General features: G+C 31.8%; 3 protein-coding genes, 1 non-coding gene and 1 pseudogene across 7 annotated transcripts; 4 read left to right on the forward strand and 1 right to left on the reverse strand.

Moving 5' to 3' along the window:
* The first annotated feature begins 281 nt into the window (after positions 1 to 281).
* On the forward strand, positions 282 to 353 carry TRNAK-UUU (transfer RNA lysine (anticodon UUU)). Its single transcript has one exon. It is a non-coding gene; the product is annotated as a tRNA-Lys (tRNA).
* A 5,539-nt stretch (positions 354 to 5,892) lies between these two features.
* Positions 5,893 to 9,193, forward strand: LOC118030373 (probable LRR receptor-like serine/threonine-protein kinase At1g07650). Of its 3 annotated transcripts, none has more exons than XM_073408584.1 (7): positions 5,893 to 6,229; positions 7,244 to 7,477; positions 7,599 to 7,717; positions 7,833 to 8,043; positions 8,119 to 8,356; positions 8,459 to 8,609; positions 8,711 to 9,193. In XM_073408584.1, the coding sequence occupies exons 1-7, from the start codon at positions 6,046 to 6,048 to the stop codon at positions 9,080 to 9,082; spliced, it is 1,509 nt and encodes a 502-aa protein (XP_073264685.1). In that variant the 5' UTR covers positions 5,893 to 6,045; the 3' UTR covers positions 9,083 to 9,193. The 3 variants fall into 3 exon arrangements, with proteins under 3 accessions (XP_073264685.1, XP_034890345.1, XP_073264686.1); XM_035034454.2 differs by having other exon boundaries at positions 5,895 to 6,160; XM_073408585.1 differs by having other exon boundaries at positions 5,896 to 6,233.
* Positions 9,194 to 14,568: 5,375 nt separating this feature from the next.
* Positions 14,569 to 21,139, forward strand: LOC118030376 (MACPF domain-containing protein CAD1). 2 transcript variants are annotated; one of them, XM_035034456.2, is made up of 6 exons: positions 14,569 to 15,073; positions 16,675 to 16,913; positions 17,142 to 17,337; positions 17,548 to 17,731; positions 18,338 to 18,492; positions 20,407 to 21,139. In XM_035034456.2, the coding sequence occupies exons 1-6, from the start codon at positions 14,813 to 14,815 to the stop codon at positions 21,043 to 21,045; spliced, it is 1,674 nt and encodes a 557-aa protein (XP_034890347.1). In that variant the 5' UTR covers positions 14,569 to 14,812; the 3' UTR covers positions 21,046 to 21,139. The 2 variants fall into 2 exon arrangements, with proteins under 2 accessions (XP_034890347.1, XP_073264965.1); XM_073408864.1 differs by having other exon boundaries at positions 14,934 to 15,073; positions 16,655 to 16,913.
* A 303-nt stretch (positions 21,140 to 21,442) lies between these two features.
* LOC118030377 (protein NRT1/ PTR FAMILY 4.5-like) lies at positions 21,443 to 25,074 on the forward strand (annotated as a pseudogene).
* Positions 25,075 to 29,274: 4,200 nt separating this feature from the next.
* LOC118030378 (floral homeotic protein AGAMOUS) lies at positions 29,275 to 39,136 on the reverse strand. Its single transcript, XM_035034458.2, has 9 exons — positions 38,972 to 39,136; positions 38,260 to 38,499; positions 33,449 to 33,530; positions 32,738 to 32,799; positions 32,552 to 32,651; positions 32,361 to 32,402; positions 32,116 to 32,157; positions 31,806 to 31,972; positions 29,275 to 29,509 (listed from the first exon to the last, which is right to left on the reverse strand). The coding sequence occupies exons 2-9, from the start codon at positions 38,484 to 38,486 to the stop codon at positions 29,506 to 29,508; spliced, it is 726 nt and encodes a 241-aa protein (XP_034890349.1). The 5' UTR covers positions 38,487 to 38,499; positions 38,972 to 39,136; the 3' UTR covers positions 29,275 to 29,505.
* Positions 39,137 to 52,702: the final 13,566 nt, after the last annotated feature.

The following is a 52,702-nucleotide window of genomic DNA, read 5'->3' on the forward strand; positions in this document are numbered from 1 at the left end:
TTGTTTCTAACAATCTAAAATTGAAGGTACATTAACACAATTTAATGGGAAAACTTTGTAAAGATCATGTTTTGTTCCATTTTAAAAAGATTTTAATGTGGGAAACTGCTTGGCGTCTGCTTGTGATCAATTAGCAGGGGCAAAAAAATGATGGGACTTTAAAAATAAAACAGAAAGAATCAATATACCAGGCGAATTTGTTCACTGAAGTGCAGGGCCTTCCATTGAATTGGCGTTTGTATATATTAATTAAATACAATTTTGGCCGACCCTAGTAGTAAGCCTCTGTAGCACAGTGGTAGTGCATTTGCCTTTTAAGCAAGAAGTCGTGAGTTCGAACCTCGCCAGGGGCATTTCTGTTTTTTTAATTTATTTTTAATTTTTTTTACCGACCCCTGAATTCTTCTTCATGTAAATTAAACACTGTACTTAGTCAAAACCAAGTAAGTAAATTTAGTAGTTTCATCCTTTTGTCTGAGCCTAATTAATTAATTAATTAGATTTAAAGTATGTAGCTGCTGGGCTGTATACAAAGAGAGAGAAAGCATTATTTTATTAAAAAATAATGGATGGATGACATTTCAACCTACTCCTGAATATCCATCCATCCAGTTAAACGATAGTGAAGTGGGGGAAGAAAAAATGGAGTCATATCTCGTCTGTCAACTTCTAACAGAATGGTCGCCAAACTGGCTATTTTGGGCTATTAGTATACGAGGTATAATAATTTTGAGAATTAACACTTCCTCATAAGGTTTTCTTGAAGTATAGCACAGTTTTGGAATCTTGCAGTTAACAAACGTAATATTTAATTGATATTATGATTATAAAACGTGATATCTATTAAATATTATGGTTTAGAATTGTAATAAATATTAAAAAACAATCTTTAAATATTTTGAGGATTAAAGTAAAAAAAATCCTTGGCATTTCATTCTTCATTGCTTTAGTGAAATGCCAAGACCTTTTAATATATACTAACTATTTAACCGATGGCGAGTCTAAGTTTCACATTTTTTTCTTTCTTAAAAAAAACATATATGTAGATTTTTACAACATGTTTTTGTATATAAAATAAATTCCAAGCATAGAATTCAAAAAATTCATACATATCTATTTCAAATAAATCAGAACTATTTATGCAATAAAAAAATTTATCAAGTCTGATCCCTACCTAGCCATAGTCAATCAATAAAACCCGTGACTCAGATTATGGAATTTAATTGGGTTCAACAATGTTTTTTTTTATATTTTTTTAATCTTAAAATAGTCACCTATAAAATTAAAAACTAACAAAATATCAAAGTGATTGAAAAAAAAATCAAACTGAAACAAATTATGTTGCTTAATTAATAATCAACCAAATATTAAATGATGAAATAAAAATGCAATTATAATGAATAAAAATAAAATAATAAAATAAAAAAAACCCACAGTTCATGGACGTTTAGAAAAAGACTTAAGTACACAAGCCTGGAGTAGCCCCTATGCTCGAGCCTTTTTTTTTTTTTTTCTTAAGGGGCGGAATAATAGGGTGGATGACCTATCATCTGTACTATAATGCTTTGAAAAAAGAAACAGTAGGCAACATGTTGTTTGCATTGCCTAGATTCTAAAGATCTCTGATTGCTGTAAAATCAGGCTGGTTTATTTCAGACAAAAAAAACCCATTTTCAACCATATTTTTTCATGTGAAAAAAAAAAACATTTTTCACACCTTATAAAACATATACATAGCCTCTAGTAGCCTAGAAATTAGCTTCAAAACTCACAATCAACCTGAAAAAAAATCTTTTTGGATTCTGAATCTAACATTTTAAGCAAGTTTAAGGGGAAAAGCACAATGTATAAACTTTCTCCATAAAAAAAGAACTCATTGACATCAAAACCACCCATTTTCGTGACCAAAATTGGTCTCAATCAAGATTTTCTCTCTCTTACCACTGAAATCTGGCCGCTTTCTTTTTTCTCTTTTAAACCAAGAACTTAAAAATATAAAAAATAAATTTTGAAACCAAAATTAAATTTCTTAATTTGTTAGGAACTGAAATTTTATAATGTGAAAACTTGGAGGACCAAAGTGTACACTTAACCCTATTTAGAAAAACCATCTTTTTGCCATGGTGTTGGGGCTGGCTTGCCCTTGTCCTGGGCGTGAGCCAACCCAAGCCCCCACATGGGGACACCCGTCTCTAAAGGTGTTTATGGTCCGGTTCGGTCTGGTTTTAACCTAAAAATTCAACCAAAATAGAAAATAATATTCCTTGTTAATATAACATAGACCAAACCGAGAACCGATTTTGTTCGGTTTGGGTCGATTTTTTAGCATTAAAAACCAATCAAAACTGAAATTAGAAGATTTGGGAGGCCTTCGTGAGTGCTGGAATGAGATTCCTTGATTATAGAAATAATGAAGTCAGATGTGGGCAAGAGATATATTTGGCCGTTAAAGAGAATTATTCCTTCTTTGAATAGTTATGGACCTAAAGCTTCTCTCTCGATTTTCTTCATAAAGTCTTGCAAGCATGGGGTAGCCAAGATGTGGTGTCAAAGACTTAAAACTTAAAAGTAAGATTTAATGTTAACATATGAGAGAAAATGAGAGAGAAGAGCACATAGGAGAGGGAAGGGAAGGGGCGAGGCGACTGGAAAGGGAAGGGGAAGGGGCGGTTAGAAAGGGAAAAGGGGGAAAGGGGTGGCTGGAAAGTGGGGAAGGGAAAAAATGATTTAGGGTTAGGGATGTTTTTTTTTTATACCTTTTTCTAAGTTATTTAGATTTAATTAAATCAGTTCAGTTTTGTCTGGTTTAATTGGTTTAAGCTTTTTAAAACCGAAACGATCCAGATTGAATTCTTTTATTTTTTTTATTTTTTAATCAATTTATTCAATTTTTTCTATCAGTTAGGTTTTTACAGTTATTTGTTTTTGTTTTTTTGGTTTAATCAGTTGATCGGTTTTTTTGAACACCCCTACCTGGTGCTGGGGCTGCTTGCCATTGCACCAGGTCAGACCCGAAGCGCTAGGTGGCATTGGGGCTGGCTTCCCTTGCCCTGGGTGGGAGCCAGGCTCATGGCCCCACGCATGATCACCTTGTGCTTGGGCTGCCTGCTCTTTTGTTGGGTTAGACTCGCGCATCATGTGGCGTTGGGGCTAGCTTGCCCTGTTTCCAAGGCTAAATGTCAGACCCAACGTGGTGTTGCGCCATGGCCACAAATAATAATATTTTTTAGTATTAATACTTTCAATGATAATAAAAATAATAATCTTTGTACCCCAAATAATAATATTTTTGATATTAATACTTTGAATTACAATAAAAATAAATATTTTTACTTTCAAGTATAATAAAAATAAAAATATTTTACCGCAAATAATAATATTTTTAATATTAATGCAATAATAATAATAATAATAATAATAATAATAATAATAATAATAATAATTTTATCCTTCAAATCAACTATATTGTTTTTCTTTGGTGGTAATAAGATGTTGGACCTGGACACGTCCAGGCCCAAACCCCATGTTGGGTTGGATACGTCCCCACCCAACACCATGTTGGCTTGATTTTAAATATTAGGAAATTAGCTAAAAAAATCTCATAATTATTTTAAATATTCATTAATTTTAATTGAAAATATTTTTTGCCATGATACACGAATTATGAAAAGCCCTTTCACCTTCCACGATAGGTGAACCATGTTAGGGCATATACATTGATTTTTTTTTCCACAATAATTTATTTGGAGTATACGAGCTCATAATAAACTCAAAATAATAGATTTATTCATGAGCATAAATCTTTATTTTAAGTCATAGATAGACCATCAACTAGAAATCTAGCAATGCATTTGAGCCACATTTAGACAATACAATGTAGCTTACCTTAGGTAAGGTACGCTACGAGTGCTAATATTTTCATTAGATACAATCCATCTTTTATCCTAGAATTTCATATAAAACTTGTCAACTCAAGTCTTCTAATGACCTTGAACTAAACAATTAAATGGTGACTCTCCAATCCACGCAACACGTTCAACGAGCGAACAATATTCACTAACAATTTTTTCATTCTTCATTCTCTTAATCTACCAATAAAAAATATTATGTAAGAATCTTTTCTCTTGTTTTTTACTCTCTGTCTATATTATATTTTTGATAGATATTATGGTTGACTATTTCGTTGTGTTATATATATATATATTGTTATTGTTATGACAGTGAGCGAGGTGTTTGATTTAGTATTTGATGATGATAAAAAGTGTTGGGTTTATGAATTTGTTTTAATTTATTTTATTTTTAATATTATTGTCTTCTTAGTTTGTATTGATAATATAAATTTGTGTAAATAATGTTAATTTTTTTATTTGTTGATTTAAACTTAATTGTAAGAAATAAAAATTCAATTATAACAATATTGAGAAATTAAAAAAACTTAATTTGATTTATTTTTATTTTTTTATTTTTCATTACTTACATAATTTTAATTTTAGTTTTTTTTTTCTAATTTCCTCTAAAATTTAATTTTTAAAAAACAAATTACCAACAAAAAATCTTCATCGAAAAATATCTACCTATACTTAGTTATAGAATAAGCTATTTTAGTAATGAAATATTCTGAACGAGTATACTTTACTACCTGAATCATTTAAAAAATAAGATTATTCTCTACGGATCTGCTACCTGATCGATTGGGATTGACTCATTCATTTAGAAAATGTGGTATAAAAACTATACGTGGAGCAATTAAACATAAAATGGATACCCATCAAAATTTAATAGATTCAACTCCATCATCAACAACTTTTTGATAAAGCTAAGTTGGATTGCCACTCTTTATCTCAAGTTTGGATTGAACTAATATATTGACCGAAATAATTCATAGAAAAAATAATCAAGAGTTATAACAATAATGTTAATTTTTTTATTATAGATTTGTAGTTTATATTGATGATATATATAGATTTGTGTAAATAATGTTAATTTTGTTTGTTTGTTGAAGTAGACTTAATTGTAAGAAATAAAAATTCAATTATAACAATAATGAGAAATTAAAAAAAATTAATTTGATTTATTTTAATTTTTTAATTTTCATCACTTACATAATTTCAATTTTAATTATTTTTTGTTCTAATTTCCTCTAAAATCTGATTTTTTGAAAACAAATTATCAACCAAAGATTATGAATGGGTGCACTTGATTACATGAATCATTTAAAAAATAAACTTATTAATTCTATATCCTACAAGTTCAATTCAGAATGACGATAGTCTATTTAAGAGTGTGGTTGCGGTTGCTTTTCAAAGTGTTTTTTACTCGAAATGCATCAAAATAATATATTTTTTAATTTTTTAAAAATTATTTTTGATTTCAGCACATCAAAATATTTTCAAAGTGCTTTTCATCGGAAATGCATCAAAATAATATATATTTTTTAATTTTTTAAAAATTATTTTTGATTTCAGTATATCAAAATAATTTGAAAACATCAAAAAAAAATTAATTTGAAGTAGATAAAAATAAAAAAATTTAAATTTTATTAAAAACACTTTTAAAATACAAAAACAAACAGACTGTGAAATAATTAGACATGAATTGCCTACGAGTCATAAATTTTTTTCAGAAAACGTGGTTTGAAAAAAACTATACGTGCGAAGCAATTAGACATAATTGATTAGGACCCATCAAAATTTGATAGATCCAACTCCATTATCAACCACTTATAAAACTTAGTTGGATTGGACTCTTTATCTCAAGTTTTGGATTGTTCATGGAAAACAATCAAGAGTTATTTGGACCTCGAGGATTGACAGGGCGAATTTACAAAATATTTTATCAGTAATTTTTTTTTTTTTTTTTAGTTTTTGAGATTTAAAGGAAAATGTATCGAAGCAAGTGGCAGAAGGTCATTTTCACCAATTTAAGAATTTGTTTTTGACAGTTTCCCATGTCCACCTATAAGTCAAGTTCCTCATAAATTAAACCCTTGTTCGAGCTTCTTTCTTTTTGGTTTTTCCCCCTAGTTCTGCTTCCAAGTTCTGCAGGATGCTTGAACCTTGCTGCAGACTTCTCCAGCTTCGCCGAGTCATGGCGGTCACGGTCAGCTTTCTCAGCTCTACAGTTACTTCGCTGGCATCAAATGAGTCACGTCCAGTAGAAGGTAAGAGAAACCTCACCACCACACTACGAGTAAACTTTGTCTTAGCAGTAATGGATGCTGTAAATCTGAGTAAGTACGTCCTTGAAACCAACCACTTTTCTAAGCTTCTATTTGTGTGCTAATTAACTTAGAAATTTGAGCTCATTAATTACTTTTCCGGCTGCAATTCTTCACTTGGTTGCTTTATTGGAAAAAAAAAAAAAACATTAATTTCTTCCCTTTGCACACACAAGAGCTGCTTATTTTTTCACTCCTCGAGAAAAAAAAAAAATAAAATAAAACAGAGTTAAATTTCGTAATTTTACTCTCGACGCACACCCAGCAACTCATGTGAGAGACGTTGAAAGCTGCTTTAGATATTTTACGTGCATGCATCGCACTTTAATTTAGTCAGCAAGTGCGCGCGCCACTGTGTATATGGATTAGAAACCGCTCGATAGTGTTTGATGTTTTTAAAGTATTTTTTTATTAGAAAATATATTAAAATAATATATATATTTTTAAAAATATTTTTTATGTCATTAAATTCAAACAATATAAAAATATTAAAAATTTAATTTTAAGCAATTTGTTTTTCAAAATTTACCCAAACCCGCTTAGAATGCAATGTTAAATGGGGTGTAGTGTTAGGTCGTAAATTTTGATTTTTAAATTTGTTTTATGTTTTTAATTTTTTTTGATGTATTAATAAAAAATAATTTTTTTTAAATAAAAAAAATATCTCAAAATATTTTAAAATAAAAATTATTTTAAAAAGTAATTGGTACTGCATTTTGAAACATTTTTCAAACATATCATTAACAGAGGTGAGGTGAGGAAATTAATCTAATTATCCCGGAATATTCATAAAAAGGGGCATAAAATTTATTGAATTGAACATTTTTCTGAATTTAGTGAATAATTTTCTTTTCGGTTTTGATTTTAAATTTTAGAAGCCGAGAAAATTAATCCAAACTAATCAATTCGACATATTGGGCCCATTCAACAAATCAAAGCTTGTAAAAAAAAAAAAAAAAGCTCATTGATTCAAAAGTTGGCCTGCTAAGCTTTCTAATTTGTGTGTTTGTCTTCAATTAATTTCAGAATCTGGAACGGGAAGCAAGATACCTGTTATGCCCGTAGTTGTCACTTCAGCCATAGTCCTTTTTTTCTTGGTAATGGGTATCATTTGTTGGAAATTCTATTTTCAAGACAAGTACAAGAGAGAACGAGGTACATTGAAATCAACAATTTGGGGTCTGATTCATGGACACCACAACGCCTTGCCGGTGGCGAGTGGAGGAGGAGTGCGCGCTCCAAAACCAGAACTACAAGATGGTAGTAGCAGATTGATAACGAGCACTATGTATTTGACTATTTGTATACATGTATTTTCTAAAACTGATTGTACATGACGAATATCTTACATGGAATTCCCTCAACACTTGTATTTGCGCAGATCTCAAGGGGCTTGATCTGAAAACTGGCTCGTTCACTCTGAGGCAGCTAAGAGCTGCCACAAACAATTTTGATTCTGCAAACAAGATTGGAGAGGGTGGTTTTGGGTCCGTGTACAAGGTTTGTCCTCTGATGGAATCCCTAATGCATTGATTGTCGGACCTTTTCTTTGAAATCACTTATCTGCAGAAGGGAATATATATGAGCATTTTGGATGCATGGTTTTTTTATGCAGGGTGAGTTATCAGACGGGACTGTTATTGCTGTCAAGCAGCTATCTCCTAAATCCAGGCAGGGAAACCGTGAATTTGTGAATGAAATAGGCATGATATCTGGTTTAAAGCATCCCAATCTTGTAAAGCTTTATGGATGCTGCATTGAAGGAGACCAGTTGCTGCTTGTATACGAGTACATGGAAAACAATTCCCTTGCCCGCGCACTGTTTGGTAATATCCTTTAGCTCGTGCACTCTTTGGAAATCGTAGTAGTTTTTGCCATTTCTTACTGGGTTTTAGCAACAGGTGCAGAAACAGGGGCTCTTCTGCTGGATTGGCCAACAAGATTTCAGATATGTGTTGGGATAGCCAGAGGCTTGGCGTTTCTCCATGAAGGATCAGTAATCAGGATTGTTCACCGAGACATCAAAGGTACAAATGTGTTGCTGGACAAGGATCTAAACGCCAAGATATCAGACTTTGGGCTAGCTAAGCTCAGTGAAGCGGAGAACACTCACATAAGCACTCGAGTTGCTGGAACTATGTAAGCACCTTATCGTTAGTTTTCTAATGATTTAGTTGTCGATCGAAAAAGACCATGCACACGCTGAAGTAAGTTTTCACCTGTCATGCCTTTTGATTTCAGAGGATACATGGCTCCAGAGTATGCACTGTGGGGTTATCTAACAGACAAGGCAGATGTTTACAGTTTTGGGGTTGTTGCTTTAGAAATTGTCAGTGGAAGAAGCAATTCAAGCTACAATCCAACAAACGAAAGCGTTTGTCTTCTTGACTGGGTAAGTTACGAGCCTGCTTGTGTTGCTACATTGAATTCATGATGCATTAGGCATTAATAGCTAGCTAGCTCTTACAGTGTAAATGAACTTATCCGTCACAGGCATTTGTATTGCAAAAAAGAGGGAATTTAATGGCGATGGTGGACCCAAAGCTGCGGTCTGAATTCAACAAGGAAGAAGCTGAAAAGATGATCAAGGTGGCTCTCTTATGCGCCAATGCATCTCCATCTCTAAGGCCTACAATGCCAGCAGTGGTGAGTATGCTTGAAGGACAGACCAGCGTCCATGAAGTGATCTCGGATCCTAGCAAAAACGGTGGTGTTTCTCAATTCAATTATGACCACTTTCAACAGGTTGCGGACCAGAGCTGCAGCACCCAAGACTCCCTTTTTTCATCTGATAAAACATGGAATGCATCCACCTCCACGTCTGCCCATGATCTTTACCCACCCAGCTCCGAGTCCATGCATTGAAACATTAGTGAATCTTCTTCATATTGTGCTTAATAAAACCGAGATTTGCTTGTATATTTGGAGCTTCTTTTACATTTATAATATAGAAGAAACACATTTCATTCCCGCTGACCTCACGGTTGAACAGTAGCGGGGCCTATGGGGGCTGAGGGGGCCAGTCAATCGCCCCCCTGCCCCTAGAAAAAAAAACATTATTCTTTCTAGGGTATATATGTTGTAATAATTTGCAACTTCGGTATACAAATTATATATATATATATATATATATATATATATATATATATATATATATTATATATATTTGACAGCAGTTTAAATTGTTAAATGTCACCAATTTCAGAATTATAACCGTAGTGGTGGTGGCGGCGGCAGAAAAAAAATCTGTTCTCATTGTAATTGGAGTGAGCCTCGCAGAGAGGAGGGAGAAAAAAAAGATTTTAAAGATATATTGAAATTATGATGAAAACATTAACAATATTATAATAAAAATTTGTTAAATCAAATCTAATGATATTAAAAAAAATACTAATAATAATTAGAAGAAACTATAAAATTATCTAAAGATGATATATACATGATTCATTTTTCACAATTTATATGATCTATTTTAATTATTATTGATGAATTTTTTAAAATATTATTAAATTTATCTTGTTTATATTTTTTTTACCGATACTAGTAATAATTTATTAAAGTTATTTAGCAATAGCAGAAAGTCGTTAATGACTATTTTCTAAGATTATTTTTTACTTTGCTATTGTAAAACAGTAATACTAAATGTACCTGCTTGTAGCCGCGGGACCAATTAAGAATATATATTTTTCAATCTCTTTTTATGTATTTATAATAGTAAATGTACGTGTTTTTCTTGTGAAAAATAAGATTTTCAATTAACAAATTAATAAAATTCAATTATTTTACTAAGATAACTACTTGATTTGATGAACAATCTTCGAAAATGCCATATGCATCTTCATCTCGACTCACAACACCATAAGAAACAACAATATTTGATGACCTTTCTGTAGAATTGTCGCCAGAATCTTTACTACTTCAGACATAGCTGGCCTCAGAGGAGGGGATGGATCGGTGCATAGCATTGCCAAGTCTAAGATTATCATTTCTTGTTTCACTGACTAATCATATCCCAAGACTGGATCGACTAGCGATATGAACTCTCCTTTCTCTTGCAAAACATAAGCCTGAAATACAACAAATAGAATATGAAGCTTCTTAATCAATGGAGAAATGCCTTCCTTTTGCTCTGTATGTCTATAAACTCTTACCAGATAAATCATCTTAAATATGCTGCAGACAACTAATTGTCAAAAAACTATCTCAACTCAATAGGTTAAGATGTTAGGTAAAGTTCTAGGATATGATTTATATTATTCTCTAACACATCCTCTCAAATGAAAGTTCTTTGTACTTTGAAACTTATACAGATCCATATTATCTTGTGCTTAATTTTTATCAAATAAATGGGGTTGTGAGATTCGAACTCGTGACTACTTGATCATCAAGGCTCTGATATATACCATGTTAAAAAAACATCTCAACCAAATAGCTTAAACTATTAGGTAAGATCCTAGGATATGATTTATAGTATTCTCTAATACTAACTACATAAGCAACCACTTAGCATGATCAACTCCTTTATACAAGATGCCAAGAGATTTTGACAGCACATGGTAAGCGCTAACTTCACTTACCAAATCAAGCAAGCAGGCACTCTCATCATTTGACCTGTCCTTGGTGCCATTTTTACCATTGACAATTTCCAAGGCAACCACCCCAAAGCTGTAAACATCTTCCTTGCTTGTTAAATAACCTCGCATGGCATATTCTGGGGTCATATATCCTCTGCAGAAATACCATAAGTTATGGAGATGTAATTCCTACAATAAAGATTTCAATATGTTTCAGAAAAACAAATCTCCGTAAATTTACTGGGATAATGTTTTTCTTGCAAAATAACAATCTTTAGAGGTATGGAAGGCCTTACATGTTTCCAGCAATTCTAATGATAACAAGTGCATGTTTTGCTTCATAGAGTTTAGCCAGTCCAAAATCTGATATCTTTGCATTGAGATCCTTGTCAGTAGCACATTTGTGGGCTTAATATCTCTATGTACAATCTTCAGTTTGGATTCTTCGTGGAGAAATGCCAGACCTTTAGCTATGCCAAGGCAAATTTTAAACTTGGCTGGCCACTTGAGTCTTAATTTCAGTTCTTCAGGTCCTGCACCTAACCATATACTTGCATTATTTAGGATTGTACTATTATAAAAACAGTATGATGTTTTGATGCTCCATATTCAAAAACTCTCAAGCTCCTTGCTTTGATTTCGAAGACAGTTGTTTGACAGCTATTGTTGCTCCATTTGGAAGAACTCCTTGCAATCACTTCACTTATTAGGTAAACTTGTAGAATCTCGAGGACTTTCTAAGCAAATATGTAGTGGAATAGACCTTAAAAACAGGTCCAAATCCTCCGTCACCAATCTTGTTCGAAGGACTAAAATTTTGAGTGGCAACTTTTACTTCCCGGGAAGTTAAAAGAACCTGCTGGTATGAGTTCGACACAATTTAATTCTGCAACACAACATCAGCCATCAAACACGAACTCACAAGGAAAAAGATCCTGTGAACAGGAGGAGTTACAAACTTTGGCAAGTCTAAAGTCAAAACAGACTCCAAACAATGTACATTCTCACCTTCACTGTGAGATTTTCACCTAGCCAACCTTCAATTTCACAAATACAACCTATATAAATTGGTAAAGATCCTATGAGAAATGACATGAGATACTCCACTATAATTTGAGCTTTTTAATAAAAGTATTAGTGTTCCTCCATATTTATACTTATTAAGTTCTCCATGTCTTCAAAAAGGGTCTCCATGTCTATAATAAAATCTTCATGACAAAATTTCTATTGAATTCTCAATGTCTCTAAATGAATCTCCATAAAACCTTTATTATAAGATCTTTATGTCTAATGAAATCTTTATATCTCTAATAAATCTCCACAATGAGATCTCAAAGTCTAGAAATATCCATGTCTTGAGTAAAATTATCACAACGAGTTCTTTATGACCCCAATAAAAATCTTCATCTCTCTTTGAGAATCTCCACACAATGCTTTGAAATGTTTTCATAACCATTCTCCACTTTCTAAATAATAATGTCCTATACTATAAGAGAAATAAGTCTCTTGCTGACATAATAAAAATTGCGAGAAAGGTAACATGATATGCATATTTTTTATTTCCCTCCTACTTGTGTTAGATAAGTTTTTCAAACATATCTATTTAAAAATATATGGGAGGAATATGTTAGGTTTTCCAAAACTCTTTGACACAGTGAAAGCAATAATTTTAAAATTTTTCAAGAGTCTCGATGATCTTATTAGACAATCTAGGGTTGTTTATGGTTCATACGAAGATTACTTAAAGATCAGATCTTATTTTTAAGGTTTGATTAACTTTTTCAGGACCGAATTATCACAAACCACAAGTGGTTCTAATGGCTGGCCTCTAATAGTATTCCACTCAAATTACTAATAAAAAAATCTCCTTAAAATCTTTTTATAAGAGATGAATTGTTTTGCTTTGAGTTATAACTCTTACATTTTTTATGTTTTCATATGTTTCTTTATCATAGTTCTATAACTTAAGTAATTTTTCTCTACACATAAAATAAAAGGCATATCATTATATTTATATAGGGGAACCATATAACCTTATAAATGGTAAAATATCAATTTATTCTTGGAATAATATCACATATATCATTGAGGATAATTTTTAGAAATTTATTCAATCACTTGATTTTTCTAGATCTATAATTGTAATCCCCTATATTAATTACATTGTCCTTAACTTCTAAAACTTATTCACAATCAAGTCATACTTGATTAGTTATACTAGTTTATCTTTTTACCAATAGTTCTTAATATATATGACCCATTAGGTTGATAATAAGTTGGTCCAAATATAAATTATAATCCTAAATAAACTAGGATTAAATAAATTAAACAATTTAATTAATTATCAATTAAATAATTCATTGCTTTATATTTGAAGATCAAATATGTCGTTTAACAACGTGTCATGATCCCTTAAATATTAGAAAAGTCATAAGTAATTTGACTTAACTTTTTAGTGAGTAGTTTTTCAGAGTAATTATTATCTTTTCATAAAAAAAATGTTTCGAATAGACATTATATCATGGAGTTGTGTTTGATATGTCAAATAATGTTTGTTTTCAATACCATTCATTGATCATTTGAATAAAATTTAAAACTCTTTTCAAATCTCATTCAACCTCATGCAACGATTTCACAATCAATATTATTTAAGAATATGTGAAATATTTTTTCAAATTCATCTAGGGTGATGAATCCTCTCTTGATTGTTCAAGTATCTTCATATAGTTCATGTTATATCCAATATCTTCCTGTTTGTTGCTTTTGATTAAGAGAACATGTAGTTAAGACTCAAGTATAACATTCTTTATATAATATAACTTAATGATATCAATTTTAAGGATTACTTATACAACTGTCACGTGAGCTTTAATAGATTATTAACCATTAATATTTATGAAGAATGCTTTGATGTAATATAATTTTATAATTATAACAACTTTATAATTTTATTTTCAAAATATTTTTGTTTTAATGACTTTATCTTTACTCTAAATTCATTAATTAAACATAGATGAATATTAAAGATAAAAAAATATTTATTAATAATAAATATGCTCTTACATGAACATAGTGATTGCACATATAACCAATTAATTGACTATAAAGTATAAACATCGAAAAAAAAAGGTGCAAATAAATTAAAAAAAATACCCAGCCATTTGCTAGCCCTAAGTTGTAGTGATTTTTCATCCTAGTTGTTTAGGCTAGGTCTAAGCAGCAAGGGGATTTTCCTCCAAATTGCTTGGGTTAGATAGGGTTTTTTAATCTTAGCTACTTGGGCCAAACACAAGAAATAAAGAGGTTTTTCCCAATCGTTTGGGCTAGGCCAAAATAAAATGGAATTGCTCCTACCAGCCACCTAGAAGAAGCCCAAACAGCTAGCTTCCTTTTGTGAATCCCAAAACTATATACTTTTTTATGCTAGTGCACAATACTAAATTATATTATGATATGCAATAAGTGGCGCCCTACACTACCATTAGCACACAATATTATTTAATAAAAATGAATGAATTAATATTATTATTATTAATATCGAAAATGAATTATATAAAATATACAATGTATAAATTTTTAAAGATAGTCTAAACTTCTATTGATTTAAAAAAATTGATATAGCAAGTTAGGGAGTAAAAAAACAAGAGTACCTGGGAGTACCTTTACAAAGAAAAAGAAAAAGAAAAAGAAACTGCACCCAAGTCAAAAGAAGATAGGTAGCTGTCCAAAAGAGAATTTTGAAGAGATAAGCGCAAAGGGAGACGAGAAGAGGATCTAATACTAAAGGGGGACGAGACGAGGATCTAAAACTAAAGGGAGACCGGTCAACTCAAAACATCCTCTCTTGCCCGAACACAAACACCCACAAACGCAACGCGTTTTTAGCCCATTATTACAGTCAAACAACAAAAACAAATCAAAATTCAAGAAATGCAAATCTAATCCATAAATAAATACTAATCCAACAACTACAAAGATTTCTCATTTATGCCAAAAAAATAATTTTTGTTAGTTGATAAAGATGAGCTTGAGTTCTGATGCTTTGACGACTACTCTCTGCAACTCCATTCAAGCTTTGGGTCGTGGTTTTGATGTTACATCTGATATAAGGCTTTTGTATTGCAAAGGAGCTACTGGGTCTAGGTTGGTTCATATTGATGATGAACATACAAGAGATCTTGATATCTCTCACGGGGTTGTGCTGCCTAATGTTTCTTTTGATATTGATTGCTCTAAAGAGAAAAGAAGCATTGAGAGAATTCCTGTTTGCTCCTTTCATGAGGTGATTTCCCCCCCTCTTCTTTCAATCATTATCTGGTCATTTTTTCTTATGTTAGGCTGAGCTTTTTGTGATTTGGTTAGTCCTAAAATTTATGTTAATCGCATGCCACCTTGTTCTTGTTGGGATTTTCATGGCTGAGTTATTTGATTCTATGCTTTGTTGCTCTTGAAGTCCAATGTTGAAAGATTATAGCTTTTCTTGTGTTAAATGTTCTTGAACTCAGAGATATGTTGTTCTAATTTTGTTGGCAGGCGCAATTCATATATGCCTAGCTAATCTGGAAAAGTGAGTTAGATGATTTAATTTCGGACGAGGTTACCGAAAATGGAAATTTAGGAAGTCAGTTTGAGAAAAGTTTTCATTTTTTAGTTTTGTCATAGCAGGCTTGATGAATTAAATTAGTGTGATGCCTAAAGAATAACATAATTTGTTTCATCTTCGGGAGCCAATCAACTTGAGGTTTTAGATCATTTCTCCGTAATACTTATTTTTTCAACTTCTGGTTGTGTGCATGCAGCGAATTTATCTGGCTAATAATAAAATACATTCACATTGCTGTGATGTGAAACCAAAAATAAGGATTATTGATGTAACTGTGAAATTCTTGGAGATTGTGGCGTAACTTTTATGCCCAGTATCTTGGCCACCTTTTAACCATGGGGCATTTACGTTTTTTCTTAGTTTATGGAGACCTTTTCATTTTTATATTTCTGTAATTTCTGCGATGTTGTGATTTCAAGAAGAAATTCTATCATGTTCATGAAAAGTCCCAAGTCATGTATGAATGTTCTGTTGCAACTGTTTTGATTTATGAAGGTGGTTGTATTCATGGATTTTGATAAACACTTTGTGTTCAAAGCTTGGGCTCAACACAAGGCATTCTCTGCATACATTTCTTTCCTGGTGAAGTGGCCAAATGACCCAAGAACTAAACAACTAAGCTATACTTTACGAGCACAAAGATGATGAACTCTTTGATTTGGAATATTGATGGTAGATAAATGCATATGAATAAATTGGTGAAGAAGAATAGATTGAAATGCTAATATTTTTTCCAATGTGTTGAAGGTGCTTAAATTCTCTCTATCATTACCATTACCATTACTGATTTCCTGTCTGGATCCAGATTTTATCTTGTTTTTTCAAGCTTTCTGGTCTTTACTCATCTTTGGTGTTCATGGCGAATCATTTCTGCAGAAATTTATATTTATTGATCAGTGGTTGGCAGATTCTTTACTCTATATTTATTTATTCCATTGATGGACCTTAATGATTTCACTCTTAAGCTGACTATAAATAAAACGTCATAATTTATGGACTGGATCAAATAGCATGTCTTTTTTTTTTTTGTATAGTTTTGTTGTTAGACTCTCGTATTTGTTTTCATCAATGTTAGGGCTTTATTTGCTGTTTGTGTTCATGGTGAATCATTTCTGCAGAAATGTATATTTATTGATCAGTATGTCCTTTTTTTATAGGGTTTTATTTTTTTGTTGTTGTTGTCATCATCATTATTATTGCAGTGAAGTTTCTATTTATAGTTGAATTACTAATGTAGTGAGATGTGATGTTCAAAATAAGCTTATTGCTAGAATTTTCAGATGGCAGGACAATTCAATGAAAAATCAGGTATATCAGGACGAATTCCTCTCGGAAGCTTTAATGGCATGTTCAATTTCACTGGCTCTTGGCAAGTTGATGCAGCTGGAACAAAATCTCTTGCAATGGTTGGGCATTTCATTCCCTTATATAAAGTTCAGATAGCCAAAGTTAACTTAGTTTTGCTTGAGGAAGTCAAGCGTGCTGTTCCTTCCTCCTGGGATCCTGCATCCTTGGCAAGGTATTTTGTTGTGGCTCTCATTGCTTGTAGAAAAGAACTTAACAAAAATTTATAATGTAATACATGAGTTTGCTGTTGTTGAAACCTGTCATACTTTACTCACCTATAATGCTATTAAAGAGCATTATAACTACAAGAAATTCATCTGTTAGAATCCCTTGATCATATCAAATAGTTTGGAAGCATCAGCTTTTTGATTGGTATCTGTGGTTTTATCTACTTTTCCAGCTTCATTGAAAGCTATGGTACCCATATAGTCACATCTGCAACAATTGGTGGACGGGATGTTGTTTATATCAGGCAGCACCAAGCTTCTCCTTTGTCAGTATCCGATATTGAGAACTATGTGAAAGACATTGCAGATCAAAGGTTTCAAGACTCAACAAGTACATCAATTGCTGCCCCCTTGAAATATAAGGACAAGGTTAGTGTTATGGAATTGCTCCCTTACTTGTTTAACTAAACCATGCCATCAATTGATGGCTTTCATCGGTTCACCCAGTCTTTTCTTGACACAGCCTCTAATCTTATTACATGGCACATTCTTGTCTCCTACACTTGCTGTTTCTTTTCCTAAATTACTTTTCTACTCTGAAGTTACTCAAATATTTACAAGTTAAATTCCTTGCTGTAGGATGTAACAGTGATTTTCAGAAGGAGAGGAGGTGATGATCTTGAACAAAGTCATGCCAAATGGGCAGAGACTGTGGAATTGGCACCAGATGTGATTAACATGACATTTACACCTATCGTGTCTCTCCTTGAAAGAGTGCCTGGAATAAAGCATTTGGCCCGGGCAGTTGACTTGTATTTGGAGTGTAAGTTCTAATCCCATACCCGTGTTCTCTTTTGTGGTTTGAAATTCAAATTCGATTTTAATTTATAATATATTTCATTTGGTCAAGGATTTTTAAACAAAACCTTTGTTGTGATGATTAATTATTATTTTTTTCTTTTCTAAAGCATCATGCAAATCTTGAGCAAGAAGTTTTTCAATAGCCTGTATGATAAGGTGTTTATTTTGTTGCACTTGCAACAAGGGTGAAAAATTAATGTAGTAAAGGGTTATTATTTCTTAAAGCTCAATCTTCTGACCAACAAAGTCTTAGAAATGATTTGGGTATGATCTAAGTGAAAATCGGGTTGTTGAATTTTGCATATTCCTTGCGAAGATAATCTGAACTATTATCTAACATAAAAGTTACTGATTTGAATAATTTAAAATTTTAGACATTCGTAGTTGTGATCACACCAGCAGTAATGCAATGGATCCCATGATAGCTTTGAAGTGTATAAATGTGCTTAGGTGAGTGTAGAACTAGGATGAGTAATCTTCTAGGAAGTACTTGTGTTGCACACGAACTTGTAAAAAGATCTCCACATTTCTAGTGAAATATTTTTTCTTGTGTTTTTCCCTTTATCAGACAAGCCACCTATAGAGGATTTGCAGTATTTCTTGGATTTTCAAATTGCTAAAGGTTGGGCTCCAGAGCAGAATAACCTTCAAAGAAAGGAGCCTGTTTGTCAATCTCTTCAGTTCAGCTTGATGGGTCCCAAGCTGTATATAAGCCCAGATCAGGTATGTTTTCGAAGTGTATCTTCTTCACATGGTAATGGAAATTAATGTTGAATTGATAGCATTTGATATTAAGAAAGTCAAGGATAGTAGCTTCCTAAATTGTTTGTAATATGTTTTCTTTTGTCATTTTTGCATCTCATGCATCCTTCCTTCAAAACTGCAGTTTTAAAATTACTCGAATTCAAATTCTTAATCCTGTGATGACCACTCATATCTTAAAAAAGAAGGAAAAGTTCCAGCAGCAAACTAATTGTGAATTGTCATCCATAATTAGCTGAACTATAAAAATTACAATTTCCCCTAATTTGTTAGTGGTGATGGATGTTGGATTGAGGTTTTGAGAACTTAAGTACAGCTTAAAGAACAATACTTTCATAATAGTAAGCCTTGAATAGAAAGCTTTACCAATAAGAGTGTTACTATTTACACTAGCACCTGACAAGCAAGTGCCACTGGTGAACTTGCGTCTTTCTGAGGTGTATCAAGATGGATAAAATGAAATGAGTGTAAGTTGTAAATACATAGAATTCCATTGTGTTTTCTTCATCCGGCGGAAAATTTCTCTCACTTGATGCAAAATGACTTCTTCAATAAGACCATCAGGATGTAACGCCACCACCTTGTTTAGTTGCGCCATTTTTAAACAAGATCCAACGAAGAAAAAGGAAATTGTACTTAAAACCTCTCTACAAGTACTAATACTAAACTTTAGATTAGGAGGAGACTTGTGAAGGAAAACAACTTAAAAACGAAGGACCTTATATGAGAAATTAGGTAAAAAGAGTTGAAATTATGCAAAACATGAATAGAAAAAACCAATCCCAAAACACTCCTTTTCAATCCCTTTTTTAAATGATTTTGGAACCAAAATTGATCTAGAATTAATTCTGGCAATTATCTAATTAATTTTTTTCTATTATCTGCTTTGATTACTCACCATAAACCAGAATTAAACATGAACTTTTTGGCTTTAAATCATATGTTTTTGAGATGAGAAAAACTGTTCAGGTTTGCAAAAAAACCTTCTAGAAGAAAACTAATCAAATCTTATTCCTAATGAGTTGGACTAGACAAAACAATGAGCTAATAAAAATTAATTCTCTAATGGCCAAAGAATTATAAATCCAAACACAAGTCTAAAATATATTGGCAAAAAATAATCTTTTGTATCCTAAACAATTATTTTAAAATAAACTCATTCCTAGGGCTAAGCGCGAGCTGAGTTATGCATGTGGGTTTAAGCTCAAAATCCACTTTGCTTGTGTCATTTCCTCTCTAAAAGCTTGAGTTGATATTTTGAACTATTTTTAATTCTTCCCAATCCTACTAGGTGTGTGCTTAGTATTGTGGTGCATGATGCTTTTCAAAAATATTTTTCAATTGAAAATACAAAATGATGTTTTTTCAGATTTTTTTTTAATTTTTAACATCAGGACATCATAACCATTCAAAAACACCTAGAAAAGCATCAATTTTTTTTTGTTTTTTTCAAGCAAAAAACAATTTGAAAAACACTTTGAAAAGCAAGTTATAACACAAAAACAAACACTCACTAAATAAACCACTAAGAAAGCTTGTTTCTTTTCTGTATAGGATAAAAGCTTTTAGAAGGTTTTGGATTTCTTCAAAACATGTCGATTAAAAGATTTTTTGAGATCAATTTGTCATTCACCAACAATAATTTAAATCATGTTAATGTTTCATATTAAAGAATTTATGTTGGAAGTTAAATTCAAATTAAGTTTTAACCCAAAAAATAAGTGGAACTCACTTTTAATTGAGCTTCAAATATGTCCATTAACCATTATCTTAAACAAAATTTCAACATGCACTCGTTTTGACAAACCCTGCCAGCACGAGCTTCAAATACAGGTTTTCTTTTCTACAAAAGTCTAAACATTTAAGATGCTGCAGGTAACAGTTGGCCGTAAGCCAGTTACTGGTCTAAGACTTAGCCTAGAGGGCATCAAGCAGAACAGACTTTCCATCCATTTGCAGCATCTTGTATCTCTTCCAAAAGTTCTTCAACCCCATTGGGATGCATATGTGGCCATAGGAGCCCCCAAGTGGCAAGGTCCCGAGGAGCAAGACAGCCGCTGGTTTGAGCCTATCAAGTGGAAGAACTTCTCCCATGTAAGCACTGCACCGATAGAGTTTGCTGACACTTCCATTGGAGACCTCTCTGGTGTTCACATTGTGACCGGGGCTCAGCTTGGTGTTTGGGATTTCGGTGCCAAAAATGTGTTACACCTTAAACTCCTATTTTCAAAAGTTCCAGGTTGTACAATAAGGCGTTCTGTATGGGATCATAGCCCCTCCAACCCTTCTGCGCAGAGAACCAATGGTGCATCCTCATCTGTTCCAAATGAGAAGCCCTCCAACGATAGGAAAGAAGATGGCCATGTTGGCAAATTGGCAAAAATTGTCGACATGAGTGAAATGTCGAAGGGGCCACAAGACCTTCCAGGTCATTGGCTGGTAACAGGAGCTAAGCTTGGGGTGGATAAAGGAAAGATTGTTTTGCGTGTCAAGTACTCATTATTGAATTATTGATTGATTGTTTTATATTTTAGGATTGCCCTTTATCACATGTAAGCATAGTTGAATATTCTTTGCACAGGCATCCCAGTTCATTTGTTCTTCTGTACATTGTGTTCTTTTTTCTTTGTTGTTTTAGCTCCCTTAGTTGATAGTAACCTGATTTAGTGTGAGAGGGGTTCTTTTCTACTAAATCTTGTTCCCATTTTTGTTTGGTAAAACACATGTCTGTTCAGACCTATAATAATAAACTTGTTTTTCCATTTTGAGGTCTTCAATACAGCTTTTGAGTGTTCTTAATTTGCTTTGTTATGTTTTTCGACTGTCGCTTCGTTTTGATAAAGCTCCGTCTTATACCCCTCGCGTAGTCTCAGGTTGCCTTTTCCTTTGTGAGCTTGTTTGAAGAAGCTAAACAGGAAAGATAAATTTGAAAGCAACGGCAAGTTTTATTTTTCGGACGCTACCTGAAAATCCTTCACCGCCAAAACAAGGCCAGGAGACAGAATGAAGCAGCAGCCACGTCAACATCACGAATTCCATATTATTTTCCCCATTTTTTTTTATCAATTCAAGTGAAAGATTAGTTGCCGATTAGTACACTAAAAACATTAACAGTTCTTTGCAAGGAGGCATTTATTTATCTGGAAATTGCAATAGAAAACGTGGCATTCCGGCCTAATGTGAGCTACCAATTGACCTGGTATTGAAAGGAATCGTGAAGAAAAAACAGCTTCAACAGTAGCCAAAATGCTTTAGCCGGCAATGAAAGCAATTGACAACGAGTGGTTTTGCCTTCACACCTTGACTAAATCTATAGTTTAACTGTCAAAATGCAGGATGATAGAATCAAGGTTTTGTTTGAATTCCGTTTCCGTTATTCTAACATTTCTTGTTTCTAGCACAGAGAGTTTCCATCATCGCATGAACTTCTGCCTTGCAGCAATTAAGTATCAAATAAACACTAGCTGCTCAAATTTCGTCACCGACAGGAGACAGACATACATGTGTCCAAAAACTGGAATCTCAAAGAGAATATGAAGTAGTTTATATGCTGGCACCTTTTTGGACGACGCCCGAATTCTATATGCTTGTAATTGTTGTAATTGCTTCTCCTGAATGTCTGGACTCAAAGGAAAAGCTCAAATTATTCTTATTTTATTTGTTCTATATATAAATGTCTCTTGTTTATCACTATATCTTCATTTTTCTTGTGCTGCAGTTTGTAATCGGCAATATTAATTAGAAGAAAAGGCGGCCACAACTAAACAAACAAGAGTGGGGCACTGCAGCCCCAATAAGAAGTGGTCAAAACTACTTATATTATAAGAAGAGGAATTCTAAAGCTTATAGTATATGCATTTATAGCTCTATCGTAGCTTATACCAAGCTGGTCTCTATATTTAGCTACTTGTGTGCACCAGGCAGCAGCAAATCAAACACCCCTGTGAAGCTAGAAAAATATGGTACCTTGTTCTTTGAGTCTTTCTATTCGTGTCATCTCCAGTTCATTTAACAGTCTTAATACTTTACTGCTTACTATTTTTTTGCTCTAATGCAGGAGAAACTTGAGTTTGTTGAAGGAAAGGTGGATTGGAAGGGAAGACAGGCTCTAAAGAATAAACTTGGAGGATTATGGACCTCTTTACTTTTCCTAGCTCAACTCCAAACTTTTCAATTCAACAACTAATGGATGTTTAGATAATAATAAAAATTTATTTTAGAAGATTTTACCTAGCTTCTGGGGGGTAAATTTTTCAACAATGGAAGATGAAACAATACGTACACCAATGAAAAAAATCCTTGATCCCAAACATCACCTAATAAATATAGATGAAAAAACTCGTTAATAATATGATTTAATACTGAAGTCCTCACTTAGGTTGTATTTATGATATGTGTGCTTCTATCGTGATAGTTTTGTTTCACTTGCAGTTATGTTTGCTTTGGAAAGGACATGGCAACTATTTCTCTGGCAGTTTTTGAAGTTCGTGACATACTTCAATGGGGAGTGATGCACTTCCAATATGCAGATGCAGCTAATATGGTAACCAACTACATGGGTGTCAGCTACATCCTCAGTATTGTGGCTGCTGTCCTTGCTGACACACTCTTTGGCAGGCACAGAACTGCTGTGATTCATCAGGATGTCTCGAGTTGATGGTAAACATTTGTAAGCAACCAGTGGATGAAGTTGTTTCTATATAAACATCTGTTTTGACATAACGATATATATTACATTCAGGGAACTGTCACTGCTTGCTTTTCAAGCTCACTTTTGCCAAGTCGAGCAACCACCGTGCAACATCCTAGATCAAACCTGCTCACTGCGAGAAAGTAGGAGGCGCAATGCGTGCTTCTCTTTGTTGCACTATTCAAAGCCACCACCATGCCATCGCATGGTGCTGATCAGTTCGACGAGAAAGACTCGAAAGAGTTGATTCAGATGTCCAGCTACTTCAACTTTGTCTTGCTAGCAGTCTGCCTCGGTGCTGCAGTTAGCTTAACAGTTTTTGTGTGGATACAAGACAAACAAATGATTGGGGACTGGGGGTTTGGAGTTGGTGCTCTTTCTTCATGTTGTTGGCTGTGATCGTTTTTATTTGCTGGATTGCCTATGCACCGGATACATGTTGTTCAAGGATCTAGCACGGTGGTTGAAATTGTTGCAGGTTTTGCCCATAACATTTGCTACGAAAATGGAGTACATTAGAAACTATAAGCACACACTTCCGTGGCCCCATTGAACTGTTTCTAGATTATATATTTAAATGATGAAGTTTTATTTTATATTTTCTGCCGTTTTGTTCTCTTGCATCACAAAACCATGGTGTATGTTTGCCGCATTTCGGAACCGAAAAGGCTTCAACTTCCAGAAGATCCTTTAGACTTCCATGAGATTAACAAGGACAAGGAAGCTGCTATCGAAAGCAGAATTTCTACCCCACCAGAGATAACTTTGAGGTAAAATCTCTGATTTGATAAACAAATATTTGATCAAAATATAATTAAGTTACTGCTGAACTGAATCCATATATGTATCTAGACATGAAAAACTTGTTTTTTTGATCAGATTCCTAGATAAAGCTGCAATCCAAGCATCTACAATCCTTCGAGAAGTTTCCAGAAGCTCCAAATCCAATGGAAACTGCTGCAGGGTCACACAAGTAGAAAATGCAAAAAATTTTTACTTGCATATTCCCGGTCTTTAGTTGCACTATTTATCATGACCCTTTGCCTAGCTCAACTCCAAACTTGAAATCTCAATTCAAACAAGGATTAGAGAATAACTCACCATGGACAATGTAAAGTTCCAGCATTAAACCAAATCTTTCAACATCCCCCCAGCTTCTTTACCAATCATTCCAGTCATATTCCTGATTATCTTAGTCCCAATATATGATCGCTTAGCCGTGCCATTTGCACGTAAATTCACAGGCCTCCCTACAGGTATAATTCACCTTCAACGTATAGGGGTTGGTCTAATTCTCTCGTCTATATGCATGGCCTCGGCTGCATTAATGGAAGTGAAGCGTAGAGACGTAGCGAGAGATCATAACATGCTAGATGCTATCCCTGTGTTACAGCCATTGCCCATCAGTACTTTATGGGTATCAATTCACTTCTTCATATTCGACATTGCAGACATGTTCACATATGTGGGACTTCTTGAGTTTTTCTACTCAGAGGCACCAAAAGGGCTCAAGTCCATCTCTACTTGCTTTCTTTGGAGCTCTATGGCACTTGGATATTTTCTCAGCACCATATTGGTTAATATAGTGAATGGAGTCACAAAGGGAAGTACTAAAAGTGGAGGGTGGTTAGCAGGCAGTAATATTAACAGGAATAATTTGAACCTCTTCTACTGGTTGCTTTCTATATTAAGCTTCATTAATTTCTGTGTGTCTATTTGTTTGTTGCTAGAAGATACAAGTACAGGCCTCAGAACGCTAGTCTGCCTTCAAATGAGAACAGAGAGGCTCCTGCCAACCAAGAAGATAGAAGAGAGAATTAATCCCCCCAAAAAAAATATAAAAAATGACAGTAATTAATTTCTCTGAAGATTAGGGGTTCTCATTTCTTTTCTATCTCAGTTTATGATCGCATGGAATGATACTGCAAGTGTATGAACTAGCTCTGTTGTCGTCATCGTCTTCCTCCGAACAATTGAAGAGAGGGTTGAACTCCATGGGTTGTATTTATGATCAAGAAAACTCTGAAATTGTCGCAGAATTCAATATTTGTGTTGCTGTCAAACAAATTTATGGTTTTATTTTTCATTATCTTTTTTTTGGTTGCCTCATAGCAAATTTATGGTTTTATTTTTCATTCTTATCTTATTTTTGTTGCCTCATAGCCAATGTCATAGCACTACCAGGCTTTAATGAATTTAAAGTAACAAAAAAAAAAAAAAAAAAAAAAAAACGTTTGGAAGTGTTGAAACTCGAAAGAAATTTATTTCATTTCTGGCAGAGAAAACTTTTACACGACGACGGAACTGGAAAATAATTTTATGAATTAATGGGGCGGGGCGTGAAGTGACACGACAAGCAGACAGCAGGAGATTTTATTTTATTTTAAATCAACATCCTAAAATTTATTTGAAAAAATAACACAATTGAAGAAATAATTGAGAAAATAAATCTCCTTTTGTTACGGCATTCTCTTCACTGCAAGAAAAGATTTCACTTGTTGTGCCGCAACAAAGAATGCAGCAGTGTATCTGCTAATAATTTTAATTGTTGCGTTAGTGTAACTAGTTGCTAACAAATTGTCTGTTGAAGAAAACATGACTCTCTCTAGAGAATCTACGGAAATCTCCTCCGAGGAAGCAGATCTCCTGTCACGCTAGTTCAGATTCAGGAACACAGCCTACTGCGGAGGGAACTAGTTCAGCTCGGTTCAAGGAAGCGCAAAAGTAGCAACCAGAGGTTTTAGTTATGAGGACTCCCTTGTTGGAGCCTCTTATCTGAATCAAAGGATGGCTGAAGATTGTCCAAGGGATGATTATAGTTCAGAAGATGATGATGAGGATTTTGGAGATGAAGATTGTCCTGTAATTAAATTCTGTTGAAGAAAAACGAAGAATCAAAGAACCGTGGCGTCAAACATTAATTATCAAAGTTATGGGGAGGAAGACTTTTTTGATGAGAAGACTCCACACGCTATGGAAAATCCAAGGCGATCTAGGACTGGTGGATTTGGGAAACAATATCTTCCCGGATAAGTTTCCAATCCCGATGACCTGCATGGGCTTTGCTCTCTTTAGGGTCTATGGATGGTGGCAGATCATTATCTTACCTTGAGACAATGGCATCCAGTTCTTATCCAATTGAAAACTTGTTTCCAAATGTGGCCAGTATGGCATAAGGAATATGTCCTCCGTACAGCATCTCACTGAGAACGGAAGGAGAAACGCAACAGGCAGAAGGTACAACGGAGTGGAGATGATGCAATAAAATCAGGGCTGACATGAAGATATTGAAGTCTTCTCGTCACTGTGTTCATGTAACAGTGGATGATGGAGGAGGATCATCATGGTTATGTACTGTGGTTTTTGTAAATCCAAAAGACCAGCTAAAGAAGAGAGTGTTTTGAGCATAATATTAGACTTCGAGCTCAAATCCATATCTTCTCCTTCAATGGTATTAGGTGATTTCAACGAGATTCTGTCGATTTCAGAGAAAATACGTACGTATGCTAGCAAATGCAAGAATGTGTTATGATTGACTTAGGGAGCTCGGGGCCGAAATCTGGAGATTTAGATCGTTTTAATATATTTATGTTTAAAAAATAAATTTTAAAAAATAAAATAAAATATATTATTTTAATATATTTATAATAATAAAATATTTTAAAAAATAATTATTATTACAATTCTAACAGTAATAATTCACAAGAATGCCCGTCCATATAGATTTGAAGCAGCCTTGACCAACTCATGAAAACTTTTTTTTAACTAATATTTATGTTTTTAATTTTTTTTACCTCAATATATTTTCTTACTTCCAAATATAATTAAACAAAAACTTACCAATAAGTTTTTGTTTTACTCATATTAATAATATAGTTTATAAATTGTTTCAACATTGTATTTTATTAAGTTAAAAAAAATTAATTACTTTTAAAAATATTCATAAACAATAAAAAACTACTATTGTTACGAATATTGTTTAAAACATATTTTATTTTAAATTATACATATTGGGTTGATATATTATTATTAATTATATAATTAAAAAATCATGTATAAAAAAGCCCTAAATTTATTTGAAATATTATTATACTCATTAATTTGAGTCCATGATAAATTAATTTTAAAAAATAAAAACGAAAATAATAACACATAGATAAAATTAAGTATTGTTTTTTTTTTAAGCCTGTCAAAAATATTAATTAATTTATAATGATTAAAAAAAACTTGGATAGATCTATAAGGTTGTCAATTCATAATAAGAAAGTTATAAATAATATATTTTTATTTCTATAATAATACTCATTAGCTATTATTCATTAACAAATATTATATTAGTTTTATTATTGTAATCTAATTATGAGCAAACTAATAGACATTTTCTCCAAAATAAAACTGAAATTATACTTAGGATAAGAATATCGAATATGTTTGAGGGAAATAATTTTTTTAATTATCCTCAAATTTCTGGAAAAAAAAGGGATTATTTTGGAAACATTTCAAAAGCATTCATTATTTACAGATAAATTATATATTTTTTTTGTTAATAATTGAATTTTATTTAAGAAAAAAGACTACAAAGATAATAACCTAATTTACATTAGTTGAACAAACAAAGAAAAGTAAAGCAACGAATAAATTATTATATTGCATAAATGCTGAATAATAATATATGAGAAATTCTGAAGTATCTTTACTTTTTGTATATTAGATAATGTTAATGACGTGGCTAACTTCAAAATGCGTAGATGATTCAAGCTTTTTTAGGGCAAGTTTTCGCAAAGGAGACATTAAAGATGGATGGTATAAGATAAAGGTTGCTTCTTGAGGCACAACTATCCTTACTCTTTGTGTAAAAGATTAGATCACCTAACTGTGGTATCTTGATTCGCTTTCCATGTGAATAAAGAGCATTTATTGAGCCAAATCAAGTAAAAATCTTAAATAATCTAGCACCAACCATAGCGTGGCCAACACCCGAGTGAGCATCAATTTTATGTAAATTGTAGTGTCAAGCCTTCTTTTTTGTGACGCTTTCGTGAGGTGCTTTCTCTCTTCATTTTATCATCTTTCTTTTCTGAAAAGCTTTTGCTTCTTTTCTTTAGGGTTCGAGCTTTGATAATAGTAGCAGCAACGACATACAAAATCTTTATAATACATAAATTGAATATATTTTTCATCACTACTACTAGCTTCGATAATTTGTATCTTTAATTTTAATAGGTAGACGGAGTCCATCTTTATTGCTTAGGCAATGTCTAATATCCTATTTTTGGAGAAATATATGATCATATTAGGGAGACTATGCTAATTCTTTTCAAGATAAATTATATGATAACACCAACGAGATGTTGATCATTTCTAAGGTAAATTGTGTAGTCGCATTAGAAAGACTGAGTTCATCCCATCCTTAAAAGGTTATGGGGTTATTTCTCTCGGAGGACTATATCCATCCCTATTTTTTAAGCAATGTCTATCTCATTCTTGAAAAAATATGCGATTACACTTGAGAGACCATGTTAATCCATTTCAAGGTAAATTATGCCATATCACTTAGGAGACATTATCTGTTTTCGAGGTAAATGTGCAAATCATAACTAGAGAAGACTGATTCAATCCTATCCTGGGAAGGTCATGGGATTATTGGCCTAGGGGACACATATTCATCCTCATTGTTGAGACAATATCTATCCCATCCTCGAGAAATAAGTGATCACACTGGAATACCATATCAATTCCTTCTAAGATAAATTATGTCATAGTTTTTTGAAAATTTTGACTTTATTGTTTGAAGGATTCAGCACAAGTTCTGATTTTTAGGTTTAAGCAGAAACTGAATGGAACAACAATACTAGCAAGCTAGTAATTCCAAAAACCCCATCATTTTTTGAAGGCATAATCAGTATCTACTGAGAACTACTAGACACTAACAAGTCACCATTAACATGGCGAATGGTCTAAGCTACACTTCAATCAAATTAACATGCAAGAAATTATCACAAGATGAAGTAGTAAGACATATATAATAAGTTAGTCACAACTGTAACATCTTAATGCCTTCATGAAACATACAGAAAAGAAATCCTTCTCTGACATTTCTTATGTCTTAACTGGGACAGGATAGTTAATACATAGAGGAAGAGTACTAGGCCCTCCCACCCAGACAAATATGATTTACGCTACTTCAGGTTTTTTTTAGCATACATGTAGCTTTTGCGCTCAATGGAAACCCAGGTACTCTCCATGAAATATGAAAATGCGAGAAACTGTGTCCTTGGAGATTATTAACTGCACCAACAATAACAGAGGAAGTTATTACACATGTACTAATTGGAATGATGATGTCTTTAAACAATAATCAGCAATGGAATCAACAGAAAATACATCCAGGAGTTAGAAATTTATGAAATGGTAGCTTTTATGCGAGGCTTTAATGATGTCTTATCAGAGACCACTTAGTCATATGCAAAGGGTTAAAAAGATGTATATTAACAAATAATTATTTCATTTAGATTTTAGAACAAGATGAAGCCAAATGATGTCAGAGTTCATGGCAATATCAAGCAGTGTAGGAGAAGTTAAACCATAGTGAACTTCAACACTCTTCTCTACATGAGACAACAAAGTTACTTGGAACTCCTCAAGCATTAGTTCACCATTGCATGAGTAATGAAACCTTTGTACATAAAAAAAGTTCCTCTAGGAGAAAATTAACACAAAATTAGGAGAAAAGATGTTAGAAATACCAGCAAACGACATAATCTTTGTAGTATTTTCAAAGTAATCTGATTTCACCTATAGTGAGGAGAGTAATTTTAGTTCAAGTTCTATAATGTAGTCACTTTTTAGTTCGGAAATCGATAAACAAAGTTTGAAAATCAAGGTGCGTGAAAACATAAAGTATGCTAAAGAAATATATACTTCTCACTTGGGGAATCTGATTTCACTTAACATTAATACTGCTAATTAAACATTTTAGTAAACCTAGGTCGGCCATTCAATTGGTTCAGAGGTATATATTGTTAGAAATATTTGAAGGAGAAAAGTAAAAATAGGAACATGGAAAGCATGGTTGAAAACAAATCTAATTTATATAAATATTACTCTCGTAAAAGAGGAAATTTCTATAAACTTAAACTTAGACTTAAAATAATTTAAACATATATTTATATTAGTTTAGGATAAATCAAGAGACTTAAAAGATAAAACACATATTAATAGTTATATGCATATACCTTGTAACACCTAAGAGAAGTAAAACATTTGTATGACTTTAAAATTAATTCCAACACTCCCCTTTAATTTTGAAAAATGTTACAATTTTTGAAATGTGAAATGTGATGAGGATCCTCTTACAATAATTTTTTAATATTTTCTTTCATTTCTTTTTGTGACATTGCATCCATAATCAATTTTCTAGAATTAACTTCCATCTTCATCTTGAGAAGATCTCTTTTGTATCTGTCTCAGCCACTCCTTTCATCATGGCTAGCTAATGGCATTCCATTGCCATTTTTTCAATTTGTTTTTCTTCAATTATTATTTTTTTCCTGAACATGGCTACTCCAAGCCATATTTTTCCTCTTGTAATTATTGCTATAATTTCTAGTTAAACATCTCCTTTTTAATACTTAGCTCTTCAAAAAGTGACCATTCCATTTCTTAAAGTTGTTGCCTTCTTCTTGTCATGGGCTCTTTATCCCATTTCTTCATCTCTTATAGAAAGAGTTTTTTTTCTCTTCTTCATGTGTGGCCGCTTTTGTACAACATCTTATATCGTATGCAAGAAGTTATTAACTTGCACTAAACCTCTTTCTTAGGCTTCTTTAATCTTTTTGTTATGCATGGTCTCAATTCTCTTGTTGGGAACTATTATCTTGCACCTCTATTATTTTTTTTGGACGTCACTTGTTCTCAACTCTATTTTAGGATTTTACACTCTAGTCCATTTAAAAACTCATTAGATCAAACTAACTCTGATACCGTGTTAGAAATATTTAAAGGAGAAAAGTAAAAAATGGGAACATGGGAAGCATGGTGAAAAATAAATCTAATTCATATAAATATTACTCTCCTAAGAAAGAAAGTCTGACTTGGACTTAGACTTATAATATTCTGAACATAAATTTATATTAATTTAGAATAATTCAAGAGACTTAAAAGATAAATACATATTTAATAGTTCAATGCATATATCTAGAAGACACCTAAAAGAACTAAAAAAACATTATGAATGTAGACTTCAAAATTAATTCCAACATATATTTCCTTTACGGTGCTAAATAACAGCAACAGCTCTTTGCTTCTAGTCCAACTATTCGATGTCAAAATATTATAATCTCAATGGGAAAATGGTCATAAAAATCTGAAAATAATCATCTTATAAGAGACTAAGTAATTATCAGAATGAAAAGACATAGCATCGGTTATATCCTTCCAAGAAATTAGAGCCCGTGAACCATGCAGTTGCAACTTTTGGAATATCTCCAAATTAAAGTAATTAATTGTATTTTATGAATGCCACAGCACTAAATCTGTTGTCCGGTAATGAAAACCTATTATTCGTTACAAAGGAGATACTTACACTAACTGAAGGGCCATCTGATCTTGATGTGAGTAATGACTTGCAGGCGGTATTCCATTCACTTGAGAATAGTTGCGAGAGTCGTATGGTTGAGACTGCACGATCTCAAAGTCTGCTCCTCCTGGCATCAAATTCATGCTCTGTCGCTTTCTTTCATTCTCTGAAATCTGCAGTATCAAGATAAACTTCATATTTCTAAGTTAAAAACAGCTCACTAGCTATATAAGACATATATAGAGATCTCCATTGATGCACACGCACGCATCTTGCCCTCACACGAGATGGATAAATAGATAGATAGAAGAAAGACCTTTGCTCGGAGAAGCTGGTTGTTGTTGTGCAAGTCAACCTCCTGTAATGTGCATTTTCATTCAAGGAATCAAAGGAAAATCTCGGAGTGAAAACAGGAAGGAATAAGTTGACCATAGAATCATTATGTTAATAAACACTAGATGATTTTTACCTCAGAATATATAACAATCATATAGAATATACTCCACCAGAAAACAATAAATATTAAATAAATGGGGAATATGATAACATAAGAAGCATTACCCTCTTCTGCATATACTCGATTTCTGCAAACAACAGCTCATTCTGGCAAGGTTTGCGGGAGGAATTTTTTAGAAACATAGCAGGAAAGTATGAACACAAAACTTGTTAATGGCAATACAAGGAAATGTGATATCCAAGTAAAACAAAAAAAAAAAGAAGTGATGGTATCAATTCGGTACTAGTATCCAAACCTTTTTGGAACGAATTCTGCTTATTCCTTTCTCAAGTCGTATTTCCAAACTCTTAAGTTCCTTCACACTCAATGAACTAAGCGCTTCACCCAGCATATGCCTGAAATATAATTTATACTTAAGCGGAGTTTGGAAGAGAAAAAAGATATCATCTAACAAATAGATCAATGTCAAACAGGCTCTGACCTGTTTGAATTCTGCAAATTACCAATTTGGGAACGCAGCTTGGCAGCTTCTTGCTGGTAGTACTGAGATGCAAGAACAAAAGGCAATAAAACATTATATATAACAAAATTAAGAGCCTCGAGTTCAGATCAGAGTTGATAAAATACAGTTAGAAAATCTCAGTGATGTAGATTCCCCCCTTCTATTTTCTTGTAAACATGCATATAATACTGAATCAAACTGGAAATAAATTCCGTAGGAGCATAGCGAAAGGAGGAAGCAAAACAAATTGAATTGGTTGTAATTATCAGAGTGTGTGTAGGGAGGACTGGAAAAAACATAGACGACATTTACAAAGAAATTAAAAGACTATTACTCAAATCTGAATCATTATTTATCAAACCATTTACACAGTAGGTTTATAACCATGGGCCTCCCATTGTACAACCCCTCTTGAAAACCCTGGATCTTCGAAGAAGCCAGACAACCCTCAACTCCGAGATGCCAATCCATGTGAACACTAGTGTCATGTCAGACACTAGTGAGAAAGGTAAGGCAAAAACTTAGAGGTATCTAAAAGATTTTATACAAGCTGGGGTTATCAAGAAAGAGTGATTGAAGTGGTAGCATAGCACTATATTGGCAATAAATTATTGGGAGGAATATTATGCTTGAACTCCATCTAATAGATATTATGCGTACAAATTGTTAGTTAGAGCTGATATATGGTACCTGAGCATTGGCTTCAGAAACAGACCCAGTGTTTGAAGAATCTGCAGATGCCTTTTTGTACCTCTCAATTGTTGATTTGACACTGCAATCATGTCATCATTTCCATCAAGAAGAATAAAAAAAAAAGTCATCAAAATGTGCATTGGAAAGCTGTGGAAGAATCTAATTAAGAAAATGCAAAGCACCAAAACAAAGTTTAATGATAGCCAAGTACGTAATCGTGTGAATATTTCATAGTGGACTTACATTCACTCACAATTATCTGCAAGAGGGTTTCAAGAAGGTTAGGTCTTTGGCTTCAATAGATTGTAGAATTGATGGTCATATATACCATAGAAATGCACTACGCAGGCAGAAGGAGGTTTCATTATGTAAATTTCTCCATCGTAAATAACTTTACCTTATCAGAATATTTAATTGATGTTATGAAATTAATTTGCAAAACTAGAGATAATATTTCATTATTATAATTATATGTTTCAATAAGACTTTCAAGGTCAGGAATTGCAAGGGCATGCGCTAACCATTTATATATATATAAAGACTATAACATAAAAAACTTGACTTCACACGATAATTGTAAAACCAATCAGGTTAAAAAACTAAAAATACCCCTTTACCTTAAGTAAAAAGAAGTTGATCTCAAGGTCTATGAGGTAGTTACATTATACAAAAAAGATATGAAATTTTTTAAAAAAAAAACCTAGATGTGTTTTTTTTTTTTCAAGGACATAGAAATAATTACACTGTGCAATAAAAATAAAGATATGTAAATACAAAATTAACTCTGAATGTTTTTTTAATTATTTGATTTTTAAGGGAGGCATAAGTTAGTTTACTTCAGATTGCACCATGCATAATTTACAGTAAAATATTGATGCCTTTTAATTTTATTTGTAATACTAAAAATAACAAAAAGAGAGAGAGAAACAAATACATTAATCTCACCACTAAAATGGGAATTTTATTTGAAAGGAAAGAGAATTGTGTTCATAAATTTTAAAATCTCCTCTGATGAAGTATATTTTGCTATTTTATTATTAAAGCTTTTCATCTATAACCTCTAACCAAACACGTGAAATACACATTATTCTATGCTTTTTATAAAAAGTAAAAATAAAAATGACAGATAACTTTTCACCAAGCACACAATATTGACAATTAAAATAAAATTGAAAACTACTCCTTCCTCTTTTTATTTTTATTTTTCATGGTAATCCTTTTCCTTGTGCTCTTCCATCTATGCCACATTTAGCACAAGAAAATTTTTGTAACGCAATTGATATGACATTTCATAGGACACATACTGCCACATAAACGCATGTACAAGCTTCTGATATCTCTAACATGTTTTTTTGACCACATGGAGGCTTCATAAATGTGTATTTTTTAATGTGTTTATCCAAAAAAAATTAAAAAAAAGTGATGTTTTTGTAATTGTTTTATGATAATTTTGATACAAGGATATTGAAAAACAAAATCAAATGCTGTTGTTAAACTACCTCAAACATATCTTATACTTATGGAACTACTAGACTTCTTACAAAGTATAGGCATTATATATATATATATATATATATATATATAATGGCTACGGGGTATTATATTGTTTGCTTAAAACATGTATTTTTGAACAATGAAAAACAAAATATATTTGAGGAATTAAATTTTGTTAATTTCCTCAACCACTAGAGATGTCCATCTTGCTTGCTCTTAATTACAAGATCAAACATAAAATTACAACTTGGAGTTTATCAGCTGACAATAATGGAATAACTTCAGTGATTAATAATTAATATTAACAAAAGAATTCAAATATGAGGAAGTAAAAACATATAATTGGTCCAATGCCTCTATCAATGATAATATAAGTTAGCATATATACTAACAACATTAGTCTAATGCATGTAATTCTGTCTACTAAGAAGATGAAGAATTACCATGTTCAGGACACTTCTATATTACTTATGTATTGTAAAAACTTTTTTTTTTTTTTTTAAGGTTCTCTTAACAAAAAAAATTAGAGATAGAATTATTTCAAAACAAGAACAAACAATAGGAGACAATATCTTAATTAATATTATCAATATTAACTTTTTTTCCGGATAAATTACCGTGAAAAAAGCAAGTCCAACTCCTTCTATGATCCATGAAAAAAGAAAAAAGAAAGTTGATTAAAATTTAATTTTTATATAAAATTTGATTTTTATCTATTGCCGAACAATATTTAAACTAATACTTTATCGTTTATATATATCCCTTTTATCTTCCCAAGAAAAAACCTTGTAAATTTTAAGATGTAATAGTAGAAGAGATTAATAACATATTTAATATTGCGTTAAAAAAATTGATTTCAAAAATTTTAATTTTTATTTTACTTCAAATTAATTTTATTTTATTTTTTTTGATATGTTATCTTGAAAATAAAATTAAAAAATTAAAAAAATATATATTATTTTAATATAAAAACAATTTTAAAAATCCTTATTATAACAAAGCTTGACGGGAAGGCAATTAAACAGTCAAATCAACGAATAACTCCATTAAGTTACTAGTAGAAAACCCTAAAAAGAAGATGAATGACAAAACCACAGCTCTCCGAGTCAGTCTGATTATCCAGTCTTTCCTCGACACAATGCGAAGGAAATCCTAAAATTTTGCCATAATAATATCAGTAAAATGTGAACACATCTTGTCAATTCAGACAAGAACCGCTTTTCTAGATTTCCTTATACCTTAACTTCGTCGAGACATTGATTGGCTGTCTCTGCCAAGCTGTCACTGAATCCTACAATATTATTGGCCAAGGTAGATCAGCGGTCAAATATGCTCCACGTGTCAATAACCCATTACATAGTGGATAATCTCCCTAAACTCACTCTATTACCCGCCTCGATATTCTATTTCATTGTAATAAAATATTGTTCTAATCGGACGTTTTATTAGCCTGAGACTGAAACTCTGAGAGAATCAGAGCCGTACAATACCAGCTAGAGTTGTAGGCTTTCTATTACATAGAAGAAGCCAAAATTGACAGAACTCTTCCACTGGTTAACAGTTGTCGTTCATTCTCTCTTCACCACTCTCTTTCTCTTGATATTTTCATCAATGGTTAATTTTTTATTTTAAAATATATTAATATAATATTTTTTATATTTTAAAAAATTATTTTTAGTATTAATACATAAAAAAATCTAAAAAAATATCAAATTTTTATAAAAATGTTTTCTCACAGTAAAAAAAACAAATGAGGATAAAAATCTCTTTAAATTAAAATAAAAAAAACTTATATAAATATATCTATACAAGATCTTAAACAGTGCCATCATTATGGCCTTGGTTAACCCATTCTCATTGATTCATCTCTCTGCTTTCACCATGGAAACAACTTAACCGGGAGAGAGATCTAAGGAGAAGAAATGGACAATTTTTGGAATTTCATTTTTTTTCCAGGGGGATTGGAAGTTAAAAATCTAGGGTTCAGTTTAAGGAATCATGACATAAAGCCTTTTGTCAGTAAGCAAGAACTGAAAAATCGTGTGTGACGTTACCAAAGATTCTGTTCATAAACCCGAACAACAATCTGATCTATTGGACTGGCTACTAAACCCTAAGCAGTTACTGTCCCATACTTACCCAGGTTAAAAAAGGGGTAAAAATCTAGGTGAAATCTAACTGAGTTTTGATTGGTTGTGGAAGGGTCCACTTGCTTGATTTAACACTTTTCCTTGAATGTTAATGTACGATTTCGATGATTTCATTCGGTTACTTGAATATGAACCCTGACTATGAACCCTAACTGGGGTTATGCACTGACTAACAGAAAGGTTTTCACTATCCCCTAGTGGCCGGTTCAAACTCAGATTTTGGGAAATTTCGTGTGATTAGGGGAAAAACCCTGGATTGGTTCGGAAAAATAAAATAAGATGAAAAACCCATTTGGGGATTTGAAACCCTAATAATAATATATATGTCTGAGTGACATGACAAATTAAAAAAACCCTTTCTTTCTTCCTTTTTTTTTTTTTCACTTTTATTTGACATGGTACTTTTGCTTTCTTGATGTCTAATTGACGTGCTATTTAGCTAGGAAGTGAAAAGAGATGGAGGGTTTGGACTAATGAGAAGATGACAGCTTTGGCTACAGGCAATCTCTTTAGCCTCGTAGATGACACAAACAAACAAGTATGAGCAAAAAAAAAGCGAGAGATAGAGAGGGCAAGAGGAATAATGGAAGAGAAAGAAAAACGAAAACAACAAAATTAACAACAAGGGAGGAGAAAAAGAGGCTGATCTCACAGACCTATACTCATTTCTGCTACCATCATTCATATAGTGCTTCTATGTCTGTTTATTATACCAGATCTATGTTCTTACCAAACCAAGAACTCAAAATAACGAGTGCATCAGCATCGTCTAAAGGGTAAGAGAAGAGAAAGAAAGAAAGAAAGAAGTGAATCTCAGTTAGATAAGAAACTCAATCAAAACTGTAGCATAAGGAATAATTGTGTCTCTTTTGCTTAAATCCTTTACCCAGAGATTAAACACAAGATAATAATAATAGTAAATTTCCCACCTTAGAAATTGAAAACCATTTAATGATCATTCATGAAAGAAAGAAAATGAAAATGAAAGAAACCAATTAAAGCTCAAAATTAACATTAACATAAGCAAAAAAGAGAGGAAAAAAAATCTCTTTGGGGCAGAAAGGAAGATGAAAAAAAAAAAAAACAGTGACCACATGAAGAGGGCTTGTAACATGGAGAATTTAAGATCCAGAGAAGCATATATCTAAAATTAGATTTGTTTACCTATCGTTAGAGTACTCATAAAGGCGACCGCGGGTAGAGAAGACGATGAGTGCAACCTCAGCATCGCAAAGAACAGATAATTCGTAGGCTTTCTTGAGCAAACCACTGCGCCTTTTGCAGAAAGTGACTTGGCGATTGGTGGTGTTCTCGATCCGCTTGATCTCCACCTTTCCCCTTCCCAGCTTCCTCAGGGGGGAGCTCTCAAGGGATTCATTTTGATATTCCATAGCTGCAGTCTAGCTAGATGATCCAAAACACAAACTGAGTGACAACACAAAAATGTAATAAAATGACAAAAATACAAGTAATTCAAGAATAATATATGCATAACTCATAGCATATTTAGCAGGTATATATACTTTTTGATCACTGAGTAGTCCAGGATGGAAGATATATAAAATAAACATAAGAAAAGGGGGTCGATCAACGTTTGGAGCTTCTGAATTGCGATTTTTACGGTTTATTGGTTATGGTAAAAATAATCAATCAACCAAACAAAAATAAATCACTGGTTCTTCAATCTGGAGATTGGTATGGGAAAGGGAGACAGAAATGTTTGAAAAAGTTGTATTTTTTGGGGTTTCTGAGTGATCAAAACAGAAAAGAAAAGGTGGGTTTTGAAACGTGAAAAGATTGATTAATTAGCCCAAAACAAGTGATGAAGCACTGAAGAATACAATGAGATTTATGTCTCCATGTTTTGGTAACTAACCTTGGGAGGAAATAAAACAACGTAGCTAGGGGCTGTAGATAGCAGTTAATGTGTAGAGAAAGTGATGATCTTTTCCTTTGGGATTTCTCCTACAAATCTAAATAGTAGAGAGATGAAGAAAATGGAAGCAAGTTTGGGCTAAGAGGTGGATATTTATAAAGTGAAAAACAACCTCTCATCCAATCTTTATATAATATAACAATATACTTCTACTAAGTCTATCTACCGTCTTTGTAATTTCTCTTCTTCAATATTTTTTCCATTCTTTTCTTTTTCTTATCTTGGTATTGATGAGTGGTGAGCATTGAAGAGGAATTAAAAAGAAGAGGCTAAAGGTGGGAATCTGTCGTCAGATTCAGACCTCAATAACTCTCCACTATATTCGTTTTTTTTTTTTATTTGGCTTTCAAGTAAATGATTTAGGTCATTAGAGAGAAAAGCAAGGGACTTTCTGAAAATGAATTATAATGGGGTGGGTGAGACGTTTTAGGGCTAAGTTACACTCTCAGTGCTTGACGACAAAATCATGGTTCAAATGGGAAGGTGCTTGACAAGATAACCTCAAACCTCATCTCTACCCTTATTTCATTAAATTCCATTGTTTAGTTACCTAAACTAAAAACGTTTTATTGCCTCCCTACTTGAAACGAAAAAAAGGATAGTTGTATGAATGTTCCCCAGCAGATTGTTTAACTTAGAATCAATTAAATTGTATTACAAGATTTAATTCAATCAAATTCACGTATTAATATACAAGACACCACCTCTTAAGATTTGCCGATAATATCGAATTATGATGTAATAAAAAATATTAGTTATCTTTTTTTCAATTTTACTTTTCTTTTTATGGTCTCTGTTTCTATTGTAGCAAACTATCATGAATTTTTTTTTTTTTGTATTCTCTACTTTTGTTTCTCTAAATGATTAGATTTGCTAAGAGGATCAGAAAAATGATTAAACTTCCTAAGAGGATCAGAAAATTTGTTAAGTTGGTCTAGTAATTCCTGCACTTTTTTTTCTTTTTTTCTTTTTTAATCAAAGGTAAGTAAATATATATCAGATCAAAAAATTTATAAGGTTAGAAAACTAGCAAGTTCATGTACAAGATTTATCAAAAAAAAAAAAAAACATACTCCTTGAACCTATTAGTTTACAATGGTTAGACAAGGAACCTAATCAAGGACAAGGTATCAAACCTAACACATAGCCAAAAAAAAAAAAAAAAACAACAATAACAAGAATGATTAAAGTTCCAACTAGAACAAAGTTGCAAGCAGAACAAAAAAGAGCTCTTAACTACAGCATTAAAGCAAGACAAATAACACAGCCAGATCCCTAAGGGATGCACAACAACCATAAAAACAAGTTTACCAATCAAAAAACCAAAAGTAGTTTGCAAGATAAAAACTATCTATGATCTTATCTTATTTGTGATTGATTATTTTTAGAAGAAAAAAAAAGATCATTTATTTTCACTCAAAGATGAAATATATGGATGTGTAAGCGCCCTATTAAAGACCACCAGCACATATATATATTTTTGAATCTTTGATGAGGAAGAAAGTGTCAATGAAGAAGAGCAAACCAAGGTCGTTGAAGAGAAAAACTGGCACGATAATAAATGAAGAAAAAGAATTCGGCGACCAGGTGGACACAGAGAAGAAGAAGAAGATCAATCTATCTGTTAATAATCTTCAAAAACCAACTCAGAAGCAGCCACAAAGTCAACTCAACCACCATGACCTTCTCCTTCTATTTTCATCTTGTCAAACCCTAAAGCTGGACTGAATGTCCAAAAGCACAAGAAGGAAAAGTCTCCAATTAAAAAAAAATTCAATAAAGGAACCAAAATTGCGGAGTTCCACGTCCATAGTGACGATGGACGAAGACTACATTACTATTTTAAGTGGCATGACTAAGTACAAATCTATTTTGATTTTTTAGTTTTATGATTGAGTGATTTGTGATGAACTACTCGGTGGCATGACTAGTTGCAAATGTCAAGTGAAAAAAAAGGGGGTTAGAATATCCATCTGCCCTTGTGTATTTCCCGTATTCTCTTGTATATCATTTTAATTTTTTTAACTTTAATATGTTCTTGTATTTTTATATTTTATCTCATGTAGCTTTTTATTATTTTCCGGAAAACAATTGCACCTTAGACCATCAAAAGAAAATTCATTTCGTGAAAATTATTGATCCTCCCATAATTTATTTGCGATCACACTTTACCTCCAAAATTTTAAAAATTACAGTTTGCATCATAAGATAACATGATTTTTAAATTTTAACAAAAGTATGAATCTAGCCTCAATTATAATACAACACAAACGAAACAAATGATAACTCAGTTAAAATTTTTTCTCATGAGACACAATTTCTCTTTCTTTTCGGGATGAACACAATTTTTATACCGAAATCAAAACCTAATCTAGTATTTTTAATTGATTTGTTTAATCAATTAAGCCTAAATATTCTCTTATCGATGAGACTTTGTGGAGGTTACACTAATAGAATCTCTTCCTTCTTTTATTTGAAACCAATAAGAAATGGGTAATTAACAATTTTGCAAGTGGAAAATAAATTGGTCATGTTTTTTTTTAAAAAAAAAAAACCCTCCAAATTGAAGCTTGTAAGTTACTATTCACAAAACCCTAATTTTTATATCTTTGTTTGAAACTTGTTTAATCCATGTTTAACCCTTGTATAACCTTTATTTAACCTTTGTTTTATTTATTTAGTCTAATGGTTATGTTTTAGTGGTGGTGTTAATGTTGGCAGTTCTAGTGTTAATGTTGGTAGCGGTGGTGTTATTATTGGTAATAGTGGTATACATGTTGGAAGTGTACGTTAGGGTTGATATTTGCAAATCTAGTGTAAATATTGAAAATATTGGTTTAAATGAGGAGGGGTTTAAATCTTCTAATAAATATGATGAAAATAAAGAAAATGTTTACATTCCTTTAAATGAGGAAGGATTTTGAATTTCTTAATAAGATAAAGATGAATTGTTAGATAACATGCAAGATGATATTTTTAGTAAAACATTAGATTTGCCTCTAACTTGGAGAAAGAATGGACGATTTAGTGTTAAGGATGATAATATCAATGTTGAATCGAGTGAAAAATCTGAAAGTAGTGATGAGGAAAGTTATAGGTGAAAGAAGAAGAATGTTAATCCAATAATTGGATTTAAATGTAAGAGATTTAAGGTTTTATTTGATGGATTAATTAGTTATGAAGAATTCCATATTTTTACTAATGTCAATCACTTTAAAAATATTTTGAGGGAGTATAAAGTGAAACATAAATATCATTTGAAAAGATATATTAATAAAAAACAAAAGGTGAGAGCCAAATATATTGTTACTGGTTGCTTGTTGTGGATACATGTTTTTTTTAAGCTCTTAGAAGAAAAACATTCATGATTAAGTCATTGAGGAGGATGATAGTTGTATTGGCCTTCAAATATTAGAGCTTCTAGTTCAACTTGGATAACTAAAAAATTGTTACCAATTATTAATGTTGACCCAAATATTTTTAATAAAGCTCTTGGTACAATTTAAGATGATAAGTATAACATAAAAACCACTTAATGCAACTGTGTAGAGGTAGGACCAAAACTCGAGAGTTTGTTGAAGGGAGTATAAGAAGTCTTTTAAAAGAATGACCAGATATATCTAACTTTTGAAAGAGTTTAATTTGGGTTTTGATGTATATTTAGGTTTGATCCTAATCTCACTTAGATGTTCATTTATTTTGTTGTAGGGGACATCGAGATGAATTACATGTAAAAAGGGTAAAAATAAGAAGAAAAAAAGAAGTCACCACTAAGTTTTATGGTAATAAGAAAACCTTAATTGGTCTTTAAAGGTTCTTGGATAAGGGGCTAATTATATAATAGAAAAGATAATAATCACCCTTTACATCCTATTTAAGGTAATTTACATTGTTGTTTATTTTTAATGATAAAAGTACCTATTATGCCCACTTGCTAAGAGTTTGTCTAAACCAGTATATGTTTGTTTGTTATTTAAGGTAAAAAAATATAACAACCCAATGCAATATCACCAAAAAAAAAGGCAATGATTTGGGACTTGGGCCAAGTAACAAGGTCTATCCTCACTTACGAAATACGAGCTTTAGATTCGCATGGATGATGACCAAAATATAGGAATAAACTTATTCAATATTATATGGGTTGAAATAGGCCTGAAGGTCACCACTTATACCCAATAAGCCTATGTGAGATCATATCAATCAATATAATATTGAATAACATGTGCAATATTCAATAACATGTTTAGATTGTTCAAACATTCATTTAAGGTTTGAGATTGAACTTTGGAGTGGCTAAATGTAGTGGAAGATAGGCAGGTAGTGGAAGATAGGCTGGAGGTAGTGGTTGATAGGCTGTCAATGTTTTTGTTGTATTGTTTCATGTGTTGATGAGGCTGGGAGGTCGCGAGTCACTTTGCCTAATACGCAACTTCTTAGTCTAACTTTCTATATAGGCGGTGTCATCCATTGCCATTCATAAAGAGAGATCGGGCTACCTAAGGCTTTGCGTTTTCTCTCTCTACTAGTTTGTTCTCTTTTTAGGTTGATGCTACTATTTGTTATTGGTAAAAATGGGTTGTCTAGCTAATGGAGGCTAGTAGGCTAGAAAAAGGGGTTATATAGGTGTTTTGGGTTAGACTGATTTCAGTGAGGTGAGGGGAGATGGATTTTGGGTTGAGAGAGGCAACAATTAGGTTCATAGTAGTTGTGCTTTTAGTAGTTAGAGATTGATTGACTAGTGGTAGTTCAACTAGTAGTGATAGTGCTTTGTTTGGTGATCGAAAATAGTGAAATGAAAATGGTGTGGTGGCTAGGGTTTTGTGAGAGAGTTGAGGAAGAGTATGGTTTTTCTTTAAATAATAATAAACTATTATTTTGTTGTTGTTGCTGCTTTTTCTCTTTCTCTTTCTCTTTCTCCTTCTCCTTCTTATTCACATTTAAAAAAAAAAAATCCTTCCCACGTCATTTATCTAACACTTATATATGTTTCTTTTCACCTTTTTATAAATTTTCACACAATTCTTATGTTTTCTTTTTTCTTTTTATTTATTATTATCTTCTTTTTTTTTGAGTTACTTAAGGAAGGGGTTTGCAATGTTCATATTTGTCTCATATCCTCTCCTTAATTATCGTTATGCTCACTAAGCTACTTTCTTAACTCCTTCGATTGATTTTTCTTTTTGATTTTTCATCAACATGTTTAAGATAAAAGAATACGTTGACTATTAGAAAATGGCTAGGAATTAGCCAAATTGCATTGAAAATGAATTATTATTATTTTTGTAGTTTTTTTATTTATTTTGAAAAACATGTTAAAAGCCAAGAGCCAAGATCGAGTTACGATAGTTACCCATTCTTTACAATATTTATGATTCAAAGACATTGAAAAAATCATTTTCCTTTGACTTTGTGTAATAAGTTTGTAAATAAAAGAAAAATAATATTAAAGCTTGAAAGGAAAATACTATTAAAAAGAAAATTACCACAAATTAGTGGGCTTTAATAAAAAAAAAAAATGTTTTTTCAAAGAAAATCAATCATTGGATTGGTGGGCATCACTTTGAAACAAAATTGTCCTTCATAATAAAATTTGTCATTTGATTGGTAGGCTTTGTCTAAAAGTAAAAATATCATTGGATTAATGAGTCTCACTTTTAAATAAAAATGTTGTTGGATTGATGGGATTTTATTGGAAGAAAAGTACCATTAAATTAATTAGTTTATCTTGGGAATAGAAAAAAAATTGCCATTTGAAAGAAAATTCATCATCAGATTGTGGGTTTTATTATAAATAAAAAACTTTCCGTTTCATTTTGAAATAAAAAATATGATTAGATTAACAAGTTTTGCCTAAAAGAAAAGAATCATTGGATTAATGGGTTTCACTTTGAAATAAAAAAAAAATTGTCATTATTGTAGAGTTTGGTTTGATTTACCTGGCTACGAGATTAAGTCAATCATGTTCAGATTGCGAAGCTGAACTTGCACTTATTATCTACCATATTTTTTTTGAAATATTGTCCTATAACATCGACTGATTCTTATCTTGTTTCTTAATAATACTTATTGAGACTGGAGGAAAAACACAAATTGCACATTTTGAAAGCTCAATCTTCCTTCTTAATGTCATCTGCATCTTTGAAGTCTTAACTTTAGCAGTATCAATAATTAGTCACTAGTTTACTTGAATTGTTTCAATACCTTTAATTCTTACTACGGGTTTGTCTTCCCACATTCTCCACTTTTGACAATTGGATGGACATGGTGCATCCATCATCTTAGCTCATATTGGCTTTGTTTATCATCATCTTTAAGTGTTTCTTACAGTATATTTCAGTATTGCTCACTTTTCATTACCATCATGAAAAAGTTGTTTCCTCAACCACTTATAGCTTGTGATTAAGTTTTTGATGCCATCATTTGGCTATTGTTACTACAAAAGGTTTCTTTAAACTGATTTTTTTCTTAGTTGATCTAGTTGTATTCATCTTTCTACTGTCCATCAAAAGGCACGCATATATCATCATCCTCATTTTGATCATGAACTTTGTAAACTTAGTTAATGATTTTTTTTTTTTTCAAGAAATCATCTTTCATGTTTTGAGATCAATTAAAGATTTTTTTTAATAATTGTGTTCATGTATGTCCCATTGTTGAAATAAAGTCATTGAGATGTGAATTTAAAAGTATTTTCATCAAATGAACATTTAGACTTTTTTGATTGAAAGCCCATAACATGTCATTCAAATGCTATGAAGCAATTTTGGATTTTATATTGGGCATATAATGAAATGGGTGTTATTTGAAAAGAATGGTAAGGGTGTTCATGGATATAATTAGGTCAGGTTTATGTTTATAATTGCATGTAATCCAACTTCTAATATTTTACAAATTTTAAACTCGACCTATTCAATATTTTTTAGACCCGCACGGGTTGTCTTTATTGGTCTAGGCTAATTTTTTTTATGGATATTATAAATATTCATGGGTTTAATTTTGTACATAATAAAATACAAAAGGCAAAGTGCTTAACTTGCTTAAAATCACATGTAGCAGAGAATATGGCTTCAAAAAACCAAGATAAACAAAAATGTTAAATAAATGCATAATTTTATAGAGACCAAGCAAGATATCAATAGTAATGATTTGAGTAAAAATTTTCATTAAGCAAATAATGTATTTTATATACTCAAACAATGTGGATAATCTTGTTCTCTTAAAATGAAAAATTCTCAATTAATTTGTAGATATCATGACACAAAAACCAACATTCCTTCTTAACAAAAGTCTCATGGAACCAAATGCACAGTTCATCCTAGTCTTTATACATTGAGTGAAAATAATAACAAGCTATAATTTATTGACAAATTCATAATCAGTAATTAATATCTCACTTTATCCCATATATCATAGCGAGATAAGCACCAATATATAAATGCAAGTGTTTATTTAAAAGGAAATCTATAAACTTTATATAATCTTTAATGAATGTCCTTAAAGTAAATGTGATAATAATAGAAGGTAAATAATGTTAGCCCATTAACAGGTATATGACAAGACATCTTTACAAGATTTTTCCCTTTAATGTTGTTATAATGACAAATAATTTCCAAAATGGAAGACATTCATTCAATAAAATAAAGATTCCAACAAGGGTGGTCATGTTTAAATTCAAGTCCATCTAGTTGCATTGGAATTTCTTAATTGAAATATATACCATGTCAAAGGAACTCCCATGTGACAATTATGTCATGCCACACTAAAATCATTTTCCAATATAAAACAAAGTGATGCATCCAAGCATTCTAAAACAATATTATTCTTGCACACAAAAATTGGATATTATTATTTCCTCATACCATACATTTGGATATTCCAGGAGAATGATAGAAGCGATGCCATATATATACGACAATATCATATAGATCTAAATACATAATTTAGATATATAGACAAAATAAAAAGAATAAATAAGTTGAAGTTATGAAAAGAAGAAAAAAAAATAGCTTGCCACCAATAAGAACCACAACTAACAACTAGATGTAACTGTTTTAGAAGAAATTAAGTTTTTTCAATATATATAATGCCTTGATTCTATTTTTGTTCTCATTTGATAAAATAAATTCACTTTTTTTTAATCCTTATTAAAAGTACAATAAGTCCATGAGTAAATATCATAGAAAGAGCTTACAGCCTCTTTAATTAGGATTCTCATTATGTCCATTTTGCCATTTATACAAGCTCCCAAATTAATTAATCACATGGTTAATTATAGGCTTAGTTGTATTATTCATGCTAATGATTGCTAATTTTAACTTGTAAAGATGTTATATCTATTCATCATCTTTTTTTATTATTATTATTAACGTGAGTGCCTAGATCAGCCTGCGCGCACCTTGACTAATCCCACGGGCCCTGAAGTTAATGACCATATAAGCCTCCACTAGCCCTGAGGTTTGTAAGACTCTAACCAGTGACCTCTAAGGAGCAAACCTAGAAACTGACCAGTTGAGCTACACTCCTAAGCGTTAACTTCATCATCTTATTTTACTGGTCGGATGATATTGCACTAGCACTGTGAGGGCCAAACATTTTGTTTGATTATTTATATATAATTTATTTTTTAGCAATTTTGTTTTAATATTTTCATATCTACTATAATTATGTGTTTTTATATTATTTTTATAATGTTTAAACAAGAATAGTGATAGATTTCATATAAAAAAAAATGTTTCACCCAAATTTTATATTATATTTATAGCATTTTATTGTTTTGTCAACTTGGTCTTAGTGTTTATTTTTTTAGTTATTAAACTTAAATTAAAAAAAATATCTATATTAAAACTAAAATAAAAAAATCCGTATAAATTTTAAAAAATATATATAATATATTTATTTTCTTAATGCATATAAATTTTGAATTTTTAATTATAGTCAATTTTTAAAAGAAATATAATACATCATTCAACAATTATACCATTAAAAGCATTTGAAAACAATTAAAGGACCGATCTAATTTTTCTTGATTTTTCACTTTTACTTACCGAAAAATATTCAATATGAATCTTAAAGTAAAGCTTATAATATGTAAAAAATAGTTCACAAAAAAAAATATGTTAAGAAAAAGGTTTTTTAGTTAAAAGTTTTTCTAATGAGTAAACATAATCTCATTTTTTTTTTAACTTGGTATGAGATTTTTATTTTTAATTTTTTCTGCTTGTATATGTGGTAAGGGCCCATTTTGTGTGTTAATTTTTTAATAAATGGTAAAATTATACTGGTTAAAATATTAATATATAAACAATCCATGTATCTTAATCAAAGAACACTCTTAGAATTATTACTTTTTTTACTATTATTATATATTGCTTGATTAATAACTGAAAGCATTATTGTGAAACAAAGATACTAATTCTGAAAAAACAAAAAACAAGATATTAGAACTGCATTTATGTTCAGAATCGGCATAACAATTTAGAATATGTTTAATAAAAGTGTTTCTCAATTAAAAATTTAAATTAATACTTTTGTGGATTTCTTAAATACATAATTTTTGACATTTTCATATCATAACCATCATCCAAAAAAAAACATTTTTCAAAGCAATTTTAGAAAACATTTTCAATCACAATATAACTGCATTATCAAATAAACACCTGTAATGAGAGGAACTTGGCCCTCCCAAATTTGTTTTAAGAAAGTAGCAAGGGGGCTATAGTCCTCTAAAAATTTTGAAAATTTTAATTTCACTCTCCATTTTTTCTTGGATAATGACTGAGGATTTAATTAAACTGTCATCAAGAGACTGACCACAAAAGAAAATAATACAAATTAAAGAAAGAAAAAGTAAAAGTACAATAAAGAAGAGTGGAGCTCCTCTTACTCATATAACAAACACGGAAACCACATCAACAAAGCCTTGAGATGCAACATACAACATGGGATATTCCACACAAACTCAGACCTACAAACAGATGCAATAACAACTCTAAAAAGTTACCATGCACCTCCATAGAGTCAAGTACTAAGAAATTAATGAATTAGAAGCTATGAAGCCCTCCCCTTCCATTGTTAGTCTAAAGTTAAATACCCTCAGCATTACGAACTATGTCAAGTCTCATGCAAGAAAGTTCTTCGTTCTATGGCCGCAACTGCAAACCAATCAATACAAAATGAAATAAAAAAATCAGTATACACCAGAACCCTTCTCAAACGTAAGCAATATACCTTATATTCATTGCTTTAAATTCAATTAAGATAAAGCTTGCTTCCAAAAGAGCACCTTTAATTATCTTTATTCTCACAGGTCGAACTATTCTATGATTTCACATCAAAAGAATATTCTCCATATCCTTAGCCCCGAGAATCCCATTGAGGGCAACTAGCTAGCCATTGCCTTATCCTCCTGCTTCACCGTATAATGTAAAAAGTCGAAATACGTTACGATATATACATATATATATATACACCTTGAGACCCCACAACCCTTAATGGAAAGCGATCACATGGAGGATGCAAGGAATTCTCAATTCAAGTTAGACAAATGGGGAAAATATGGTTGTTTTTCGCGAGAAAAGTAACTCAACCAGTTGAAATTCGAGACAGCAGCGTCACGATGTCTATCTGGAAGAGGGAAGTGTAGTTCCTTTCCCTCATCTTTTTCTTGGTCATATATCTACTAATTAGTCTCATGTTCGTCCCTTATTTTTCCCTCAAGTGAAGTGTATTAAGAAAGTAAAACAAGGCTTTTCGTAAGAGAATGTTAGCCAGTTCATGGAGCTCGAAAAAAATTAGGGCAATGTTGTACGTGCGGCAAGGCCCTATATTTATGTTAACCTAACCAATATTCTCTTGAAGGGGACCACTAAAATAAAGCAAAATGATTTTCTTACAAAATCATCAGATGGTGCTGAAAGGTAAAAGACTTGAATGCAAGACCCAATCCAATAAATGCATTATAGAGGGTCACGCCTACCAATAGCTCAAAAAAAAAACACATCACCATCTTGCCTAACATCTCCTCTTTCACAACCACCTCAACCCATATTGAGAAGACTCTTGAAATAACCGCAAAAAGAGACCAAAGAAGGTCAGTCGACCATGATTTTTCTATCAAGGAATTGACATTTTTGGTTTGGATTTATCCCAATGGAACAAGGATCATTATCAAGCTATCTTTGGGACTTAAAAGAGACCCTTCCCTCTCTATAAATATATATATGAAAAAAAAAGAGAAAAAAAATCATATATCAACTAAGAAACTAATACAAATCCTGCATAATAGCTTTTGGATCTTATTGAAAGGCCTTCTCAATGTTCAATTGACTTTAAATTTTAATTCAATATATATAAAAAAACAAGACTATAGAATTTTTTTGGTAAAATTTCATCTCGATCCAAGTTCGGATTAAAAATTATGTTTATTAACATAAAAAATATATATTAAAAATAATCCTATAAAGTAGATAGATCAAACCTCTCTTGTACATAGATTAAATTGAGTAAGGCCTGATCATCACTTGTTAAGGATTTAGCATTCTTGAAATTCACCTTGGCTAAAATACTCTAAATAAGCCTATTAAATACATATTTAAGCTTTGAATTATAATATTATATTGAGTTAAAAAATATGGTTTACATGGCTACCAAGGTAGAGTGGCAGTTGAAAAGATAGGGCAATACATGTTAAAAAGGTAATTGAGGTTCTTTTTCAGTTTAGAGACAAATTATAGGAGAGAAGGGTCCCATCAAAGTCAAATACAATAGGAAGCAAAGTTGAACCACCTAAATCATTGAGGAAGGATTCATCCACTAAACAAAAAGGTAAAACCAAAACTTGAACTAATTTATAAATGTGATATCAAATTGTTTTATGTTAAAGAAGAAATGGAGAGAAACTTGTAAAGACTTAGGATGAGATGAAAGCAATAATGAGAAAGAAGTTTGTTCCTTGAAATTACTATAATAATTATTTCAGAGATTATACTCAATGGTCTAAAAGTATTGAGGATTACCACAAGAAGATGGAGATTGTCATGATTAGAGCTAATGTTTTGTAGGATAAAGAGGTTACAATAGCAAGATTTTTAAATGGTTTGAATTCAGAGAACAAATTCAACCAAGGTAAAGAAAAATAGGGTTTCAAATAAGAGAGAAGAGAAGAAAGAAAGGATGAGAAAAGAAGAGATTGCGGAAAAAAAATAAAGAAACAAGTTAGTTTTTATGCAGAAAGAAATGAGATTAAGAATTATTATTTTTCTGACATGACTAATTTTACTTGTGTATAAGGAGACATATTTTTCTCACATATTTCTTTATTGTAGGATTATAAGGATATTTTCCCTGCTAAGACTCGCAGTGGCTTCCCACCTATTAAGGAAATTAAAAATCAAATCGATCTTATACTCAGATCAACAGTACCTAACCAGCCAACCTATAAAAGTAATTCTGAGGAGATAAAGATACTTCAAAGGCATATATATAAAGTGAATATCAAAGGGGTATATAAAAGAAAGTATGAGTTCATGTGTAGTTCCAATGTTGTTGGAATTAAAAAAAGATGGAACTTGGAGAATGTATATTGATTTCCATGCAATGAATAATATTATCGTAAAGTATAAACACCCAATTCCTAAACTTGATGATATGTTAGATGAAATGCATGGATATGTATGTTTTTTAAAATTGATTTGAAATGTAGATATAATCAAATTACAATAAAAAAGGGGAGATAAATGAAAAATTACCTTTAAAACCAAATGTGGCATATATAAGTGGTTAGTTATGTCTTCTGGTCTTACTAACATGCCTAATACTTTCATGAGATTAATGAAACATATTTTGCATAATTTTCTAGGTAGATTTGTTATGGTTTATTTTTATAATATTTTGATTTATAGCAACAATTTAGATGAGCATATCAAACATTTAAAGAATTTATTTGATATTTTAAAAAAGAATGTTTATATGCTAATATGAAAAAGGCATAACTTTTGCATAGAAAAAAATATATTTCTTAGTTATGTTGTTAGTGTAAACGGTATTGGAATCAATGAGGAAAATATAAGTGTTATCCAAGAAGCCAGCACCTAAATCAATCATAAAGGTAAGAAGTTTTCAAAGTTCTACTACTTTTTATAGAAGATTTGTTAAATATTTAAGCACTATATCTATATTTTTAACTACATTGTTAAGAACTTTTATTCAAAAGAATTTAAACAGGCAGAAAGATTTCTTGTTGTTTGTTGAATTTGCATATAAATAAAGTGTGTATTCTACAACATATTATTCACCTTTTAAAATTGTTTGACTTTAATCTTTTAATATCTTTAGATTTGATTCTTTTATGGTGAAAAGGTTTAGTCTTGATAGCAATACCAAAGCATAGGTAATGAAGGTTTTTTAAGAAAGTGTACAACGATAAATACAGAAAAAGAATGAGCAATATGCATTTAAAACTAATAAAGGTCAAAAAAAGGTTATCTTTGAACCAGGTGATAGGGTTTGGGGGCATCTGTGTAAGGAGAAGTTTCTTCAATGTAGGAGATTTAAGTTGATGCTAAGAGGAGATGGTGCCTTCCAAATCCTTGAAATAATTAATAACAATGCTTACAAAATGGATCTACTAAATGAGTATGGGATTAATGCTACTTTTAATATTTTTTTTATCTC

The sequence above is a fragment of the Populus alba genome, chromosome 4, assembly GCF_005239225.2.
Source record: "Populus alba chromosome 4, ASM523922v2, whole genome shotgun sequence".
In the NCBI taxonomy this organism is placed as follows: domain Eukaryota; kingdom Viridiplantae; phylum Streptophyta; class Magnoliopsida; order Malpighiales; family Salicaceae; genus Populus; species Populus alba.

Coding starts and splice junctions, on each gene's coding strand:
- LOC118030373 (XM_073408584.1), top strand. CDS start 6,046: ATGCTTGAACCTTGCTGCAGACTTCTCCAGCTTCGCCGAGTCATGGCG. Junction 7,478..7,598: donor AAAACCAGAACTACAAGATG/GTAGTAGCAGAT, acceptor GTATTTGCGCAG/ATCTCAAGGGGCTTGATCTG. Junction 8,357..8,458: donor ACTCGAGTTGCTGGAACTAT/GTAAGCACCTTA, acceptor TTTTGATTTCAG/AGGATACATGGCTCCAGAGT.
- LOC118030376 (XM_035034456.2), top strand. CDS start 14,813: ATGAGCTTGAGTTCTGATGCTTTGACGACTACTCTCTGCAACTCCATT. Junction 17,338..17,547: donor CCTTGAAATATAAGGACAAG/GTTAGTGTTATG, acceptor TCCTTGCTGTAG/GATGTAACAGTGATTTTCAG. Junction 17,732..18,337: donor AGTTGACTTGTATTTGGAGT/GTAAGTTCTAAT, acceptor TCCCTTTATCAG/ACAAGCCACCTATAGAGGAT.
- LOC118030378 (XM_035034458.2), bottom strand. CDS start 38,486: ATGGAATATCAAAATGAATCCCTTGAGAGCTCCCCCCTGAGGAAGCTG. Junction 33,531..38,259: donor TATGAGTACTCTAACGATAG/GTAAACAAATCT, acceptor ACATGATTGCAG/TGTCAAATCAACAATTGAGA. Junction 32,403..32,551: donor GCAGAATTCGTTCCAAAAAG/GTTTGGATACTA, acceptor AAACCTTGCCAG/AATGAGCTGTTGTTTGCAGA.